Genomic DNA, 66812 nt, shown 5'->3' with positions numbered 1-66812 from the left:
TAGCCAGTGCTGATACTGTGGCCAACTAGGGTGGTAAGGAGATGGCTCTGTTGCTTATAAAGAGACATTTGAATAAATTTGCTTAAAAGAGATCATGCCCTGTCCCTGTTTCTGTAAAAGAAATGGTATGCAGATTGATTATGGGTCTTTTCCTATTGTTTTAGTCGCTAAGTTGTGTCCGACTCTTCGCAACCCCATGGACTGTAGCCCACCAGGCTCCTCTGACCATGGGATTCTCCAGGCAAGAATACTGGAGTGGGTTGCCATTTCCTTCTCCAGGGGATCTTCCCTACTCAGGGTTCCAAACTGCCCCTCCTGCATTGGCAGGCGAGTTGTTTTAAATAAATAAAAATTGTGTCAAGCAGTGTTGTTACTGCTTCTAAACAAGCCTGTGGGGGGAGCTTCCACTCAGAATAGTAGTGAATAATAGAATTAACAGTTGTGAATGTTTATCGTGAAAGGCAAGGATATGATAGAAGCAAGGATGTGCTCTTAAAAATGTCCCTGACAGTCCCAAGTGTCAAGACCAAGTCTTCAACCTGGGTTACACACTGTTCATCCAGGCATGCCACTCCCATGCAGCTGATGACAAGGCTGTCTTATGAAGAGTTCTCTGGGTGATTCTACCCTGCAGTCTCAGCCCAAAACAGTCATCACTTTGGGCAGAGATGTCTCTGCAGAAGCCAGAATGTTCAAAGTGTCTGGGAACACAAGAGGTAGTGGAATCGAACTTAGCTCACTAGGGTAAAACTCAGATTGAAGCTCTCCTCAGATCTATGTCTGGGACCTAGCTTGGGAGGCTATGGTCTTTCTTGGAGACTTAACAGGATTTAGTACTGGCTGTATCAGGGTTCCTTGGTTTTATGCAACAACAACAAAAAGGTCTCTGACTATCCTTAAGCAAAAGAGAGATGCATTAGAAAGGAAAAGCTAAGAGCCACATCTTTATAGGTAGGGTTGTTTGGGGAAGGGGAATGGGGCTGGGGAGTAGTGGTTTTTAGATTGCCCTCTTTTGTGGCCACAGGTAAGAGAACTACCCTTCGCTTAAACATGTGCCACAACTCCAGAGCTGGGCGAACCGCAACTATGGAAGCCGGTGTGCCCTGGAGCCTGTGCTCGGCAACAGGAGAAGCCACTGCGATAGGAAGCCTGTGCACCACAGCTGGAGAGTGGCCCCCACCTGCCATAACTAGAGAAGAGCCCATGCAGCAAGGGAGGCCCAGCACAGCCAAAAATAGATAATTAAAAATGTCACAAAGTCTTTGATTCAGCTCAGTGAGTCTTGAGGTGGGAAAGCGTGTGGCAGATTTTAGGAAATGTTTACGTGGAACTTGTAAAAAACATAGCAATCAGGAATAGTTTGTATACGCTAAGGACTAATTTTTAAAAAGATGTACTTCTTTATTTTTGGCTGCACTGGGCCTTTGTTGCTGCACATGGGCTCTCTCTAGTTGCGGTGAGTGGGGGCTACTCTGCCACAGTGCAAGGGCTCAGCAGTTCGCAGCTCACAGGCTCTAGAGCGCAGGCTTCGTAGTTGTGGCCCATGTGGGCTCAGCCGCCTCACGGCATACAGGATCTTCCCGGAGCATGGATCGAATTCGTGTTCCCTGCATGGGAAGGTGGATTCTTAACCACTGGGTCACTACCAAGGAGACCCAAGGACTAACTGTAAAGAGTAACATGGAAACACACATTACTGTATATAAAATAGACGGCCAGCGGGAATTTGGTGTGTGGCTCAGGAAACTCAGACAGGGGCGCTGTATCAACCTAGAGGGGTGGGATGGGGAGGGAGACGGGAGGGAGGTTCAAAAGGGAGGGGATGTGTGTATACCTATGGCTGACTCATGTTGAGGTTTGACAGAAAACAACAGAATTCTATAAAGCAATTATCCTTCAATTTAAAAGATTTTTTTAAAAACGTAAAGTAGCATTAAAACAAAACACAATGCTGAACTGCAGGCTCTGGGTCAAGGGAAGATGGGGACTTAACAGAAGAGAAAATTATTCCCCAAAGGGCCACAAAGATGTCATCTAAGCGATGGATTCAGTTCCTGAGGTTGAGGAACAGGACTTTGCCAACTTGGCAGAAATGTCATGAGTAGCTGTTTTGTTTCGAAAGCAATGTGAGCGACTAGCTTTTAGCAGAGCTGCAGCTTCTCCAAGCCTTTCCATGCCTCACTTTGGGTGTATTCAGGATGTCTTGAGATGCATCGCTCATATCTGCATACCAGTGTGTTGTACTGTTTCCCATCTTCAAACACACCCCACATAGGGCTCCCTCATGCTTCGCCAGTTATTAACCACTTTTGGGTCTCCTTTCCAGCAAAACTCCACCAAATAATTCTTTTTATATATATATATATATTTATTTGGCTGCACAGGTCTTAGTTTCAATGTGTAATTGCAGGATCATTAGTCGTGGCATGTGGGATCTAGCAACAGTTCCCTGACCAGGGATGGAACCTGGGTCCCCTACATTGGGAGGGTGGAGTCTTATCCACTGGACCACCAGGGAAGTCCCACAAATCCCTCTGATACTTTGAAGGTCTCCTGCCTCTTCTTGCATTGTCATTGGCTCTGACCACCACCCCCCTTCCACCTGCCTCCTTCATTCCTAAGGGCCTGTGTGGATACATTGGGCCCACCCACCTGGGTTACCCAGGATCATCTACCCGTTTTAAAATCCTTACTTCATTTCAGTGTTCCTTTTGCCATGTAACACAACGTTTTCATAGGTTCCAGGGACGAGGGTGTGGACATCTTTGGGGCCATGACTCTGCCTATCATGGTGTTCCCAAAGACAGGAAATGGAAGCTACTGTTTAAAGCGTAGACTCAGAAGCTGAGCGTGTCACTTCCATCTGTTGCTATTGGTCAAGCACTCACAGATCCCAGACTCAAGGGGAGGGGATGTGGCTTCCACACAGCCTAAAGGAATGCCAAAGAATTTGAAGGTCGTGGTTTAAAATGGCCACAGTCTAGCATACACTATGGAGAGCAGTATGGAATTTCCTTAAAAAAACTAAAGATAGAGTTGCCGTGTGATCCAGCAATCCCACTCCCTCCTGGGCATATATCCAGAGAAAACTAAAATTCTAAAACATACATGCACTCCAGTGTTTACAGGACTGTTCACAAAAGCCAGGTCATGGAAGCAACATAAATGTCCATAACAAATGAATGGATAAAAAGGATGTGACACATATGTACGATGGAATACTACTCAGCCATAAAAGAGAATGAAATAATGTCATTTGCCGCAACATGGATGAACCCTAGAGATTATCATACTACAGTCAGACAGAGACAAATGTATGATATCACTTATGTGTGGAATTTAAAGTGTGATACAAATGAACTTACTTGATGATTCCTAGACATAGAAAACTTATGATGACCAAATGGGGAAAGAGGGTTGGGGAGGGATACATGAGGATCTTGGGGTTAACAGATACTACTACATATAAAATAGATAACAAGGTCCTACTGAATATATGCATATTCTTTTTTATATATACATATACCAGAAACTAACACAACATTGTAAATCAACTATACTTCAATTTAAAAAAGGGAAATTGCTGCAGTGTAATCTCTGTTCACAATTTATCTAGTTTCCTTCCACTTGCAAGAGTCACTTACCTTCCAGGGATCCCACTTACAGCATCAGGTTTAGGCTTTAGCTCCCCGATCTCATCGTCTAAATAAAGGGTGTGTCATCGGGGCAGGGTCCTCTTGATGTGCTCACCTTTAAAGGTAAAAGTTAGAGTGTTAGATGCTCAGTAGTGTCTGACTCTATGTGACCCATGGACTGTAGCCTGCCAGGCTCCTCTGTCCTTTGGATTCTCCAGACCAGAATACTGGAGTGGGTTGTCGTTCCCTTCTCCAGGGGATCTTCCCAACCCAGGGATCAAAGCAGCATCTTCTGTGTCTCCTGCATTGACGGGCAGTTTCTTTACCGTTTGAACCACCAGGGAAGCCCCTTTGAAGATAAGTTACCTGCCAATTATACACCAAACATAAAGGGATGAGGTGGCCATAGGGTGCTCACAATAACATTCCCATTCAGAAATAGGTAAACAAGGCATATGGCCTCTGGTCCCTAAAAGTCCTGAACGCCACCTGGGCACAAGTCCCCCTCTATTGACTAGGGACCAGGGCTGCCTGTTAGGATGTGCAAAGCTTTAGGCTCTGCCCTCTGGGCTCTATTCCACCCTCTGTGTCATCTTTTAGTGGAGGCCAGCAGTGCTGTCCACTAAGATAATTCTCAAAGAGTGAGAAATAGAATAGCTTCTTTGTAGCATTTAAAGAAATCTTTACTTTCTGGAGCTGAAGGATCGACACAGCTAAGGGTCAGCACAGAACTGAACTGTGAGGGGTAGAAGGGCAGAAAAGGCTGAATTCTCAGTCTAGGAAACTATGTTCCACCAAGGTCAGAGCCCTGATAGGGAAGGAGCAGGACTTTGAGAACTGAGATGGGGATCCTGGTGAAATGCACGTGAGAACCTTGCACTCCTAGATTCCTCAGAACCTTCTGGATCAACAGAAGAGCCACCTCTCCTTCTGGGTGACAGAGCTGTTCCTTGCTTGAAGACCATGTGGAGGCCCCAGAGGAGGTATGTGTGTGCTTAGTCATGCCCAACTCTTGCGACCCCACAGACTGTAGCCTGCCAGGCTTCTCTGTCCATGGGATTCTCTAGGCAAGGATACTGGTGTGGGTTGCCATTTCCTGCTCTAAGGGATCTTCCTGACCCAGGAATTGAACCTGGGTCTCCTGCATTGCAGGCAGACTCTTTACCAACTGAGCTACGAGGGAAGCCCAAGGGCCTATGAGGGTTCCAGAGGAGGTAGGAACCTCACAAAGCAATGCTTGCTCTCTTCAGGATTTGTCCCATGTCCCTCCTGGCCACTCAACCATTATCCTGGATCAAATACTAAACTAGCCTTACTGGGGATGCGCTGGCCCACTAAGTAAGAGAGAGGGATCCATACATGGCAAAGTTACTTCAGGACCTGAATAACATAATGATAAATGTCAGGAGTGTGTGATCCTGGTGGTGCTGGATTAAAAGTGGATAAGTGAGCTATTTCAAATCCTAAAAGATGCTGTTAAAGTGCTGCACTCAATATGCCAGCAAATTTGGAAAACTCAACAGTGGCCACAGGACTGAAAAATGTCAGTTTTCATCCCAATCCCAAAGGAGGGCAATGCCAAAGAATGTTTAAACTACTGCACAGTTGCACTCATTTCACATGCTAGCAAGGTAATGCTTAAACTCTTTCAAGCTAGACTTCAACAGTACATGAACCAAGAACTTCCAGATATACAAGCTGGATTTAGAAAAGGCAGGGGAACCAGAGATCAAATTGCCAATATCCATTGGATCACAGAAAAAGCAAGAGAATTCCAGAAAAACATCTGCTTTATTGATTATGCCAAAGCCTTTGACTGTGTGGGTCACAACAAACTATGGAAAATTCTTAAAGAGATGGGACTATCAGGCCATCTTACCTGCCTCCTGAGAAACCTGTATGCAAGTCGAGAAGCAACAGTTAGAACCAGACATGAAACAACGGACTGGTTCCAATTTGGAAAAGGAGTACATCACCCTGCCTATTTAACTTATCTGTAGAATACATCATGAGAAATGCCAGGCTGGATGAAACATAAGCTGGAATCAAGATTGCCAGGAGAAATATCAATAACCTCAGATATGCAGATGACACCACTCTAATGGCTAAAAGTGAAGAGGAACTAAAGTGCCTCTTGAAGGTGAAAGAGGAGAGTGAAAAAGCTGGCTTAAAGCTCAACATTCAGAAAACTAAGATCATGGCATTGGATCCCATCACTTTATGGCAAATAGATAGGGAAATAATGGAAACAGTGACAGACTTTATTTTCTTGGGCTCCAAAGTCATTGCAGATAGTGACTGTACCCATGAAATTAAAAGATGTTTGCTTTTTGGAAGAAAAGCTATGACAAACCTAGACAGCATATTAAAAAGGAGAGATATCACTTTGCCAACAAAGGTCTATATAGTCAGAGCTATGGTTTTTCCAGTAGTCATGTTGTTATAGTCACGCTTTCTGGGAAACAAACTCACTCAGAAGGACAATGCAGATAGTGGAGTGCAGTTTATTACACCGGCGGGCCCAAGGCAGAGTCTCCTCTTAGCCAAGGACCCCGACCAGCATTTGTGAAAATCTTTTATACCCCACGTGTACGTGTCCAAACCCACCACCCCAAATTCCTTGAGTCTTACATAAACAAAGGAAGGGTAAATAGAACTACAATAACCTCATCATTTATGTGTTATGTGTTCAAACAGTTAATAATCAATAAGCCTGCAGTCACATCCCAACCAGTTAATAATCGATAAGCCTGTGGTTACATTCCGATATGGAGAAAAGTTATGACCTGTCTGGAGGCAGGGATGATTAGGGTATGTTTCCTCTTAGGCTATGAGTAACCTGGATATGATCTTCAAGATTCCCCTGCCCAGAGGGGGGTCTTACCCTTCCATTGTCATTCCCATAGGCGCTAAGCACAGAGCTCAGAGTCCACTGGAGAGGTGGCCGAGTACGATCAGCATGGACAGGCCTGAGATGGAGTCCAGGCCCTATGAATTCCTTCCTCATTCCCCCCTCTTGATGCTCTTAGTTTCCATAACGAGCATCATTCATTGAGATATATTGTACCTTAGCTCTCCGGCCGCCCACATGAGAGAACGCTATCAACCTCTGGGTTACAAAATTCACAAGACATTGTAGGAAGCAGGGCCCACAAAGCAGTATGATTAAGATTACTATAACAACAGTTACAATAGTTTTCCACCAGTCTCCCTCTACCCAGGACAGGACCGAAGTCCAAAAGGGAATATTGTCATTAGACATGGCTTTCACTTGATTTTGCATATCCTCCAAGGCAGTAGATACATTTTTGGACAGATCAGGCATGTATACACAACATTCAACTTTAATTATGGTGCAAGTCCCCCCTTGGACTGCTGTGAGTATGTCTAATGCCATCCTATTTTGAATTACTGCCTTCCTCATTTGGATTTGCTCTTCATTTAAGGCTTGGATGGCTTTTGTTCTATCTAGGAGGGCCTGTTTTGTGAAATTAGTCAAGGCCTCTACTTTAATCATAATATCTGTTGTCCCTATAGAGGGTACAAATAAGGCAGCAATATACTCATACCATTGAAACACAGATCTTGTCCACCTAGCATGTAAATAAGGTAGATTTACTGGGGCTTGTTGTAGGTTAGGCTTTTGTTACACTGGCATTTATATCAAATGTAGCCCCATGACCCGAGTCTATTGACTGTAGGTCTTATACCAAGAGAGCAACGAGAGGTTATGATTGACAAGAGAGAGGAAAGTCTCTTTTTGTCATCCCAGAAAAGAGCAGAGTGGTTTAAAATCTCGTTGGTGGAGTGGTGACGCCCACCAAGGAAGCCCATCCATCACAGACAGAGGCATAGTCCCACATACCCAGCAGTTGTAGGTGTTGTGGAAGTCCGCGTAGGAATGTGCCCATGAGATGAAAACATTGTCCTGAGTTGAGACAGAAGTTAAATTCAAAATCACGTTGATGAGGCCAAGCAGCAGGAGTGGATTGTGCGGCTTCATCCTGAAGGGGCTCGTCCGGGATTTTCTTTTCCTTCTTCTTAAGGATGGTCTTAGTCTCTCGAGGGTCAGTGGGGTCCCTCTGTGCAGTCCACTCAGCATTTCCTGGGTCTGCGTGGTATGTTCTCTTCACCCTCGTATGATGGATCCAAGGGACAATACCTGCAACTTTAACTGCAGCAGGGGTAGTTAGAATAACATAAGGGCTCTTTCACCAAGGGGCTAGCAAATCATGTTTCCAATCTTTGACCCAAACTTGGTCACCAAGCGTAAACCATGAATCTGTTCCCCAAGGGGGAAACGGCACCCTTTCTTGTACAAACTTAGTTACCCAATTTATTACCTTACCCAGTTCCATCTGCTGTGAAATCCTATCCCCCCTTACCTGAGGCAAATTTGTTGACACCTGTTTTATTATGGGAGGGGGCCTCCCATACACAATTTCGTATGGAGAATAGCCTTGGGACTGTGGGGTCATCCTGAGTCTGAGCAGAGCCCTCGGAAGCAAGTCCACCCAGGAGCAGTCAGTCTTTCTGCTGCTCTGATCCACGTGGAGAGTCTTTTTCAGTGTCCAGTTGGTTCATTCCACCATCTCAGAACTCTGGGCCTATATGCAGTGTGCAGTTACCATTTGATGTTTAAAGTTTTGCTTACTTGTTGTACTAAATCAGCTACAAAAGCCGGGCCATTGCCTGATCCAATGCTGGTAGGAAATCCAAATCTGGGAACTATTTCCCTAAGCAGGCACCAGGCTACTTCTGATGCTCTTTCAGTCCAGGTAGAGAAGTTTCTACTCATCCTGAGAACATACATACCATGATCAGCAGGTAACGGTAGTGTCGGTGAGGTTTCATTTCAGTGAAATCCACTCCCAGGTGTTCAAAGGGCAGCGTGCCTTTCAGCTGAATACCCGGAGGTTTTTGTCTGAATGCCTGAGAGGCAGCATTCACCTGTGAGCAGGCAGCATGGCCTAGGTGGGTCGCTTGGTGTGTCTGGCTTACCAGAGTGTGTGCCAGCTCTTCCAGTACCAATAATTTGCCACTTGGCAATTCCCACCATTCCTTTTCAGTCTTGATGGCCCCTTCCGCTTTGACTAACCTGACAGCCGTTGTCCTTGTTTTATCAGGCTAGTGCCATCAGTATATAGGACCCAATTAGGGTCTGGAACCTTGAGCCCTTTTTAAAAACAAACCCGAGATACCTTACCTCCTCCTTGCAGATCTGTGCCTTCTTCTTTGACACCCGGTAACCTGCTTCCATCAGCAGCTGGAGCAGTGCATTTGTCCCTTTCCAGCATTTTTCCTTGGTCTCAGGCAGCCAGCAGCAGGTCATCCCCGTATTGTAGGAGCCGACATCCATACTCTTCCGGATGGAATGAGTCCAGGTCAGAAGCCAAGGCTTCCCCAGAGATGGCTGGGGAGTTCTTAAACCCTGTCGGGGGGTCCAGGTGAGCTGTTGTTTGGTGCTCCCGACTGGATCTTCCCATTCAAAGGCAAAGATGGGCTGTGACGCTGAGGTGAGGCATACACAGAAGAAGGCATCCTTGAGATCTAGGCAAGTGTAAACTTTAGTCCTCGGTGGGAGGAGGCTAAGTACGGTGTAGGGGTTTGGAACAGTGGGGTGTAAAGTCACAGTAGCCTGGTTGACTAGCCTGAGATCTTGTACAGGCCTATAGTCCTGTCCTCCTTCCCTTTTGACTGGCAGGATTGGCATATTCCAAGCCGACTGGCACTCTATTAGAATGCCTGCTTGTTTCAATCTATTGATGTGGGGCAGTATGCCGACCCAGGCCTCTATCAGTAGCGGGTACTGGCACTTTCTAACTGGGATGGTGCCTGGTTTGAGTTCTATTATCACTGGGGCTTGATGTTCAGCCAGCCTGGGGGGAGGGGGGGTGGTCTTCCGCCCAGACCTCAGGGAATGATTGAGTTAGCTCCCTCATGCTCTTCTGGCCCACCCGGTTCTGCCTTCAGAGGCTCATGCAACTTCCACTCATCTTGGGGTGGTATTGAGAGAGAGAGCAAATAAGTCATAGTGCCCATCCGGAAGGTGGGTCTCTCCTCAGGGGAGAAAGTCACTTGTGCTCCTAGTTTGGAGAGCAAGTCTCTTCCCAACAGGGGTACTGGGCACTCAGGAACGTAGAGGAATTCATGAATCACTTGGTGCCGCCCCCCGCCCCCCCCCCCCCCATCTGACATTTTCTGGGCTGGCAAAACGATTTAATCATCTCTTCTTCCGATACCCCAGTAACAGTGGTAGTCTTTTTGGACAGAGGTGCCACAGGTTTTGTTACTACCGACAGTTCTGCTCCTGTATCCACCGTGAAGTCAATGTTTTGGTCCCCACTTTTAAGGTTACCATGGGCTCTCGGGGACCTGATATCTCTGAGCCCCGGCAGCCCTAGTTAATTTCCAAGTCAGCAAGCCCCACAACTGCGGGAGCTTCCTCTTCCTTCCTTGCCTTAGGGCATTCATTCTTCCAGTGGCCAAAACCTCGCACCAGGCACACTGGTTTCACCGGGAGAGGCAGGTATAGCTTGGGCAGTTCGGCTGGAGCCAGATCCTGGAAGTGTTGGCCAGAGGTTTCTGTCACCGGAATCGGAGCCTGCCAAAACGGCAGCTCTAGGACCTCCAGGAGAGCTGGTGGAAGAGCAGCGGCTGCTGCAGGAACGTCACCTGGCCCTGGATGGGGCATTAAGGCGGCCTCCGGTCCTGGTGGAGCACTGGGAGGCAGGCGTGTCATCATCCAGTATGGGGGAGGGGCCAGGTCATCCCCATCCAAATCCTGTAGAACTTCCTTTTTTATCATCAGTCAGTTTTTGTGTCATTAACATTTTTCCATTTCCCTTCTGAATACAGAACCTCGTCCAAGTAGGAGGGTCTTTAGCTAACCCTAGCTATGAGTCAATATATGGATATTGATCCAGGTGTCCTGGCTCTCCTGTGACTACTGGATAGACTGCTTCTACTATTTTTGAGTTCATGGTGTTCTCTGGTGGCCATCCTACTCCCATAGGGGGCCATTCAACCTCACAGTTAGGCTTCATCTTCACCCCATAGTCTCCTCCTAATCCCTTTAAATTTTTAATCATGCACTACAATACAGTTGCCTTAGATTCACTTCCCCCCATCTTGCTTACCTCCTCGGACTTTCTTCTACTTTTCCTTTTCGTTTTATCTACCAAGTTCTCAGTACCCTGTGTACTTCTGATATTTCCACTCAATGACACTTAAATTGCCATTCTGCCTCCTTCCTAATTGGGGTGAGAAGAGCCTCACCTGCCAGATCCCAGGGGGATCGGCGTGTCTTCACCTGCTGGTCAGCACAGCTGAACCAGAACATCACATGGTCCAAGACTGTTTCTCCCTTAAAGTCCATTCTGCCTTGGTGGGCTTGATCAGGTGCGGATGAAAACACAGGTGGGTTATATATCCCATGTCTCAGCCATCTCCGGAAAAGCCAATTCATACCCACTTATGTATCCCCCTCCTTCTAGCCTAACAATTCCGAGGGGGTCAAGAATTTCACAGCAGATGGGACACCTCCTGGGGGAGGGCAGAATATGAGCATACAAGGACCAGTTTTGTATCCTAAAAATCCCCTGGCGATCGCTTGGTAGTAATTTTTCCCGAGACACGGCGTGGACACACCTCCTAAATGATCTTCATAAATTTCCTTCCTAAACCCTAGCACGCTCGTCAACCTGTGTACCAAGCAATCGCCGCCTGCCTATTCCAGGCTCCTGTGGGTCCCCGCCCCTTCTAGTCCCTTCCAGGGGGGTGATCAGGCCCCCTCTTCCACCCAACCGGGTGGGTTCCTCCTCACCTGAGCGCTCAGTTCCCCTGCTCCCGTCCACTACCTGCGAAAGCAAAGAAACCGGGCGTTGAAAGGCCGAATTCTTCCAGAGGGGCGAGGCGCCTTCCGCCCTCTAGGAGATTCAAGCTACAAATCCTCGGGGTGGCCTCAGATGAGACCTGTCTCCTCCAAGCGAGGAGTTTCCCAGCCAATGCACCAAATGTTACAGTCACGCTTTCTGGGAAACGAACTCACTCAGAAGGACAATGCAGATAGTGGAGTGCAGTTTATTACACCGGCGGGCCCAAGGCAGAGTCTCCTCTTAGCCAAGGACCCTGACCAGCATTTGTGAAGATCTTTTATACTCCATGTGTACGTGTCCAAACCCACCACTCCAAATTCCTTGAGTCTTACATAAACAAAGGAAGGGTAAATACAACTACAATAACCTCATCATTCATGTGTTATGTGTTCAAACAGTTAATAATCAATAAGCCCGTGGTCACATCCCAACCAGTTAATAATTGATAAGCCTGTGGTTACATTCCGATAGATACGGAAAAATTTTATGACCTGTCTGGAGGCAGGGGTGATTAGGGTATGTTTTCTCTTAGGTGATGAGCAACTTGGATATGATCTTCAAGATTCTGCTGCCCAGAGGGGTGTCTTATCCTTCCATTGTCGTTCCCATAGGCGCTAAGCACAGAGCTCAGAGTCCATTGGAGAGGTGGCCGAGTACGATCAGCACGGACAGGCCTGAGATGGAGTCCAGGCCCTATGAATTCCTTCTTCAATGTATGGATGTGAGAGTGGGACTATAAAGAAAGCTGAATGAACCAAATGTAGATCTTGCTTTTGTGTGTGTGTGTGTGTGTGTGTTGTGTTTAGTTACTCGGTCATGTCTGACTCTGCAACCCTTCAGACTGTTGTCTGCCGGGCTCCTCTGTCCATGGGATTTCCCAGGCAAGAATACTGGAGTGGGTTGCCATTTCCTCCTCCAGGGGATCTTCCCAACCCAGGGACTGAACTTGCCTCTCCTGTTATCTCCTGCATTGCAGGCTGATTCTTTACCCAGGAGGCCATCAGGGAAGTCCAGTTCTTGCCTTTAGGGAGTTCAGAATAGGAAAGACAGTTAAAAGATAGATTATACCACGTGGGAAAGAGAGGAATGGAGAGGAAGATAGGTCCCCAGGGGACCACAGAAGGAATACGCTGGATGTCTTATTTTCCCACGACTGTTCTAACAAAGACCACACTGGATGACATAAACAACAGAAATTTATAGTCCACAATTCTCAAGACTAGAAGTCCAAGATCAAGGTGTCGACAGAGTTGGTTCCCTCTGAGGGCTGAGAGGGAAAAATCTGTTCCAGGCCCCTCCTAGTTTATGGTAGCCTCAGATAACCCTTGACTTGTAGATGGTATTCTTCCTGTATCTTCACATTCTCCTCCCTCCATAGGTGTCTATCTTCAAAGTTTGCTTTTTAAAATAAAGATGCAGTCCTACTGAATGGGACCCACCCTATTACCTTAACTTGATCTTTTGCAAAGTCTTTATTTCCAAACAAGTTTCCATTCACAGGTACTTCAGGGCTCCTCTGGGGGCTCAAAAGGTAAAGAATCTGCCTGCAATGCAGGTTCGATCCTGGGGTTGGGAAGATCCACTGGAGAAGGGAATGGCTACCCACTCCAGTATTCTTGCCTGGAGAATTTCATGGACAGAGGAGTTGGGTGGGCTACCGTCCATGGTACTTCAACATCTTTTGTGGGGAGAGAGAATTCAATAGGTATCGATTGAGCCCCTACCATGTGCTGGGTACCACTGTTCAATGTGATGGAGATACAGCAGTGGATGAGACAGGCCATGCCTTCGCATAGAGCTTTTATTACAATGGGAGAGACAGGCCCCAGAAATACACACATTCCAGGTAACTCGATACAAAGAAGGAAAACAAAGCAAGGTCAGGGGCTGGAGCACAGTGGGGAGGACTCATTGGATCGCACTCCCCCCATCAGTCTGATGAGAAGATGATGCCTGGCTTACTTATTCAGTCATACAGCCTCCATCCACGTGTGCATTCACTAACTCCTTGGTTTATTTACTGACAGCCACTTGGCTTAGCTCTGGGGACACCCAGGTGAAGGGCACACTCTAAGCTTCGGACGGATGGACACGGTGCCTGATGGTCAGTCCCTGCCTTTTTGCACTCATTTCTGTGCATGTGCTCCAGCCTCTCTCTGCAACTCCCTCTCTTGCCCTCCCACGTCACCTGGCCAACTGCTACTTCTCCCAAGACTGTTCAGGTGCTGCCTCCTCTGGGAACCTCTCACCTGGCTTGGCAGACTCAGGGCTCCTCCAGCCCTCCCCATCCAGACAGCCCTGGGTCATGGGCTCCTGCAAGACAGGGCTGAGTCTCACGTGAGATTCTCTCCCCCTTTCCAGACAGTTAAGTACTTGTCCCACGAGGGTGTCTCCACTAGAAGGTGAGTTCCATTACGATACTCTTTCAGAGCTGAATCCCCTACACTTAGAGCAGAGTCAGGCAACTAATTCAATGAAGGATAAATGAGTATCCACCACATAAGTGAATGAACAAAGTGAAAACATGAATGATCGCGGAGTCCTCAGGTTGACTCCCAGCCCGGGGCTCCCTGCAGCCAGGACCCTCTGGCAGTCGGAACCAGCCATGCAATTTGCTGGATCCACTGGAAAATGAAAATGTGGGTCCTCTGGTTCAAAATTAAGAATTTTAAAACGGCAAACAACAGGATGTTAAACCAAGGGCAAGAGGGTGTCTCCGGGGCGCCGAGCCCTCTGTTACTGCACTTTGGCTTGCTGTGAGCCCTGCCCGCCCTTCCTAGGTTCCATCCCCGCCGCCAGCGGTCCTTCCCAGCTCCCTGCTCTAGCCCGGATCTCAGACACGCCTGAAGACCTCCGGAGAGGGGCACCTGTCGGACAAAGTCTCCTTCGGGCGGTGGAGTAGGGGGTGGGGAGGGAACTGAGGGAGGGGTCTTGGGCCTCGCGTTCCAGGGAGGACCCCGGGGCAGCCCCCAGCCTCAGCTCGGCTCAGTCCAGAAGCAGCTCCCCATGCTTTTGGAGGAGGGAGAGAGATGATCTTTTCCTGGGAAGTGGCTCCCGTCTTTATCCGCTTCTGGGCGTCTCCTGGCAGACACACAGGGACACCAGGCAGACGGACGAACAGAGACACGAGCAAAAAAGACACGTCATCCCCATAGTAATAGACGTAGGGACGGGCACTGCCACCCCCTCATCCTCCCCGCCCCAACCAGGCACACCCAAAGACAGACAGAGAGACCCCGCACAGAGAACACAGACAGAGACACGCAGGGACGAGGACAGGCAGACTCACGCACACGGACACCTGCCGGCTCACCTAGACTTCCGCGGGCCGCCACGCAGACGCAGCGGCACCGGAGCCGCGCACTCATCCTCGGGGCTCGCGGTTCCAGGGCTGCCACGCCCCCGTGCCCACCCTCTCCGGCCGGCTCTGGACGACCCCTCGCTCCCCCGCACCCCAGCTCCGGGAGCCGCCTGTCGCCCGAGCAGGGCTGGGTCAGCCGGCGTCGGCTGAGGGGACGACAGAGCAGCGCACAGCGGGCGGGTTCCGACGCGCTGGGCTGGGGAGCTGGAGGACGGACGCGCGGCCGTCGGGGCAGGGCAGGAGCCCCGCCGAGGCATCGGGGGCGGGTGGGGGGCCCGCGTGGGTCCAGGGTGCTGGGAAGGGTTGCCCCGGACCTTGCGGAGGGAGGGGAAGTGGGCAGTGTGCACTTAGAGCATAGCGGATCTGGAAGAAGCCGGGGTCAGCGGGGTGGGGACGTGGTAAGTGGATTGGGTGAGCGCCTTGACCGAGGGCAGGGAGGCAGAAGGCGGGAGACCAGGTGTCCGCGGGTGATCAGGACAGGGGGGCTGATCGGCCGAGGCCCCTCGGGGCTAGGGCAGGGGAGGACGGGGGCAGCGGGTGGGGCGCAGGTCGCAGCCGTCCCCGAGGAGAGACTAGGTGAGGGTCACTCAGTGATGCCGGAGGGCCAAGGGGCGCCTGCCGCTCTCCTGGCGGCTCCGAGCGACTCGGAAAGGGGCTTGTCCTGGCCCGCGGCCCCCCCGCCGTCACCGTTCCTGGCCCCGGGGTCCCCGGGGTCCCCGGCCCCTCGGCGGGGCGCCGTCCGCGCCAGCTTCCCGCAGAAGCTGGCCGAGGCCCTGAGCAGCCAGTACGCGCTGAACGTGTTCGTGGCGGGGCTGCTGTTCCTGCTGGCCTGGGCCGTGCACGCCTCGGGCGTGGGGAAGAGGGACCTGCTCTGCTTCCTCACGGCGCTCATGCTGCTGCAGCTGCTGTGGATGGCGTGGTACGTGCGCCGCAGCGCCGCGCACCGCCGCCTCATCCGCCCCAAGGACGCGTACGCCGGCGCGCGCTGGCTCCGCGGTGAGTCCCCGACGCCGCCAACAGGCGGGCGGGCGCGCGAGCGCACCGCGAAACCAGCCTGCTCGCCCGCTAGCTGCAGACACGCAGTATCTCCGCACCATCGACCCCTTCCGCCTCCCTCCTTTAGTCTTTTCTGCCTCCGTCTTCCTGTCCATCTTTCTGCGCCCCCCACCCCCAACCTTCACTTCTTTTCTCTCTCCCTCCGCCTTCAGGCTCTTGCCTTATATTCCGACGTTGGAACTACGGTTACACAAACCTATTCACATCTTTCTTTCCTTGTTTAAAGCCCTACCATGGTTCCACTGACCCCGTGACGGAGGCCACACTCCCTATCCTGGCGTTCAAGGCTCTCTCTGATCTGGTCCCAGGTGATTCCGTTGTCCTCATTCTGTGCTCCAGTCTCAAAGGCTTTAAGTTCCCATCATGGTGTGTCGTTCCTTCAAAGATCTGGCTCCAACGCCACCTTCTCCACACACCTGGCAGGAATTACTCCTCACTCCCATGGGTCACCATGGCTCTACGTAGAGCTCTTTTGGCCCTTGTGAATTTCTGCCTTGTCTTATGACTAGTTGGATATGAGCCTGGTCATCCAGATGAGATCTGAGGTTTCTTAGGCTCAGGGACTGTGTCTAGTTCATCTTGCCTTTGGAAAAACTGCAGACCACTCCAGGGTGGCCCAAATTCCTGCTCTGAAAGTGGTTGTTTCAGGGAGGTTCATGGTTTTGTGACCCTACAAACGGCAGTGAATCCAGCGCCATAGCAAACAAACAGGCAAAAAGAATGGAATGTTGCTTTGAGGCTGTTGACTTAGGTTCAAAAATATCACACACAGGCTTTTGGCGTATGCTTCTCTGTAGTGGCAGAATCTTCCCTTGGTCGTTCCCTCACTTCCTTCCTCCTCCATCCTTCTGTCCTTCTTTCTTCCCTTCTTTTTCTTCTCCCCTCATCCAACCCTTCCCTTCCCCTCTCTTTCCCATCCACCCTCCTCCCTTCTTTCCTTTCTCTCTTCCTCCCCCACTCTCCCTCCTTCCGTCTTTTCTTTCTCCTACCCTCCCCTCCTCCTTCCTTCTTCTCTCCCTCCCCTGCCCTGCTCTTCCTCTCTCTTCCCTCCTCTTTCTTTCCCTCCTTCCAGGAAGACTCTGAGCATTGGGGTCCCAGTCAATGGGTAGGTGGTGCTGCCATGTCCCAAGACTAGGAAGACAGAGGGAGGAATAGGGGTGGGAATGCAGAATCGGGGCTCCTCCTGTGGATGTGTTACATCTGAGATGTCCATTAGACATCAGGCAGAGATGGAATAAAAGAGGCAACGTCGAGAGAGCACGTAGTAGGTGCTCAGTAAATGGAGTGGCTGTTTAGACACTCAGCAATTTGCTCCATGATAACAGAACTTTTCAGGTGAGGCATGTGGATGATGGAAGTGGTGCTGACTCTGAGGGCATGGCTTGATAACTCAGCTCTGTTACCCTTGCCTTTCTGAGTCCCAGTTTCCTCATCAGTAAAATAAGAATCCTGTCTGCCTCTCAGGGAAGGAGCTGGGAGATGTTGCCTGAAAGCGGTTTGCAAAGCACTGTCTACCCCTGTAAATGAGCTGTGGTTTATCAAAGAAACAAGAGCTTAATCATCTCAAAAGTACACTAGGAAGCCACAGTGCCAAGGGAAGTGCCTTTAGCTGAAGCAAAGACTGAGGTTTTCCTTGGAATCCCAGCTGGAAAGACAGGTTTGACTTAGCTCTGCCCTGGGTCCTGTGTTGGTCTTGGAAGTCTGCAGCTCTGACAAAGAGCCAGCCTGTGGAATTCTGGACACTGAGGTTTTCCAGAGAAAGTTTTTGGGTCTTGGTATGGGCTGTGAAACATTTCTTTGAGCAGAAGACATTCTGTCTCACTTACTGTGTATGAGAAAGTGAAGACTTTTTTGGGAACAAAAATCATTGACTATCATAAAAAATCAGCAGGAAGGATGAATTATTCATCCAGATTCTCTATTTGCTGCGTAAAGAGACTGATTTCTTCTGGAAAAAGTGGCAGCAGCAGGACATCTCATGCCAACCCCGGTGCTCAGTGACAGGAAAACCCCATGAGTAGCTGTTTCATCCTGTTAATTACCAAGGTCCTGTTTCTCTTCTGTTTCTGGTCTCTCGAAAGACTGCAGTGGTGATGGGAAGTTTTTTTCCTGATTTCTGGCCTGTGTCAAGCCCAGAGAAGTGTTTTTAACCCAAAATCATGACACTGTTATTAACACAAAATCATGTCAATGACGACAGTAGAACTAATAGCCACGTTTATTGAATGCGTTCAGAATGCTGGTTAGAGGTATTGTCCCAGTTGTTTGTCACGGTGATGCTTTCTTTGTGTGTGTGAATAGTCACTCCTAAATCTACTCCTTTTATGAGATCAGATTTTTACCAAGTGCCCCGCCTCTTTTGCTTTCTTTCATTTCCTTTTTTTTTTTTTTTTTTTTAAAGCAAAGAGAGCTTAGGAGAAGAGTCGTTGGTTACTTCTCTGCCCTCTCCTGCACAATAATTGATTAGCTATAATCTTTACTTCTTTTTTTCTTCCTTTTTAAAAATTGAATTAGAGTTGGTTTGCAGTGTTGCACCAATCTCTGCAGTATGGCAAAGTGCCCCAGTTATACACATAGAGACATTCTTACAAAGTGCTTTTATACTTAAAACGAGGTGCATCCGTGTACCCGGCACATTGCCTCTCCATCTGCTCTGAGCACTGTGGTCCTTATCTGTTGGGGCTGCAAGTAAAGCGAGCTGCATCTGTAAGACATGCCCAGGACAGGTGGCTATAGAGATAAAGGTCAGGATGCAGCGATGGATTTCAGAAAGAGGCCGACTCCATGTGTGAGAAATTGAAGGTTGCAGAAAGAGTTGCTTCCAAGCACCTGTATGAAGAGAGGCGTGGCCCGTCGGGGGTGGTGGCAGGGAGCAGAGGAGGAGGGAGAGGCAACGGATGAAGGCTCCAGGACCCAAGGATGCAACTGCCTCTGAACCCTGGGAGCCCACAGTCTGGCAGTACAGACAGGACTCACAGAAACTCCTGGAGGATGCTTGGCAGGGTTGTGAAACCCAGCGTGCAGCCCTGCGGCAGTGTCTGTTGCGGCTAAGGAGGGGGCGGTCAGGGTGGGTCCCCGTGGGATTCCAGTCCACCCTGCTGACTTCCGGGCGGATGCGGCAAGTTCATGAATGTGGCACTGGGCTTCAGGTTGTCTTCCTCCTCAGGATGCGTGCTCATCTCAATCTGATCACCTCACGCCTCTGCAGACACCCTTTGTTTCCCTGGGCTTCTGTTCCTGCCGCGGGTATAGTGAGCACATGTTAGTGTGCCCAGCAATTCTTCTCCTGTTTCTTAAACAGTAGCCCACTTGAGACATAGTCCACATAATCTACAATTCACCCATTTAAAGAATCTGCCTGCAGTGCAGGAGACGTGGGTTTGATCCCTGGGCTGGGAAGATCCCCTGGAAAAGGGAATGGCAACCCACTCCAGTATTATTATTATTGTCTGGAGAATTCCATAGACAGAGGAGCCTGGCAGACTATAGTCCATGGGGTTGCAAAGAGACACAACTGAGTGACTGACACATAGACACACACAAAGCGCGCAAGCTGCTGCTACTGCTGAGTCACTTCAGTCGTGTCCGACTCTGTGCGACCCCATAGACGGCAGCCCACCAGGCTCCACCGTCCCTGGGATTCTCCAGGCAAGAACACTGGAGTGGGTTGCCATTTCTTTCTCCAATGCAGGAAAGTGAAAAATGAAAGGGAAGTTGCTCAGTCCTGTCCGACTCTGTGCGACCCCATAGGAGGCAGCCCACCAAGCTCCCATCCCTGGGATTCTCCAGGCAAGAACACTGGAGTGGGTTGCCTTTTCCTTCTCCAATGCATGAAAGTGAAAAGTGAAAGTGAAGTCGCTCAGTCATGTCCGACTCTTGGAGACCCCATGGACTGCAGCCCACCAGGCTCCTCCGTCCGTGGGATTTTCCAGGCAAGAGTGCTGGAGTGGGTTGCCAGTGCCTCCTCCGGCACAAGCTGATGGGTTGTGGGCTATTCACGGATATATGCAACTATCACCACAGTCAGTTTTTAGAACGTTTTATCATCTCAAATAGAAGCATGTGCGCTTTAGCTCTTACCCCTCGATACCTCTTACCCCCTGAGAGCCTTTACCTGCTACCTACCCCAGGAACAGATAACCATGAATCTACTTTCTATCTCTAGATTTGCCTGGCTTGGACGTTTTAGACATTTTAGTGAATGGAATCACCTAGTAGGTCATGTTGGTGATCAGCTTCTTGCACTTACTGTAATATTTCCAGTCTCACAGTAGTTCTTGAGGTGGATATTATCACCTTCATCGTCTGGACCAAGAAGCTGAAAGGGCATCATCCGGGGGAGAGTTGAGCCCCTGTCACTGGAAACATTCAGACAGAGCAAGAAAGAGAAGAGGGCTGCTCCTTGTGATATTAGAGGGTGACACTTCATGTGACTTCTGTCCTCTCCACCCAGCGGAGGGATCTTTGGAACATGCAGAGAATAGCAGAGCCCACAGCATGGGGACACCTTTTGTAGTGGCTGGGCAGAAACTTTGATCTGGTTTGGTTCAACAGCCTGGACCGAGCTCTGGGGCACTGGTGGACTCTGGGGACAGCAGGATGCTCAGCTGTGGCCCCTGTATGGAGAGCTGCAAGAGGGGGCAAGGATGGTGCAGACAGTGAGGGGCCTCAGAGCACAAGGGCTAAGAGCTCCCCGCCCACCCCCCTGCATGTAGCCTCACTTTTCTGCCTCAGTTTCCTCATTTGTTAAATGGGGAGGAGGATGCCCCAACGGGGGGGCTTCCCTGGAGGCACTCAGCAGTAAAGAATCTGCTGCAATGCAGGAGATTCGGGTTCGACCCCCTGGAAGAGAGCAGGGCAACCCACTCCAGTATTCTTGCCTGGAGAATCCCATCCCCTGGACAGAGCAGCCTGGAGGGCTACAGTCCATGGAGTTGCAAAGAATCAGACATGACCGAACATCTGAGCATGCATGCATATATAGGGAGAATATGTAGGGTCTCAGGAAGCTATCTTGAATTTAAAAAAGGATAAAAGAATACACAGAATATAGAGAACTGATCATGACAGTGACACCAGCAAAATTCTGGAGCCAGTGAAGATGCAGGGGTTTTGAGAAATTTCCCCAGGAAAGGGAACAGCGATCCCCTAGGCTCAGCCTGGGCTCACTGTGGGAGAGTTTTGCCTAACTGCATGCATTCTCTCACATTTGTTTTTTGGATGGGGTTTCTGCTCCAGTAGAAAACACAAACCTCATGTCAGGATTTCAGCCTTATGATGCAGCTGCCTGAAAAGCTGATGGTGGTTGGGCACTGATTGGAAAGGAAGTCAGGCTGCAAGTGGAGTGTCCCCCTTGGAGCATCACATGGGTGCCGCTAGGGGGTGGCGCCAGGAGGAGTGAAAGGGGTGTACAGATGGTCCAGGAGAGAGAGGATGTGGAGCTGGTAGGAAATGAGAGTCATTTTTTCAGGGAAGCCTTTCATGTTGCCTTCAGACCAGGTGGGTCTTCTGGGTTGTGTGTTCTTATAACACCTTGTTCACTTTCTTCCTAGCATTTCTCAAGCAGGAGATTGTGTCATTCAGTTTGTTGATCTAACCAGATGGTGAGCTCTTGAAAGCAGAGACCCTGTTTGAATGTGCTTCCCTTTATAACCTGAGCTCCTGGCACATGGCCTAACATGCGATGAGTGCCAGCTGATATTTACTGAATCATCAAATGGATGAATGGATAGTTGAATGGATGGATGAAGGAATGAGTGAATGATGGCAGAATTGCCAGGAAAGAGGATGGTGGTTCTGGGATGCTGGCTGAAGTTCCGTGTGGGGAAGAGCATTCTAATCTAAGCAGCAGCTGGTGATGCAAAGGGTGAGCCTCCCAGTCCTGGGCACGTTCAGGTGGAGACCAGACAGGTGCTGGTCATGATGCAGTGGGAAGCATCCTTGCATGAGATGGGGGATGTAGACTAACTCTGCAGTACCTTCAAACCTCTAAGAGTCTATAGTTTAAGGTTCTAGACTCCTAGGAGGGATCTGGGCACCTAACATAGAGGAGGGGGTCTCCCTTATGCCAACACTAAACATTTTAGGATTATTCTCAAGTAATGTGACTGGGGAACCTTCTAATTCAATTGTGGATTCAGTTCCTCTATGTCCTGTCTTATGTCTGCTAGATTTGTCTAGTTCTGAAATCTTTCACTCTGTTTTTTTAAAGTAGCAGTTAAATACACAAAAATGGTTTTATTTGGGTTATTTGATTATTATGTCTTCCTCATACATGATGTTTTTTTCCCACATGTAATGATAAAGATGGAGGAATTCTTCATCCTAAGTATTACAGTGACTCTTAAATCCCGTGTGGTCTGACATCAACATTGCTCTACCTCCCTTCTTTGAGTTTGCATTGCCTACTTCCTTTCTGTCCACCTCCCTATTTTCCACTGTTGTCACTCAGTTAAAAGTGTGTTTCATGTAAAGATCGTATAGTTAGGTTTTGGTTTTAATTCAGAATTCCCATCTTTGTTTACTAACTCATGGGAGACTTAGATCATTCTAATTGTAATGATTTATATTCTGGATTTTGTTGTTTCTGTTTTTCTTTGGGATGATTATAATGATTTATTTTACAAATTGTTGACTCATTTGCCTTTTACAGTGTTTGCTCTTTGGAGAACTTGAACGTTCTACTGTGTTTTTCCACTCTATTGACCACTAATTTCCCTTTCCTCGTTCTCATAACCAGACACATATCACTCCATTCTCACACATTGCTTCCCACTCCAAGACCCTCACGTTCCTCTCGATTCCAAAGAGATGAGACCTTTAGAATGCATTTGTTTTCCTCTTTTCCCCTAGTACCCGCCTCTTTACCATGAGAACTTTGAAAGGTTGTTCTGCTCCTCACTCAGTCCATCCCCAGCTTTAGTCTGTATCACAAGTCTATAAAGAGCATGTAAATTACACATTTCCAGACAGTTTATCCTCATCCATTTGGATATAACTTCTATCGTCTTGTTCTTATTTCAATTAATCTGGACTATTCATCCATTCACTCAGGCATCCATCCATAATCCATCCATCCCTCCTTCCATCATCCATCATCCACCATCTATCCATCCATCCATCTATCATCCACCCATTTACCCCCTCCCTCCCTTCCTTCTCTCTTTCCTTCCATTATACATCCATTTACCCCTTCAATCTGTTGCAAAGCTTATTGCTCATTGCTTCTCCCTTTCCTCTTTGTCTTCCCTCTCTAAGAGGGTTCCTGATTGTTTGGTTAAAGCTCTTTGTCAGGTGAGTTCTGTGGATAGTTTTCTCCCATCATTTTTTTTTGTCAGTTCAGCTGTCACCTTCTCAGAGAATCCTTTTCTGACCACCATCGTCAACCTCATGCACTTGGCACTTCCTGACATTTCTTCTGTGTTTATCATTTATTTGCCTACTTTCCTGTCTTCTCCACTACAAGGTTAAGCTCACCAAGGACATCTTCTTTGTTTTATTGATGTTTTTAAACCCTGAGTACCTGGATCTTATTTGAACAACAAAGAGGTGTCAAACAATTATATTCGGCTTATCTTCACATATCTTTCTGTCTTTTGCCTTGACCCATGGGCACCATCTTGCCTGGGAATAGGGTTTCTCAACTGCAGTCCTTTCTTTGCAGTGGACTCTAGCCACTCTTCCACTGGTTTCTGATTTCACACAATGCAGATGAGACGTCTGGTGCCAGCTCTTTCCTCTATATCTTCTGCACATCCCAATTTATGCAATGTTATATGCATGTATTTTGTTTCTCCAGCGATCTTATTTGCTTACCTTTGAGCGCCTGGCAAAACGCCTCATGCCTAGTGTGTGTGTGCTCTGTCGCACAGTCCTGTCCGATTCTTTTTGACCTCCTGGACCCCCTGACCCCGCCAGGCTTCTCTGTCCATGGAATTGCCTAGGCAAGAATACTGGAGTGGAGTGCCACTTCCTCTTCCAGGGGATCTTCCCCACCCAGGGCTTGAACCCATGTCTACCTGTGTCTCCTGCATTGGCAGGCAGATTCTTTACCACTGTACTGGGAAGCTCCTCATGTATAGTAGGAGTCCCTAAAACGTTTGTTGTAGAAAGAAATGGTTGGGAGGATGGATGAAAGAAGGAAGGGCTGCAGGAGGTGAGAAGGCATGTGGTGTTCTTATCACAACTCTTGAAATGTCAGTGACAGAGATGTTCCAAGTCAATGGTTCTCCAGGTGGGTTCCCAGGCCAACAGCATTCAGTCTACCTCAGAACTTGTTAGAGATGCAAATCTGGGCCCCCCGCCCCAGACCTATCGAATCAGAAACTCTGGGGGTGGAACCCAATACTCTGCTTTAACAAGTCCTCCAGGTGATTCCAACCCAGGCTCAAGTTTGAGAACCACGGCTGTGGACCAGTCTCGATTTATAGATGGGAAAACCAAGACCAGGAGCTTGGGAATGACCTGTCTGAACTCACACATTCTGTCCGTGACACAGCCGGGTCCCCAGAGTTACAGCCTCTGCCCTTGCCACCCAACCAGCCTGCCTCACTTCATCTGGTCATTTCTCTTTGTAATCAAAAGGAACCATGCATTTGTCAAACCGTTTCAAAGCCCTGGTATTGAATCTCCACTCCTGTGAAGTTTCTGATTTCACTGGGGGTTTGACAGAATTTGGAAAAAAAAAAAAAAAAAAGTGACTTAGAGTTGTTTCTCCAAGGCTTTGAGCAGTGGAAAGGAGCCAGGCGATTGCATTACTCCTCACTGGAGGCCTCTTGGGCCGGAGTTGTAATGTTATAGCTCTCTGTGATGGCCCAGGCCCTCCTCTCTCTCTCGCCATGATGCATGTCACACACGATCTGGTTTCCTGCTTTCGTGGGAGAGAATGTATGAATGGTGATTGATGTTGGCCCCTAAGAGGGACTAGGGACTTTGGCCTTGATCAAATCCCCACGGTTATGATGCTTTTCTTGCTAATTTCTTCATTTGGTTACAAGTTCCTTTTTTAATGTATTTTGCATACTCCTTTCCAATCTTCTTCATATGCCTGTTTTTGTTAGTTTTCATTTGTTGTCAGCCATGCCGGATATACCATCAAAGACTGTTTCCTTTCTCCATGTCACTAGCACAGCACTTTACATGCCACAACTATAGACACGTCCCTGTCATTCTTAAAAAGTAAACTTTCTATTTTAAAGAAGACTTGCAAAGATAGTATAGCAAGTTCCTGTATACCTTATACCCCTTACTTTTATTCTTTAGTGAACAGGCTTTTAGGATCAAAGAACTGAGATATTTTGAGCAGAACAATGACGCTCTTAGTCTGATCATTTTGCGTGGGAAAAGCTTCTAGAGGACTTCTTTTGTTTTGCCCAAATTCTGTTGAATGTACATCATTTGTCAGACCCCAGAATATGCCTGAGGCCCGTACAATGGTAAACAAGGCATAATGTTTTCTTCTAGTTTTAGCTCCTGAGGCCAATAGTAGAATTTGCTTCATATATATTAAAATTTTTTTAAATTGTGATCAAATAAACAGAGCATACAATTTACCAGCTTAATCATTTAAAGGTACAGTTCAGTGGTGTTAAGTACATTCATTTTTGTGAATTAATTGCAGTTAATGTTCAATATTCTTTCATCTTGTAAAACGAGAAGTCTGTATCATTAAATAACTCCTGATTTTCTCCTCCACCCTGCCCCTAGCAGGAACCGTTTTACTTTTTGTTCCTGTGAATGCAACTACTCTGAGGAGTAAGTGGAATCATGCAGCATTTGTCTTTTTGTGACTAGCTTATTTCACTTATAGACCCTGAGCTCCATGATGTTCTCATGGTTTGTCCAGGTGTTATCACGTGTCACAACGGCCTTCCTTTTCAAAGCTGAATCACGTTCCACTGAATGGACATGCCACATTTTGTTTATCCATTCATCCAAGGATAAGACGCTCAGGTTGCTTCCTGCTTTAGGCTCTTGTGAATGATGCGGCCGTGAACGTGGGTGACCATGTATCCCTTTGTGTCCCTGCTTTTGATCCTTTGGTATAAACCCAGAAGTGGAATTGCTAGACCATGTGGAGTTATTGTTTTTAATTTTCTGAGCAACTGCCATACTGTTTTCCACAGGGGCTGCACCATTTTACCTTCCCATCACCAGTGTATAAGGATTCTGGTTTCTCCACATCTTTGTTATTATTTCCCGTCTTTCCTCCCTCGCTCCCTCCTTTCCTGTCTTTCTTCCTTCCCTCCTCCCCTTCTCTCCCCTCCCCCTTCCCTGCTCCTTCCCCCCTGCCATCCTTTTTCTCTCTCTTCTTTTTTGGGTAGTGGCCATCCTAATGCACGTGAGATGGTCTTTCACAGTGATTTTCATTTTCCTTTCCCTAATGGCTAGTGCTGTTCAGTGTTTTTTCATGTGTTAAATATCCATTTACATATGTTCTTTGGAGAAATGTCTATTCTAGTCCTGTGCTTATTTTTTTAATTGTTTTTTTAAATAAAATGTTTATATTGTAGTTCTTCATAGAATTTGGATACTCTCACCTTATCAGATATGTGGTCTGTGAATATTTTCTTTCATTCTGTGGGTTGATAGAGTCCTCTGATGCCTAATTTTTTTTTTTTTTCATTTTAATGTGGGCTTCCCCTGTGACTCAGCTGGTAAAGAATCCACCTGCAATGTGGGAGACCCGGGTTCAATCCCTGGGTTGGGAAGATCCCCTGGAGAAAGGAAAGGCTACCCACTCCAGTATTCTGGCCTGGAGAATTCCATGGACTCTATAGTGGTGGCAAAGAGTCAGACATAACTGAGTGACTAATGTAACTATTTTTTACTTTTGGACTTGTGCTTTTGGTGTCATATCCAATAAATCATTGCCAAACCCAATATTATAAGGATTTTTTCCTATGTTTTCTTCTAAGATTTTATAGTTTTAGGTTTTAGAATAAGTCTTTGATTCATTCCCTGGTGGCTCAGATGGTAAAGACTCTGCTTACAATGTAGGAAACCTGGGTTTGATCCCTGGGTTGGGGAGATCCCCTGGAGAAGGAAATGGCAACCCACTCCAGTATTCTTGCCTGGAAAATCCCATGGACAGAGCAGCCTGGCAGGCTATAGTCCATGGGGTCGCAAAGAGTGGGACATGACTGAAAAACTAACATTTTTCATTTTGAGTTAATTTTTATATATGCTGTAAGGTGAGCATCGAGCTTCATTAAAAAAAAAATTTTTATTCATTTGGACTTCCCTGGTGGCTCAGATAGTAAAGAATCTGCCTGCAATGTGGGAGACCCAGGTTCAATCCCTGGGTTGGGAAGATCCCCTGGAGAAGGGAATGGCTTCCCACTTCAGTATTCTTGCCTGGAGAATTCCATGGACAGAGGAGCCTGGTGGGTTAAGTACATGGAGTTGCAGAGTCGGACTGAACAATTGAACAACTGACACACACACACACACATTTATTTGGCTGCCCTGGGTCTTATTAGATGTGGTATGTGGGATCTTGTTCCCTGGTCAGGGATCAAACCCGGGCCCTCTGCTTTGGGAACACAGAGTCTTAGCCACTGGATCACCAGGGAAGTCCCCAGCTTCATTCTTTTGCATGTGGATACCCAGTTTCCCAGCATCAGTTTTTGAAACAAATGTCATTTTCCAGTTGAGCCATCTTGGCACCCTTGTTCAAATACAGTCACTTGAATGTATATATGAGGGCTTAATATAATGTATTTTGAAATGATGTCAGTGCATGTTAACACACGTGTGTGTTTCTGCCACCTCCCCACCCCATTCAGGTAGCGTCACATTGTTTGCAATCATCACCATCATCCTGGGATGCCTTAAAATTGGGTACTTCATTGGATTTTCTGAATGTTTATCAGCCACTGAAGGAGTTTTCCCTGTCACCCATGCGGTGCATACTCTGTTGCAGGTAAACCACACGATGTTTGCTTATGTTGCTTTGATGTCTGTCAAGTGTATCCCAGGGTGTCTAAGACGGTCTTCTGGCCACCTCCTCTGTACAGTGGGACTGTGTCCCTGTGGCCACTTTTGTGGGAATCTTAAGGGGCAGAACTTACACTGATAAAGAGTCAGGAAATTCATCCAGGCTGGAGCCCATGGGAAAAGGCTTGGGGAATTTTAATTAACAGTTTTATTGAGATATAATTCACATCCCACACTGATTTAAATTGTACAGTTCGGTGGCTTGGTATATTCATAGGGCTGTGCAACCATACCCATAATCTTTAGAACATTTTCATCATCCCCCCCAAAAACTTCAGGCCATTACAGTCTCTGCTCTGAGTCACTGAGACACTTTTTTTTTTTTTGGTGTGTTTGCTTACTTGTGGATTAAAATCTTTAGAAAAGTACGAGAATTTCTTTCTCTACCTTGGTCAACTTGGTGTGGCTAAGAAAGGAAGGACTTGATATGTAATTTAAATCTGTAGCTTAGAATCAGAAAAACCTCATGTTTGAAGAAGACCCAAGATGAGTCTCCAGCATCACTTCCATTCTTGGCTGAAATCCCTGGTGATGGCTATCAGAGTTGACATAACCGCAAAAGTAACAAGGAGTGTTTTTATTGGACTTTTGCATTTCACTTCGTGTAGTGCTTTCAACATCTCCACAAGCACAGCTATTGGATCGTCACACTAAGGAGGGGACAAATGACTGGCCCAAAGTCACAACCAAGATGCCGTGATTCTTTTTTTTTTAATTGCAGTGTAGTTGACTTACAATGTTGTGTTCATTTCTGCTGTGCAGCAAAATGATTCAGTTATATATATATACACACACACATTCTCTACACACACACACACACACACACACACACACACATTCTTATGTTGTTGTTCAGTTGCTAAGTCAGGTCTAACTCTGTGTGACCCCCTGCATTGCAGCATGCCAGGCTTCCCTGTCCTTCAGTCTCTCCCAGAGTTGCTCAAACCCATGTCCATCGAGTCAGTGATGCCATCCAACCATCTCATCCTCTGTCGCCCCCTTCTCCTCCTGCCCTCCATCTTTCCCAGCATTAGGATCTTTTCAAATGAGTTGGCTCTTTGCATCAGGTGGCCAAAGTATTGGAGCTTCAGCTTCACATTCTTATATATGTATACATTCTTTATACATACACAAACATTCTGAAATGGTTTGTCTCCATGGAAGTCACCCTGAAAAACCATGAGCTTGATCCAGGGATACTGTTATTGCTCAAAATGTTTCTGCATTCCCCATTGAGGAACGTCCTTTAGGACAAATGTCTCACTTCTGAGGGCCAATGATGCCATTTTTTAAATCTCCATCTTTTATTAAAAGTGGCCTCCACCTGCATCCAGGTGACTGACAGTCAGCTCTCGGTGACCTTATGATCTTGAGATCAAACACATCCTCACAAGTGAAGCTCTTTGAGAGGATGTGCCAGGCGAGCTTGGCAGAAGTTTGTCTTCATGGGAGCATCTCTGGAACGGGGCAGGCGCTCCCAGGGCAATTTGTTTGAAGGAGTCACCTTGAGTTTTGAGAATTATTATGGGGTGAATCATGTCCCTCACATTCACATGTTGAAGCCCTAAAGTCCAGGACCTCAGCCAGTGATTGTTTGGAGACAGAATCTTGACAGAGGTAATTAAGGCTAAATGAGGCCACTTTGTTATTGTTGTTTAGTCGCCAAGTTGTGTCCAGCTCTTTGTGACCCCATGGACTGCAGCACAACAGGCTTCCCTGTCCCTCACCATCTCCTGGACTTTGCCCAAGTTCATGTCCAGTGAATGGGTGATGCCATCCAACCATCTCATCCTCTGTCACCCCCTTCTCCTCCTGTCTTCAATCTTTCCCAGTATCAGGGTCTTTTCCAATGAGTCAGCTCTTTGCATTAGGTGGCCAAAGTATTGGAGCTTCAGCTTCAGCTTCAGTCCTTCCAGTGAATGTTCAGAGTTTATTTCCTTTAGGATGGACTGGTTTGATCTTGTTGCAGTCCAAGGGACTCTCAAGAGTTTTCTCCAGCACCACAGTTTGGAAACATCAATTCTTCAGCACTCTCTCTTCCTTATGGTCCTTCCTGGATGTCACTAGGGTGGGCCCTGATCTTACGGGACCGGTGTCCTTGTGAGAAGAGGAGGGGAGGACACAGACTCACAGTGTGAGGGTACTGAAGGGAGGTGGCTGTCTGTAGGGAAGGAGAGAGGCCTCAGCAGGAACCAACAGGCCAGTACCTTCATCTCGGACTGCTGGCTTCTAGACTTGGGGGAAACTTAATTTCGGCTATTTAAGCCACCTAATCTGTGGTATTTTGTTCTGGAAGTGCCAGCAAATGAATGCAATTCATTCCAGGGGTGTGCAATTCATCCCATCCCACGAGGACAGTCTTCTAGAGATTCCAGTGACAATGTGGAAAGCCTTAGGGGACCAGAAAGAACTTCCTTCTGCCCTCCCACCTTCCCTTCCTCCCCCCTCTTTTCCTTCCTTCTTTCCTCCCTTCGTCCCCCACACAACAAGCCCTGCGTTCAGTACTCTGAGTCTAGGGGTGAAAAGCCATGGTCTGTTCTCTGTGGAGGAGTCAGTCAAAGGGGAGACAATCAACAAAACAGACACTGCCAGCACCAGGGCTCGATGCTTCGACAAAGTCACCCAGTAACGAGGGAGCGCCAGGGAGGCCTCTCACTAGTTTTGGGATGAGGGGTGTTTGTCAAGGAAAGAGGGGTGTGGTGTGTCAGACACCATAGCAGAGGACATTTGGGGGTATGCAGCCTCTCCACACGATGGGGAGGAGATGTGTGGGCTGTAGGGGGAGGTGAGCTAGGGCGATGGCCCTGGACTGGAGCTGTGGTTTAGTGTAGGGCTTACAAGCATGGACTCTGGCTTTGGTTCACACCAGCAGTGTGACCCTGAGCAAATGTCTTAATTTCTCTGGGCCTCACGGTCTCATCTGTGAAACACCTCCTTCATGGGGTTGTTGTGAGAATTAAAGGTGCAGTGTGTGTACCTAGCATGTTGCAGTGAGTGCTTGGTCAAGGCTGATGCCCACTTTGGAGCTTTGACTTTCCCACAAGGGCAGTGGGAAGCCATCGAAGGTTCTGGTCAGAGGAAAGACCTGGGCAGATTCTCCCACAAGGGCAGTGGGGAGCCATTGAAGGTTCTGGGCAGAGGAAAGACCTGGCCAGATGTGTGTTTTCAAAATATCACTCTGTTACTTGGTGGCTTGGGGATCTCTTCCTTCCTAATTTAAGACATTTTGTCAATCAGTCAATTAATCAATTTTTCTATCCTTACCAGATTTTGACTGTGTGCATTTGCTACATTAGATGATGGAAGAATGAAAATCATTACTTTTTATTGTTACCATCTTTTTAAATTCCATATATATGCATTAGTATACTGTATTGGTCTTTATCTTTCTGGCTTACTTCACTCTGCATAATGGGCTCCAGTTTCATCCATCTCATTAGAACTGATTCAAATGAATTCTTTTTAATAGCTGGGTAATATTCCATAGTGTATATGTACCACAGCTTCCTTATCCATTCGTCTGCTGATGGGCATCTAGGTTGCTTCCATGTCCTGGCAATTATAAACAGTGCTGCGATGAACCTTGGGGTACACATGTCTCTTTCAGATCTGGTTTCCTCAGTGTGTATGCCCAGGAGTGGGATTGCTGGGTCATATGGCAGTTCTAATCCCAGTTTTTTAAGGAATCTCCACACTGTTCTCCATAGTGGCTGTATTAGTTTGCATTCCCACCAACAGTGTAAGAGGGTTCCCTTTTCTCCACACCCTCTCCAGCATTTATTGCTTGTAGACTTTTAGATAGCAGCCATCCTGACTGGTGTGTAATGGTACCTCATTGAGGTTTTGATTTGCATTTCTCTGATAATGAGTGATGTTGAGCATCTTTTCATGTGTTTGTTAGCCATCTGTATGTCTTCCTTGGAGAAATGTCTCTTTAGATCTTTGGCCCATTTTTTGATTGGGTCATTTATTTTTCTGGAATTGAGCTGCAGGAGTTGCTTGTATATTTTTGAGATTAATCCTTTGTCTGTTTCTTCATCTGCTATTGTTTTCTCCCATTCTGAAGGCTGTCTTTTCACCTTGCTTATAGTTTCCTTTGCTGTGCAGAAGCTTTTAAGTTTCATTAAGTCCCATTTGTTTATTTTTGCTTTTATTTCCGATATTCTGGGAGGTGGGTCATAGAGGATCTTGCTGTGATTTATGTCGGAGAGTGTTTTGCCTATGCTCTCCTCGAGAAGTTTTATAGTTTCTGGTCTTACATTTAGATCTTTAATCCATTTTGAGTTTATTTTGTGTATGGTGTTAGAAAGTGTTCTAGTTTCATTCTTTTACAAGTGGTTGACCAGTTTTCCCAGCACCACTTGTTAAAGAGGTTGTCTTTTTTCCATTGTATATCCTTGCCTCCTTTGTCAAAGATAAGGTGTCCATAGGTTCGTGGATTTACCTCTGGGCTTTCTATTTTGTTCCATTGATCTATATTTCTGTCTTTGTGCCAGTACCATACTGTCTTGATGACTGTGGCTTTGTAGTAGAGTCTGAAGTCAGGCAGGTTGATTCCTCCAGTTCCATTCTTCTTTCTCAAGATTGCTTTGGCTATTTGAGGTTTTTTGTATTTCCATACAAATTGTGAAATTATTTCTTCTAGTTCTGTGAAGAATACCATTGGTAGCTTGATAGGAATTGCATTGAATCTATAGATTGCTTTGGGTAGTATAGTCATTTTCACAATATTGATTCTTCCAACCCATGAACACAGTATATTTCTCCATCTATTTGTGTCCTCTTTGATTTCTTTCATCAGTGTTTTATAGTTTTCTATGTATAGGTCTTTTGTTTCTTTAGGTAGATATACTCCTAAGTATTTTATTCATTTTGTTGCAATGGTGAATGGTATTGTTTCCTTAATTTCTCTTTCTGTTTTCTCATTGTTAGTGTATAGGAATGCAAGGGATTTCTGTGTATTAATTTTATACCCTGCAACTTTACTATATTCATTGATCAGCTCTAGTAATTTTCTGGTAGAGTCTTTGGGGTTTTCTAGGTAGAGGATCATGTCATCTGCAAACAGTGAGAGTTTCACATCTTCTTTTCCTATCTTGATTCCTTTTATTTCTTTTTCTGCTCTGATTGTTGTGGCCAAAACTTCCAAAACTATGTTGAATAGTAGTGGTGAGAATGGGCACCCTTGTCTTGTTCCTGATTTTAAGGGAAATGCTTTCTGTTTTTCACCATTGAGGGTAATGTTTGCTGTGGGTTTGTCATATATAGCTTTTATTATGTTGAGGTATATTCCTTCTATTCCTGCTTTCTGGAGAGTTTTAATCATAAATGGATGTTGAATTTTGTCAAAGGCTTTTTCTGCATCTATTGAGATAATCATATGGTTTTTATCTTTCAATTTGTTAATGTGGTGTATTACATTGATTGATTTGCAAATATCAAAGAATCCTTGCATTCTTGGGAAAAAGCCCACTTAGTTATGATGTATGATCTTTTTAAATATGTTGTTGGATTCTGTTTGCTAGAATTTTGTTAAGGATTTTTGCATCTGTGTTCATCAGTGATATTGGCCTGTAGTTTTCTTTTTTGTGGCATCTTTATCTGGTTTTGGAATTAGGGTGATGGTGGCCTCATAGAATGAGTTTGGAAGTTTACCTTCTTCTGCAATTTTCTGGAAGAATTTGAGTAAGATAGGTGTTAGCTCTTCTCTAAATTTTTGGTAGAATTCAGCTGTGAAGCCATCTGGTCCTGGGCTTTTGTTTGCTGGAAGATTTCTGATTACAGTTTCAATTTCCATTCTTGTGATGGGTCTGTTAAGATCTTCTATTTCTTCTTGGTTCAGTTTTGGAAAATTATACTTTTCTAGTAATTTGTCCATTTCTTCCAAGTTGTCCATTTTATTGGCACAGAGCTGCTGGTAGTAATCTCTTATGATCCTTTGTATTTCAGTGTTGTCTGTTGTGATCTCTCCATTTTCATTTCTAATTTTGTTGATTTGGTTCTTCTCCCTTTGTTTCTTAGTGAGTCTTGGTAACAGTTTGTCAATTTTGTTTATCTTTTCAAAAAACCAGCTTTTAGCTTTGTTGATTTTTGCTATGGTCTCTTTTGTTTCTTTTGCATTTATTTCTGCCCTAATGTTTAAGATTTCTTTCCTTCTCCTAGCCCTGGGGTTCTTCATTTCTTCCTTCTCTAGTTGTTTTAGGTGTAGAGCTAGGTTATTTATTTGACTTTTTTCTGGTTTCTTGAGGTAAGCCTGTAATGCTATGAACCTTCCCCTTAGCACTGCTTTTACAGTGTCCCATAGGTTTTGGGTTGTTGTGTTTTCATTTTCATTCATTTCTATGCATATTTTGATTTCTTCTATGATTTGTTGGTTATTCAGAAGCATGTTATTTAGCCTCCATATTTTTGAATTTTTAATAGTTTTTTTTCCTGCAGTTGAGATCTAGTCTTATGCATTGTGGTCAGAAAAGATGACCGGAATGATTTCAATTTTTTTGAATTTACCAAGGCTAGATTTATGGCCCAGGATGTGATCTATTCTGGAGAAGGTTCCATGTGCACTTGAGAAAAAGGTGAAATTGATTGTTTTGGGGTGAAATGTCCTATAGATATCAATTAGGTCTAACTGGTCCATTGTGTCATTTAAGGTTTGTGTTTCCTTGTTAATTTTCTGTTTAGTTGATCTATCCATTGGTGTGAGTGGGGTATTAAAGTCTCCCACTATTATTGTGTTATTGTTAATTTCCCCTTTCATATTCGTTAGCATTTGCCTTACATATTGCGGTGCTCCTATGTTGGGTGCATATATACTTATAATTGTTATATCTTCTTCTTGGATTGATCCTTTGATCATTATGTAGTGTCCTTCTTTGTCTCTTTTCACAGCCTTTATTTTAAAGTCTATTTTATCTGATATGAGTATTGTGACTCCTGCTTTCTTTTGGTCTCCGTTAGAATAAAATATTTTTTTCCAGCCCTTCACTTTCAGTCTGTATGTGTCCCTTGTTTTGAGATGGGTCTTTTGTAGACAGCATATATAGGGGTCTTGTTTTTGTATCCATTCAGCCAGTCTTTGTCTTTTGGTTGGGGCATTTAACCCATTTACATTTAAGGTAATTATTGATAGGTATGGTCCTGTTGCCATTTACTTTGTTGTTTTGGGTTCGCGTTTATATAACCTTTCTGTGTTTCCTGTCTGGAGAAGATCCTTTAGCATTTTGGTGCTGAATTCTCTCAGCTTTTGCTTGTCTGTAAAGCTTTTGAATTCTCCTTCATATCTGAATGAGATCCTTGCTGGGTACAGTAATCTGGGTTGTAGGTTATTCTCTTTCATTACTTTAAGTATGTCTTGCCATTCCCTTCTGGCCTGAAGAGTTTCTATTGATAGATCAGCTGTTATCCTTATGGGAATCTCTTTGTGTGTTATTTGTTGTTTCTCCCTTGCTGCTTTTAATGTTTGTTCTTTGTGCTTGATCTTTGTTAATTTGATTAATATGTGTCTTGGGGTGTTTCACCTTGGGTTTATCCTGTTTGGGACTCTCTGGGTTTCTTGGACCTGTGTAACTATTTCCTTACCCATTTTAGGGAAGTTTCAGCTATTATCTCCTCGAGTACTTTCTCATGGCCTTTCTCTTTGTCTTCTTCTTCTGGGACTCCTATGATTCGAATGTTGGGGCGTTTCACATTGTCCCAGAGGTCCCTGAGGTTGTCCTCATTTCTTTTGATTCTTTTTTCTTTTTTCATCTCTGCTTCATTTATTTCCACCATTTTATCTTCTACCTCACTTATCCTATCTTCTGCCTCCGTTATTCTACTGTTGGTTCCCTCCAGAGTGTTTTTGATCTCATTTATTGCATTATTCATTTTTAATCGACTCTTTTTTATTTCTTCTAGGTCCATGTTAAACATTTCTTGCATCTTCTCAATCCTTGTCTCCAGGCTATTTATCTGTAACTCCATTTTGTTTTCAAGATTTTGGATCATTTTTATTATTATTACTCTAAATTCTTTTTCAGATAGATTCCCTATCTCCTCCTCTTTTGTTTGGTGTGGTGGGCATTTTTCATGTTCCTTTACCTGTTGGGTATTTCTCTGCCTTTTCATCTTGTTTAGATTGCTGTGTTTGGAGTGGCCTTTCTGTATTCTGGTGGTCTGTGGTTCCTTTTTATTGTGGAGGTTTCTCCCAGTGGGTGGGGTTTGTCAAGGTTTCTTGGTTAGGGAAGCTTGCGTCGGTGTTCTGGTGTGTGGAGCTGGATTTCTTCTCTCTGGAGTGCAATGGAGTGTCCAGTAGTGAGTTTTGAGATGGGTCTATGGGTTTGGTGTGACTTTGGGCAGCCTGTATGTTGAAGCTCAGGGCTATGTTCCCGCATTGCTGGAGAATTTGCATGGTATGTCTTGCTCTGGAACTTATTGGCTCTTGGGTGGTGGTTGGTTTCAGTGTAGGTATGGAGGTTTTTGGATGATCTCTTATTACTTAATGTTCCCTGTAGTCAGGAGTTCTCTGGTGTTCTCAGGTTTTGGGCTTAAGTCTCCTGCCTCTGGCTTTAGGTCTTATTCTTTCAGTAGCGTCAAGGCTTCTCCAACTATACAGCACTGATAATAAAACTTCTAGGTTAATGGTGAAAAGATTCTCCACAGTGAGGGACACCCAGAGAGGTTCACAGAGTTACATGAAGAAGAGGAGAGGGAGGAAGGAGATAGAGATGAGCGGGAGGAGAAAAGGGGGGGCTCAAGAGGAGAGAGACAGATCTACGCAGTACTCTGTTTCCTAAGTGTTCTCTGTAGCTCAGAACACCCACAGAGATTCACAGAATTGGATTGAGAAGAGAAGGGGAAGGGAGGAAATAGAGGTGATCTGGGGGAGAAAAAGGTGCGTCAAAAGGGGGAAAGTGTAATCATCACACTCCTGAGTAAAAATGGGTACTGAATATTGGATTCTTAAATGTCCAAAATTGATATCAAATATTGAAAAACAAAGATTAAAAATCTAGAGTAGAGGTTAGACTCTTAAAAATACAATATTAAAAACAAAAACACAAAAGATTTAAGAAATAAATATGAAGTTTGCCTTAAAAATAGGGTCTTTTTTCTTGCAAGGTTATAGTGAAATGAAAATGAAAATTAAGGAGTAATAGAGGACTTTCAAAGAAAGTAAAAGAAAAAAAAAGAAAAAAAATGTTTTAATTAAAAAAATAGTAAAAATATATGAGAATGAAAATGAAAATGAAGGAGAAATAGAGGACTTTAAAAGAAAATAAAAGAAAAAAAGAAAAAAGGAAAAAAATTTTTAATTAAAAAATAGTAAAAATATATGAAAATGAAAATTAAGGAGTAATAGAGGAGTAATAGGGAATTTTAAAAGAAAATAAAAGAAAAAGTTTAAAAAAGAGAAAAAAATTTTTTTTAATTAAAAAAAATAGTAAAAATAATCTAGGAATTTCTCTGGAGCTGTTGCGGTCAGTGTGGGTTCGGTTCAGTTTCAGATAGCTCCTCGTTCCAGCTTACACTTCTCGATATCTACAGGGCCCTTCCGGTGTAGTCGGTGTTAACTACAGGGATTTTAATCTGTTGCACCGGTCCCTTCTGAAGCGGTTCCCTTTGTCTATTTGGCTTCCGTTTGCCGGTCTCTTCAGAGCCTCATTTCCGCCCTGACACAGGCGGGCGGAGGTGGACTCTTATTCAGGTTCGCTTGTTCAGTGGTGCTGTGGGGAGAGAGAGGGGAGCTGCAGACAAATATCACTGGCGTGTGTGGGGAGCACTCGCAGTGTTCTGGCCACACTGGGTTTGTCCCCGCTCACAGCGCGTGTGCTACACTGCTCAGGCTCCATGCTGCTCTATAGGGAGCGGGCCCTGAGCTGCATGCGGTTCCAGTTTTTGGGCACTCCACAAAAGCGCAGACTCGGTTGGGCCTGCGTTTTGTGCCTTCCCCAGCCCTAGCAGCTCAGGCAGCCAGGAGCTTGTCCCGGGTGCAGCGCGCCTTCTCCCCTCCGTGGTCCCAGCCTCAGTTTCCGCGCGTGGTTCCGTGCGCCTTGTGTCTCTTATGGGAAGCTGGTCTCTAGCTGCGACCCTCCCGGTGGATGTCAACCATCCAGAATCTCAGGAAATCTTTGTTTAGAAACTGGAAGCCTGTTTGTAGTTTGGTGGGGGATGCCGCCTCTGGGGTCGAGTTTGCCCCTTTCCCCTCCTCCCTGCCTCCTGCCTCCTGCCTCTGGCGGGGGATGGGCCGGTCCGCCGCCGGCTAGCTCTTCTCTGGAATTGCTCAGTCTTTCCTTTCTAAGCAATGCCGCCCACCACTTGCTGGTGGCGGATGCGAGTGTCTGGGGTACTTTTCTGCTGGGAGTTGCTTTTAGGCATGTAATCTGTGGGTTTTATTTATTTTTCCTCCCAGTTAGGTTGCCTTCCGAGATTTGAAAACTTCCCCCAGACCCGCCGGTGAGACGGTTTCCTGGTGTGTGGAAACTTCCTCTATTACGACTCCCTTCCCAGGACGGGTCTCCGTCCCTAGCTCTTTTGTCTCTCTTTTTATCTTTTATATTTTGTCCTACCTCCTTTCGAAGATGATGGGCTGCTTTTCTGGGTGCCTGACGTCCTCTGCTAGCTGTCAGAAGTTGTTTTGTGAAGTTTGCTCAGCGTTCAAATGTTCTTTTGATGAATTTGTAAGGGAGAAAGTGGTCTCCCCATCCTACTCCTCTGCCATCTTAGCTCCTCCCCCCAATCATTACTTTTTAAAAGAGACTTTCTAGTTTTAAATTGTGGTAACATGTAACCATAACATTTGCTGCCTTAGCCATTTTTACCTATTTCGTTCAGCAGTGTTAAATATATTCACATTGTTGTGCAGCCAGTCAACATAACTGTTTCATCTTGCAAAAAATGTCCCCTCAGATACTAACTTCTGATTTCTACCATTCCCAGTGCTGGGCAACTGCCATTCAACTTTCCAACTTATTCAGCTTTCTGTCTCTTTGGATCAGACAAGTAGAAATATAGGGGGCTTGTCCTTTTGTGACTGGCTTATTTTGCTTAGCATAATGTCCCCAAGATTTATCCATGTTGTAGATGTGTCAGAATTTCCTTCCTTTTTGAGGCTGAAAACTATTCCATTCTATGGATGAACCATATATATATTTTTTTTTTCTGTTCATTCATTGATAGACCCTGGGGTTGCTTCCATCTTTTGTCCATTGTGAGTAATGCTTCTGTGAACGTATGTGTGCAAATATATTTTTGAGACTCTGCTTTAAAAAAAAATTTATCTATTGGCTGCACTGTGTGGGCTTTCTCTAGTGGTGGTGAGTGGGAGCTACTCTCTCCTTGCGGTGTGTGGGCTTCTCACTGAAGTGGCTTCTCTAGTTGCAGAGTGCGGCCCTGGGGTATGCAGGCTTCAGTAGTTCTAGGCTTATGGGCTCTAGAATTCGGGCTTGGTAGTTATGGTACCTAGTTGCTCCACGGCAGGTGGCATCCTCCCAGACCAGGAATCCAACCTGTATCACCTGCATTAGGCAAGTGGATTCATAACCACTGGACCGCTAGCAAAGTCCCAAGACCTTGCTTTCAATTTATTTGGGTATGTACCTAGAAGTCGAACTGCTGGATTGTATGGTGATTTAAAAATATTTATTTAAAAAAATGTAACATTACTGAAAAAAATTGAAAAAGACTCTAAAAATTCTGTAAGTCCTCAAAGGGGAATATTTGTTGCTGTTTTTATGTGTTCCCTCTCCTGGTACTCAAGTGTATTCTCTTATCAAAGTTTTACATACAAGGTGCAGAATTTTCTGTGTACAATTTTTCACTTAAATCATAAACTTCTTTATTTTTCTAGGTAGTCTATTTTTAAAAGTATTCTTGTTAAGATATTTATGTCTTTACTGGCTGTGCTGGGTCTTAGTTGCTGAAGGCTTCTCCAGAGCGGAGGCTACTCTCTAGTCGCAGTATTTGGGCTTCTCCCTGCAGTGGCTTCTCTTTTTGCAGAGCACAGGTCCTAGGCACACGGGCTTCTAGAGTTGTGGCCCTTGGGCTCGTAGTTGCGGTTTCCGGACTCTAAAGCACAAGCTCAGTAGTTGCAGTGCATGGGCTTAGTTGCTCCTTGGTATGTGGGATCTTCCCGGACCAGGGATCAAACCTGGGTCACCTGCATTGATAGGCAGACTTTCCACCGCTGATCCACCAGCGAACCCCTGCTATATAGTCTTTATCAAAGCATCAGCTAGGTAGCCATCTAGCTTAGAATTCATAGACAAAAACTAATTTCCTTTAGCGCTTCCCTGTTGTTGGGCTGAATGCCATCTTTACCAGGAGCCACTGCTCTCTGTTTTCCTGTTTTTTAAGTTGTTAGATGTTTCACAAATCATGCCTGACAGTGTCTTCCAGAGCAGGATAGTAAATCTTAGGTGAAATGATGTGGATGAGAGAGTATGTGTGGTGTATTTTTTAATGTATGTCGTCTGATTATCTTTTTATAGCTCACACTTGCAAAATGAAGGCTGAGACAAATTTATGAACTGCCCAGCTGTGTCTGACATGTAGTAGGTGCTCAACGTGTGTTTGTGTCTAAAGTATGTAGTCACTCAGTCATGTCTGACTCTTTGCGACCCCGTGGACTGTAGCCTGCCAGGCTCCTCTGTCCATGGGATTCTCCAGGCAAGAATACTAGAGTGGGTTGCCATTCCCTTCTTCAGGGGATCTTCTTGACCCAGCGATCAAACCCAGGTCTCCTGCACTTCAGGCAGATTCTTTACCATCTGATAATAAGGCCCCAAATGCTTTAGGAGCTCAGATTATGCATAGGACAGAGGAGTAAGTTGACAACAGAGAGCTTTTACTGGAAACATACCTACTGCAGGTGCTGTTCTAAGTAGACGTGGATTATCTTATTTCAATGTTCACAGCACCCTCCAAGGTAAGTTTCATTATCACCCCCATTTCACAGATGGGAAAAGAGACTTGCCCAAGGCCAAGGGAGTTGGGATTTGCACATGAGTCCAACACAGCCTCCCCACATTTAGCCTGTATCCTGATTTGCTTCTAGCGACTGCGTGGCCAGGGGCCTGGGCAGCAGACATAATGTAGTACATATATGTATATAATCACCTACATAAGAATGAGTTCTGTTCTGAGAGCCCATTTGTAATTCAAATTTTTTTGTAAGTCCAACAAAGTTAGTCTAGTTACCCAACTATCACAGTTAGATATGTAGTACTGTGCTTTCGTCCATCAGTCATGTCCAGCTCTTTGCGACCCCATGGACTGTAGCCCGCCAGGCTCCTCTGTGCATGGGCTTTCCCAGGCAAGAATACTGGAGTCGGTTGCCATGCTCTCCTTCGGGGGATCTTCCCAACCCAGGGATCGAACCCAAATCTCCTGCATTGCAGGCGGATTCTTTATCAACTGAGCCACCAGGGAAGTCCATCTATATAGCACTGTACTGTAATAGGCTTATAATACTTTTTACATAAATAATACATAAAAAAACCCACAAAGGTATAGCATTTAAAATCTTACAGCACAGTACCTTGGGGGGGCTTCCCAGGTGGCGCTAGTGGTAAAGAATCCACCTGCCAGTGCAGGAGATGTAAGAGACACAGGTTTGATCCCTGGGTTGGGAAGATCCCCTGGAGGAGGAAATGGCAACCCACTCCAGTATTCTTGCCTGGAAAAGTCCATAGAGAAACCTGGCGGGCTACTGTCCATAGGGTCATGAAGAGTCAGACACGACTGAGCAACTGAGCGCACAGCACACACATCTTGAAAAGTCAAGTATTACAGTACAGTAGCTGGCATGCAGGGGCTGGCATTGAGCGGACAGGTGAGAAGAGTTACTGACTGGAGGAGGGAAATGGTAGAGCTGAAGGATCATCAGCAATAGAAGACGGAGGGGAAGCTGTGGTTTCACTCATGCTTGACTCCTTGGAAAAGACCCTGATGCTGGGAGAGATTGACGGCAGGAGGAGAAGGGGACGACAGAGGATGAGATGGCTAGATGGCATCACGACTCAATGGACATGACTTTGAGCAAGCTCCAGGTGTTGGCAATGGACAGGGAAGCCTGGTGTGCTGCAGTCCATGGGGTTGCAGAGTTGGACATGACTGAGCGACGGAACTGACTGACTGAGATTGATAGAATGCATGCTTGCAGCTCTGAAAGTTCGAAACTTGAGGGTTTGTATATAGGGGACTTACTGCAGAGGGAAATAAAAGACCAACCTGAATCACTTCTGTTCTTCATTTAAAGCACTCAAAACTTGGTTTCTGGCCACTGATGTAGTAACAGTTCAGTCGATATTTCTTGAATGAAGCCCTGTAAAGATGGTAGAAACAGGTGAACAGGCATCATGGCAGGCAGGCTGCTGCTCCCCAAGGCCCGCCCCACAACATGCAGGGTACCATTGTCTCCTAAACCTGGAGGCCTCCCTCCGATTCTCACGGCAGTGCCTCCGGAGCACTGTCTCCCATGAGAAATGGCACCATCACTGGAAATGACTTGCCATTTTTGGACAGGGTGGTCACTGACGTGCCCAACACTTTCCACATCCTTCCCTTAGGTTTTATAACTTCTCATGATGCAGATGTAGTGATGGCTTTCCCATTGATGTATCTTTATTTTCTTTGTTTCCATTTAGGTGTACTTTCTCTGGGGGCACTCAAAGGATATCATCCAGTCTTTCAAAACACTGGAAAGGTAAACATTGTGGGTAATCGCTTACATGCTGAATTTAATGTTCGTTTAGAACAAACAAAGCTAATCACTGCCGTCTTCAGTCAGTCAGTTCAGTCGCTCAGTCATGTCCAACGCTTTGCGACCCCATGAACCGCAGCTCGCCAGGCCTCCCTGTCCATCACCAACTCCCGGAGCTTACTCAAACTCGTGTCCATCGAGTAGGTGATGCCATCTAGCCATCTCATCCTCTGTCGTCCCCTTCTCCTCCTGCCCCCAATCCCTCCCAGCATCAGGGTCTTTTCCAATGAGTCAACTCTTCACATGAGGTGGCCAAAATATTGGAGTTTCAACTTCAGCAGTCCTTCCAATGAACACCCAGGACTGATCTCCTTCAGGATGGACTGGTTGGATCTCCTCGCAGTCCAAGGGACTCTGAAGAGTCTTCTCCAACACCACAGTTCAAAAGCATCAATTCTTCGGCGCTCAGCTTTCTTCACAGTCCAACTCACACATCAGTACATGACCACTGGAAAAACCATAGCCTTGACCAGACGGACCTTTGTTGGCAAAGTAATGTCTCTGGTTTTTAATATGCTATCTAGGTTGGTCATAACTTCCCTTCCAAGGAGTAAGTGTCTTTTAATTTCATGGCTGCAATCACCATCTGCAGTGATTTTGGAGCCCCCCAAAATGAAGTCTGACACTGTTTCCACTATTTCCCCATCTATTTCCCATGAAGTGATGGGACCAGATGCTATGATCTTAGTTTTCTGAATGTTGAATTGTAAGCCAACTTTTTCACTCTCCTCTTTCACTTTCATCAAGAGGCTCTTTAGTTCTTCTTCACTTTCTGCCATAAGGGTGGTGTCATCTGCATATCTGAGGTTATTGATATTTCTCCTGGCAATCTTGATTCCAGCTTGTGATTCATCCAGCCCAGCGTTTCTCATGATGTACTCTGCATATAAGTTAAATAAGCAGGGTGACAATATACAGCCTTGATGTACTCCTTTTCCTATTTGGAACCAGTCTGTTGTTCCATGTCCAGTTCTAACTGTTGCTTCCTGACCTGCATATAGGTTTCTCAAGAGGTGGGTCAGGTGGTCTGGTATTCCCATCTCTTTCAGAATTTTCCACAGTTTATTGTGATCCATACAGTCAAAGGCTTTGGCATAGTCAATACTTGGGTTTAATATATGAGAACCACTGTCTTCTCCATTCTGACAAGCAAAGCCTTTGGTTGTGGCCTGGAGAGGGGACCCTCTTCCTTCAGCCTCTTCTGGGACAGCCCTAAAAGTACGGTGATGTGAGTTGAATTTTGCCTCTGCTGTCTTACAAACTTCCCCTTTGTGAGCCTCTGTTTTCCTCATCTGTAAAATGGGGGTAATAGCATAGCCAGCCTCTGGGGACTGAATGCAGTAATTGATGTAGAGCTTGTTCCTGGCACAGAATCAGGACCCTGGGTGTTGGGTCTATTATTATGTCTGCCCGTCTTTCTCTTGAGATGATTGTGAGGATCAAGGGAGAGAATCTGTAGGCTAATGAGGTGAATTTCCTAAATGTAAGCTATGATTATCAGGCAAGAAAGCCTCTGTGCACACATGCAGAGGCATCAAGAGATCACAGTTTGCTTTCTAGAAAGATCCCTCATCATATAAACTGTCCATAAGGCACAGATAAATCCCCCAGTATCATTTGAAATGAAAACTGCTATTTAAGAAAGTGACTTACATATGACCACTGGTTGGAACTATTTTATTGAAGTAGAGGGCTTCCCCGATAGCTCAGTTGGTAAAGAGTCCACCTGCAATGCAGGGGACCCTGTTTTGATTCCTTGGTCAGGAAGATCCTCTGGAGAAGGGATAGGCTACCCACTCTACTATTCTGGCCTGGAGAATTCCATGGACTAGAAATAACTGTCACCAACCTCATTATGCAAAAAGGATCAGCTCATCCAGCAGTGAGGCATGTATTGTGCTCCGACTGTGTGCCGAGCCTGATGCCAGGCACTAGTGGTGATATGCAGAGGTAATGGGTCAAGGCACCCAGGCATCTGAGCATCATGCAGGAGCGTGTAGACTGTCTGTTCCCCTGTGCAGCCCCGATCAGTGGCCTTGGCAGTGATCTTTAACTCCTGTCTTAGTTGCCCCTTGTGTTCAGTTGCTCAGTTGTGTCCGACTTTTTGCAATCCTATGTAGCCCACCTACATCTCTTGCATCTCCTGCAGTGGCAGGTGGATTCTTTACCACTGAGCCCCCAGGGAAGCCCCCAGACTACACTTGATCTTAGCCAAAAGTGAATTGCCCCTTAGGGCAGGACGAAGACTTCCCCATTCATCCTCGTGTTTCATCTGGGCTCTGTCAGGGTAACTATGGTGACTATTCTTCTCTGCATCAAATGGAGGTGGCAGCAGGTTCTAGCAGGTTAGGGGATCTACCTGGGTCTCCAGAGTGCAAATGGCCAGACAGGGATTTCTATCCAGTGTCTCCTGTTTTGTGTGCTGGGCAGTGACGGGTGTGTGTGTATCACCTGCTTCTTTTTCCATCAGTGAGGCTGGGTTCAGCTCACAGCTTGAGGAGAATGCTTGCTGATTTTGTTCTGGAGTGTGAGTTTCACTGTGTCTACTCCATAACATTCTTCTTAAAAAATGTAGTTTTGTTTCCTGGTAAAACTTGTAAGGACACAGTGGAATTTAAAAATCACCATAATGCCACCATTATGGACTGAACGTCTGTGTCTCCCTCAAATTCATGTGTTGGAGCCCTAACCCCCAATGTGATGGGTATTTGGTGGTGGTGCCTTTGGGAAGTAATTAGGTGGTGAGTTCATGAGGGTACAGCCCTTCTTATGGGATTAGTATCCACATAGAAAAGAGACATGTGATTTGCACCCCCTTTCCCTGAGTGTACCCGTGAGGACACAGTGATAGGCAGCCCTCTGCAAGCCAAGAAGAGAGGCTTCACCAGAAACCAAGTCTGCTGGCACCTTGATCTTGGACGTTGAGCTTCTAGAACTGTGAGAAATAAATGTCTGTTGTTTTGTTGCAGCAGCCAGAGCTTACCCAGACAGCTGCTACCCAGAGGTAGCTACTATTCATACTTTGGTCTGTTTCCTTCCAGTCTTTTTTTCAGTGAAGAGATGGGTAATTTTTTTTCTTTTTATGATTGTGGTCCTGCTCTTCTTGCCTTTTCTTTTCATTTTGTTATTAACATTTCCCCTGACTTTTTCTACTCCATGATCTTTACTGATTGCATAATGTGCCATTGCTATAGTTGGTCAAATGATACAAGCCTGTTGTATTTGTCTTCGGCTGCTGTGGTTGAGTACCACACGCTGGACAGGGGAGGAGGAGCGTAAACAACAGAAACATATCTTCTCACAGTTCTGGAGGCTCCAAATCCAAGGTCAAGGTACCTGCAGGTTGGTTTTTGGTGAGGCTCTCTTGCCAACTTGCAGGCACTGCCTTTTCGCTTTGTCTTCACCTGGCCTTTCCTCTGGGCAGGGGGAGAGAGATCGCTGGTGTCTCTTCCTCTTCTTATAAGGATACCAGTCATATTGGATCCGGCCCCCACCCTTATGACCTCATTAACCTTAACTACCTCCTTATATGGGCTTCCCAGGTGTCTCAGACAGTAAAGAATCTGCCTGCAATGCCAGAGAGCCAGGTTAAATTCCCGGATCAGGAAGATCCCCTGGAGAAGGGAATCATTACCCACTCCAGTATTCTTGCCTGGAGAATTCCATGGACAGAGGAGTGGGCTAGAGTCTATGGGGTCACAAAGAGTCAGACACAGCTGAGCGACTGACACACACACCTCCTTGTACACCATCTCCAAGTACAGTCACATTGGGAATTAGGGCTTCTACATATAAATTCTGAGGGGATCCAATCCAGTCCATAACACCTCTCACTGGACATTGAATTTGCCTGAAAGTTTTTGTCATTATTATGAATAGTACTGTGATGAACATCTTCAGTTAAAAATACTTTTGAACATCTCTGATTCTTTTTTTAAAATGTATATTATTAAAGTATAGTTGATTCGTGGGCTTCCCAGGTGGTGCTAGCATAAAGAACCCACCTGTCAATGCAGGAGATATAACAGACTCAGGTTCGATCCCTGGGTTGGGAAGATCCCCTGAGGAGGTTATGGCAACCCCAGTATTCTCGCCTGGAGAATCCCATGGACAGAGGAGCCTGGTGGGCTACCGTCCATAGAGTGGCAAAGAGTTGGGCACAACTGAAGTGATTTGCACACACACAGTTGATTGACAGTGTTGTGGTAATTTCTGCTCTACAGCACAATGATTCAGTTATGCTTGTATATACATTCTTTTTCATGTTCTTTTCAATTATGGTTTATCACAGGATATTGAATATAGTTTCCTGTGCTATATAGTATGACCTTGTTGTTTATCCTCTGATTATTTGCTTGAGTTAAATTCCTGGAAGTAGGATTGTTGAGATAAAGAGTGAGATGTCCTCAATAAGTGTATACTGGGCCACTTGTCCTACCAGGAACTCCTGACTGAATAAAATGGGGTTTCCCATTCATAAAGCACTTTATCTTACACATGTTACTTATGAGAGTGTCTCACGATAGCCCTGTCAGTTAGGGACAGTAGCTACAATCATGATCCTACTTAGCAGGTGAGGAAACCGAGAAAGGAAGCGAATGTCCAAGGTCAGGCAGCTCACCTGTGCATAGCTGGGCGGGACCTGGATGCTGACTTTAAATCCAACGCTATTTCCGCAGCATCACAGTGGCTCAGTGGCCATCTGGGTTTACTGGGTGAAATCTTTCTTTTTGATTAGTTGACATCATAGTATATTAGATATACTGGGGTTAACAAAAATATATCATTAAAATTATTTTCACCTGTTCCTTTTTACTGTTCTTTAAATGTGACTACTGCGAAATTTAAAAGTGTCTTTTTAATTAAAAATTAAATTTAAAGTAAAAATTAAATTAAAAAAAATTTAAATTTAAATTAAAAATTGCCTCAATGTCTTACATTATCTTCTTTGGGAGAACGCTGCTCTAGGCCATGTACCCAGATACTTTCCACCGAGATTTTTCACCTAAAGGAATTCCAAAGGACTGGAACCTGGTCCTGCCTTGACCTTGTTTGTTGAGCGATTGGAGATGAGTCTCCCTGTCTTGGGCCTCTTTCCTAAACTGGATAGAATGTAGTTTGAACTAGATATTCTCATAGCTTGATTTAGCCTGTTATTTTTTTTTTAAATAAGGCAAAGCGTTAACCATTTTTGAGTTACTCATCACCTTTTGGTTTTAGATTTTTAAAAAAAATTTTTATAAAAACTTTTTGTCATGCTGGGTGGCACATGGAACCTTAGTTCCTTGATTAGGTATCAAACTCATGCCCTCTACAGTGGAAATGTGGAGTCTTAAGCACTGGCCAGCCAGGGAAGTCCCCAGAATTAGAGGTCTCCAGAAAAATTGGAAGGTTTGATATTCCAAAATGTGCATGGCAGCAAAGAGCTAGGGCTGAGTCAGAATTGTTCCCTTCAGATGGGAGCTGGCCACTCATTTAGCTACAGTCCCCACCATAAGATGGAGTGCAGAGGAAGAAGAGAGTGACCCGGACAGTCAGGCAAGAAAAGGGAAATTTATTAGAGGGAAACGAGAGGGTGACTGGCCCTTACGGAGAACCAGCGTCCTCCCTTTCTGATGGGGTCTTTCTTATATACCACCAATGAAGAATTCTCTGAAGGGACGGTTAATTTTTAGCCTGTAGCTGAGTCCTGTCACATAGCCAGAAGTCTAGAATCCCGGGGTCTCGTAGCCTTGAGAAGGTAGGCACCAGCAGGGAAAACAGAATGTCATTTGGGCAATTTGGTCAGTCTCAAGGGTCACTGTGATTTTATTCTTTGTTTGTGAGGTCAACATAATGAGCCATTTCAACTGTGAGCCCCCATGTAGACCCTATCACCCACCACTCCCTAATGTGTCCCAGGCCTGCTTTATTCATTGACACTTCCTGCCACACCCTGGAGGTTTCAGAACTTCCCACCCTTGGACTTACCCTTTTCTTCTGGTCTTTTGAGCCAATACTCCACTATCCATGCTTTTAGTACCTACAGGGACTTTTCTCCTGATCTGCTAATTCTTACAGGTTTGAGTGCTTTTCTTTTCTCAAGAGTGAAGTTTAGAGAAATAGCACTTCTGAAAACAGCTGGAAAGATAAACTGAGGTCAAAAAATGGCTCATGGAAGCTTTCTCTTTATTGTGGTCTGGGGTTACTGAATCCACATATGAGCAAGGCAGCCTGGCATGAGGAAATGATGTTTGCCGTTAGTTTGTAGGACAGTTTCCAGATCAACCAACCGGAGGTTGTCAGCTCCTGGGGAACTTGCGTGGCAGAAAAATGCCTGCAGCCATGGGTGGCATCGGTCTTACCTGCTTGGGTTCTGTGGAACTGGGATTAGGCAACATCATTTGGACCAGGAAAGAGAAGAAAGAGGAGCTGTGTGCATTATAAGTAAAAGAAAAGCCAGCCAGCCAGCCGGAGGCAAACAGCATTGTCTGCATTTGTCAAAGGCTCTATACACACAATGCCTCCCAGGTGCCCTGGGGAAGGCTGGCCACAATCTGGAGCACAAGGGGTGGGCAGATGGGGAAACACCTGACTCAGACTGCCCACCCACGGCCTTCTCCACTTGCTCCTGGACATTGGGAAGCGGCCAAAGGAAGCAAGAGTTCAAATAAGGAAAGACTTGGCTTGCGAGTGTTCATGGAAGCCCCAGAGGAGTCATCTGGGTTAAAACTCAGAGAAGCAAGGTCAGGGATGAGGACCCAGCTGTACCATTTTTCCTGAAGGCAGATCATGGACAAGCATGCTCTTGGTTACAGGGGGCTTGCATCTTCTGGGCCTCTGCTCTGCCACTGGGAAGTGATCTGTTAGAAGTTTCAAGGAATGTCCTTCTCAAATCACCTGTATTTGCTGCACCTGCTTCATGCACGGCCCATTGTTAAGCACCCTAGAAGCGACCAGTGTGAACACATGTTAAACTGGCAGCCATGCAGAGACTTTGGAGGCTCTGAAACAGACCGTGACTCCATTGGAACCATATTCCCCTAGATCCCTCCCCTGTCCTCCAGAGTCTGGAGTCATTCTTTTTCTTCTTCCTTAGGAGGCGGTGTGGCCAGAGGCAGGGCTAGAACTCTGCTCAGACTAGCGTAGCCTTGCGCTTACTAACTTTCAAACTCCAAATGTGGCTATTTACTCTACTTGTGAAATAGTAGTGTAGTGTTAGTTGCTCAGTCATGTCTGTTTCTTTGCGACCCCATGAACTGTAGCTGGCCAGGCTCCTCTGTCCATGGGATTCTCCAGGCAAGAATACTGGAGTGGGTTGCCATGCCCTCCTCCAGGGGATCTTCCTGACCCAGAGATCAAACCCGGGTCTACCATATTGCAGGCAGATTCTTTACCATGGGAATCAGTTCAGTTCAGTTCAGTTCAGTTGCTCAGTCATGTCCGACTCTTTGCGACCCCATGAACTGCAGCACGCCAGGCCTCCCTGTCCATCACCAACTCCCGGAGTTTACTCAAACTCATGCCACTGAGTCGGTGATGCCATCCAGCCATCTCATCCTCTGTCGTCCCCTTCTCCTCCTGCCCCCAATCCCTCCCAGCATCAGGGTCTTTTCCAATGAGTCAACTCTTCGCATGAGGTGGCCAAATAATATGGCATAATTCCTAAACCTGGGCTTCCCTGGTAGCTCAGCTGGTCAAGAGTTCACCTGCAACGCGGGAAACCTGGGTATGATCCCTGTGTTGGGAAGATCCCCTCAAGGAGAGCATGGCGACCCACTCCAGTATTCTTGCCTGGAGAATCCCATGGACGGAGGAGCCTGGTGAGCTGCAGTCCATGGGGTTGCTAAGAGTCAGACATGACTGAGCAACTAACCACAGCAGCATTCCTAAACCTATCTGAAACTCCAGCTGCTAAACAGTGTTGTCACAGAATAGGCTTTTTGAATATTTCTGCCTCCCTCAGTGGCTGAGGGTTTCATCCCATGTTGGTTGCTTCATGGTTACAAGATAGCTGCCACAACTCCAGCTTTCATGTCTACATTCAAGGCTGGGAAAAAGGGAGAGAAGGAGACTAAAGAGGCTTTTCTCATTCTGTTGTCTTCCATCAAGAAACCGAAAGCTTTTCAGTAGTGCCCAGTAGACTTCACCTCACATCCTATTGGCCAGAATGGCCATGCCTCATTGCAAGGGAGGCCAGATATCAAGACTGTGGTTTGTTTTGGTGTCTTTGAAGTAAATGGCAAGACAGGGGATTGATAATGACCACTGGGTTGGCAACCCAACAATAAGGATGTACCAAACTTTTCAGATGTCCAGTGTAGCCCTTTTATCTTTTCTTAAGTGTCCTCTTCCCTTCTGGAAGAAAGGGTTTGGGGTATGGTGGGGTTGGTTGCCTGCTTTTAGTAAATTTCCATCCCTGTATCCCTCTTTCAAGACCCAGGGCTTTTTTTTTTTTTTTTTTTGTCCTGTAAACAATGAATTGAGTCCTGGCAGGTTCAAGATTAAGGCAGAGTGCCAAGACAGGGGTTTTGGAAGGTTCCATGCAACTGCTTCTCCTAGCCAGACAGGGGACCCACCCAGAGCTTGAGTTGCCAGATGAAACCACAATCACTGCTGAGAAAGAGGGGTGTGTGTGTGTATGTGTGCACGTGTGTGCGTGCATAGAAAGTCTCCACCTCATCTCTTCGTCTCAGAGCTTCCCAGGGCTGCTCAAGCAGTGAGTCCTTGTGTTTTTCAGGTTTGGGGTGATCCACTCAGTGTTCACCAACCTGCTTCTGTGGGCTAACAGCGTCCTGAATGAGTCAAAGCACCAACTTAATGAACACAAGGAACGACTCATCACCCTGGGCTTTGGGAACATAACTATAGGTGAGTGGTAAGAGTTGCCTGGCTGCTACCTTGGAACAGCTGGGAAATCTCAGAGATGGAGGGATGGGTTTCAAAGACCTGCAGGGTCCACCCAACTGAACATCGGCCAGACAATCCCCTGTTGTTGAAAATCTTTCAAAACCTTCTAGGTCTTTCATCCTGCCTCCACAAGTAGGGTGTGCTGAGCATAATTAAAGGGTTCTTCAGTGACTCGTCAGACCCAAGGGTCATCATTTTGACCACTGTTTCTCATGGTTCAGTTTGGTATGGAGGTGAATGTCTTTGTTTACAACTGCAGAAGGTTGGTGGTTGTTACCGTTTGTGTTTTTAATTAAACTTCTATGACCAGTTCTTTCTACTGCAAGTATAGCTTTGAAAGATCCATAGACATCTAATGGTATGTTCTGGTTAATTGGTTTTTGCTCATTTGAAGTTTTTCTTTAACTCTATTTGGTTTATAATTTTGGCCTATCTTTATTCCCCCTTGTACCTATTTGAGCTCCTGTCGTGTGAAGCTTTTCATTTTCTTCCAGAATTCTCTTTTGGAGTCTATCTGTTGATTTGATCTTAGAGCACTGGAGTTGAGAAGAATGTGGCATAGAGGAAGGTGCAATGTACGGGAGACTGAGGTCTCAGGTTTGGGTCCTATGCCCATCATGTTTTGGCTCTGTGACCTTTGGATGCCATTCAGCCACTCTGAGCTTCTCTTTTCTCATTCATAAAGTAAGGGGGCTTGAACCACATGCTTTCTATGAGTCCTTCCAGTGTTAATGTACAGCACATCTATCCTCTCTGTACACACCCAGATCAGTCACAAAGAGAACTTTAAACCTGTTTCCTCACCAGTGGGGTGAGGATGACAAAATCAGGGGACACGCTATATTTCTTCACCACCCCCACCCAGCAGCCTACTCTTGGGAAGGTCATGCTCCTTGGGCCTCATTTCCTCACTGGAATCAGTAACAGTAACAGCAATGACAGCAATAACAACAGTTTTGGTAAGCATTCTCTGAGTGGCTGGCACATTAAACTCTTGTCCCCACACTTGGAGGTAGGCAACACTAACCTTATTATATGGATGAAACGACTGGCCACAGAGAAGTTAAGTGACTAACCCAAGATCCCACAGTGAGTAGATGATTGAGCCAGGTTTTGAATCATAGCAATGTGGCTCCAGAGACCTTGGTGAAGATGGGATTAGATTAATTTATAAAAAAGGAAACTTTGTCAACTCTAACATTCTATTAATCTGAACCTTTTTCTTCTGAGTTCTTCCTTGTCTTTTGCATCATACAGTCTTAGGTTACAAGTGGTAGGGAAACTCCTTGTGTATTGAAGATTGTAGTGCTCTGCAAAAGTAAGGCAGATTACTCCTGGGTATGTATGTGTGTGTGTACACACACACACACACACACACACACACACACAGACAAAGCTATAATTCAAAAAGATACATGCAGCCCTATGTTCATAGCAGCACTGTTTACAATAGCCAAGACATAGAAGCAACCTAAATGTCCATTGACAGATGAATGGATAAAGAAGATGTGGTACATATATACAATGAACTATTACTCAGCCATAAAAAGAATGAAATAATGCCATTTATAGCAACATGGATGGACCTCGGGATTATCATACTAAGTGAAGTAAGTCAGCCAGAGAAAGATGAATATATATCACTTGTATGTGGAATCTAAAATATGACACAAATGAACTTATCAACTAAACAGGAACAGGTTCACAGACATAGAGAACAGGCTTCTTGTTGCCAGTGGGGAGGGGAATTGGGGAGGGAAGGACTATGAGTTTGGGATTAGTAGATAAGAAAACAAGTGAGGGTAATTAATGCTACCATAAAGGCTTTTTTGCCTGATTTTATATGTAGTATATGCATACCATAAATTAAAGCAATGGCAAAATGTAAAGAAAAAAATCCACAATAACACCTACAGCTAATGTAGCAGCTAAATGCTGCAGCTAAATGCTGTTAACATCTGGTTAGTTTTTGGTAGTGTGCTGTGTATTTATTTGTAGTTGAGATCATACGGTATATATTCAATCATTTTTTCTATCACCTACAGTAAGAAATAGATTTTACATTGTAACCAAAATGCCCTTATGTCTACATGTGTGTTCCCATGAAAAATAATCATACTATATCAAAGATGCCCAAATTTCTATTGTATTTGATTCCATTCAGTTAATCCTATTTTATCCCATTGCAATTCCATTAAAAAATATTGGCTGCTATCCTTTAAACTGAGCTCACAACTGATTTCCGGGTTGTGGTATGCATTTTAAAATACTGGATATACAATTTGTTCTTACTTTTCCCCTCATTGTTATTGTAGCATAATTATTTTCTTATATCATTAAAGCACACAATTGTTATTTTTTTAATCTTTAAAATTTTTTAAATTTATTTTTAATTGAAGGATAATTGCTTTACAGTTTTGAGTTGGTTTCTGCAATACATCAACATGAATCAGCCACAGATATATGTATGTCCCCTCCCTCTTGAACCCCTCTCACCTTCCACCCCATCCCACTCCTCTAGGTTGTCACAGACACAATTATAATTTTTAATGGCTGCCTACTATTCCATTTCCTTCTCCAGGTGATCTTCCCAACCCAGAATCGAACCTTGGTCTCCTGCATTGCAGGTTTGATTCCTGGGTTGGGAAGATCTCCTGAAGAAGGAAATGGCAACCCACTCCAGTATTCTTGCCTGGAGAATCCTCTGGGCAGAGGAGCCTGGCAGGCTACAGTCCATGGGGTTGCAAGAGTCAGACACGACTTAGCTACTAAACCACCACCACTATTCCATTATAAAGATGTATTATAGCATTCATCTAATTTTATAAATTCATCTAATTAATCCATTATAAAATCCATCTAATACTTTCTAATTGTGCCACATTGAGTGTTTCTGTTTCTTTCTCAGAAACACACAACAAAATTTTACCTAATGCTTTGATTGTATTTTTGACTTGTTCCCTAGAATAGATTGGAATTATAGGCCAAAGACTTTATACCATCTTTAAGGCTTTTGTTGCATATTTCATTATTTACTTACAGCATTTCCCCTCCTTGTTATGAAATGGTCCTTTATACAATCAACAAGTTTCTTCCAGAATATGGGACTTGTCTCTTGCCACACTTGCTGGCTTCAGATATTCTCAAGAGGAAAATCTTTACTCCTAAGAGGCATTTTCCCTCACAAGGTTGTTTTTAAAAAAGTAATTTTAAAATAATACATGTCAATCATATTCATATAGAAAGCTTAGAAAATACAGGGAAGCAAAATCTAAAGGAAAACTTACACAATAGGTCAATTATATCTCAATAAAACTGCAAGAAAGATACTTTGAGATGTTTCTTTTACTGAAAGAAAGAAAAGAGAAAAGTAAACCAAAGAAAAATCACCTGCTGTTTTTCCACCCAAGGATAACCATTGTTAACATTTTGGTTTGTGGCCTTCCAGACTTCTTCTATGTCTGTCTATCTCCCTGTCTCTCTCTGTCACCTTTATATCATAACTTATAAAAACAGTCAAGCTCTAGCCTCTGTGGCAAGCTGCTTTTGTTGAACAGTATCTTCTGAACATCTTTGTATGTTGGTAAGTAGATTTCTACAATACCATTTCCAATGGTTGGACAACATTCTGATGTCTGGAGAAGATCTAATTCATGTAATTAGTACTCTCTTGGGGACATTCACGGCTGTCAAGTTAGACAGGATATTCAACATGACAATAAGCCATGACATAAAGCTTTTCATTCAATGGGCAAACCCAAGCACGCATCCAGAGTGACAATATTTCTTTGTGGTTTTCCATGTCATCACATGAATGTGCTAATCGCCCTCCCCTGTGATCTGCCTCCCCTAGTTTTAGATGACCACACGCCTCCGTGTAACTGCACGCCCCCGACTCTCTGCCCGGCCATCTCCCACGGGATGTACTACCTCTATCCTTTCAACATAGAGTATCAGATCCTGGCCTCCACGATGCTCTATGTCCTGTGGAAAAACATCGGGCGCAAAGTCGACAGTCACCAGCATCGGAAGATGCAGTTCAGGTTGCACGGGGTCCTGCTGGGCTCGGCCCTGGGCCTGACCGCACTGGCCGCCACCATCGGGGTCGTGGTGGTGTATCTGATCCAGATCGGTCGTTCCAAAACCAAGAGCGAGGCGGCGCTCATCATGTTCTACCTGTATGCCATCATCTTGCTGATGCTTATGGGGGCGGCAGGGCTGGTTGGGATCCGGATTTATAGGCTAGATGAGCAGTCACTAGACGAGTCCAAAAACCCGGCCCGCAAACTGGACGTGGACCTGCTGGTGGGTACCGCCTCTGGCTCCTGGTTCATCTCCTGGGGTTCCATCCTGGCCATCCTTTGCGCTGAGTCCCGGCCCCCATACACCTGGTACAACCTGCCCTACTCCATCCTGGCGGTTGTTGAGAAATACATCCAGAACGTCTTCATCATTGAGTCCATTCACCGAGAGCCAGGGAAGCTCTCTGAAGCCATCAGAACCCTGCGGGTGGTCACAGTCTACAATGGCAACGCCACGTCTCTGCCTTCTTCCTGCCTCAAGAACGGACCTACGGCCGGGGACGTAGCTCCCCAGGCCAGTGAGATGCCGCCTGTGACCAATGGAAATACGCATCTGAGAGAAGTTGGTGGTGGCCAAGAGAAAGAGGATAAGAGCTGGGAAGGGGCCCCAGGCCCAGCCTGCCACCCCTGTTTCCTGCAGGGCAATGCCCAGAGAAGAGTCTTGAGGAATATTGCAGCTTTTTTGTTCCTCTGTAATATTTCGGTAATCTGTATCATTGTTTGTTTATTTTTTAAAAAATCGATAAATCTATCTTCCTTGCTGGTTTTGAATGAGGAGTGAAGGCAGCTTATAATCAAAATAATTTAAGTGTAAGGTTAAAATATTAGGTTGGAACATAGGCTTACATTCTGTCTATATAAATCCATGTACTAAGGATCTGTGTGCCAGGGGCTGGGGTGGGAACTAAGAATTAAAGGTGAGAGAACTCAATCTCTTTCCTCAAAAAGGTCATAGTGTTTGTGGGAGAAGGAGACAAGGGAAAAAATATAATGTAGTGAAGATGGCAAATGCTGGGACAGGACTATGTGCATGGTGGAATGGGAGTGTGGATTCAGGCAGGGACTAGAATGAGCAACGGATGCTTAAGGTGAGACACAGTCTCAACTAGGAGTGCTTTTGGCTGTAAGTAGTAGAAAGCTTGATAAGCAGTATTTTCTGTCTTAAAGACAAGAATTCTGGAGGTTCGCTGCTCAGGGTTGGCCTGGCAGCTATCATCAAGGGTCCAGGCACTGTTCACCTTTCTGCTTGACTGTGGCTGGTGTAGTGCTTGTTGCCACATGGTCATAGGATGGCTGCAGCAGCACCAGGCATCATGCCTGTGTTCAAGACAGGAAGACAGAGGAAGGACTGGTGCCAGGCAATGTCTGTGATTGATGGGAGCACCCCTAACTGCCAGGGAGGATGGAGAACTGGATGCTTTGCTTTCTAGCCCCTGTGATGGAAGGTGAAAAGGTAGATGAAGATGTACAGACAGCCACTCAGTACTGCCTGTCTCAGCCTCTATGAATGGTTGGAAGTCTGCCAACTGTGGTCAAGGCAAGGAAAAGCCTTGGGGGCAGAGGGCACATGCTGTGCAAGGCACAGAGGCATAGGATACCATGGCCTATTTGGGGAGCACTAGCTGATTAGCATGACTTCCATCCGTGTGAGGCAGAGCAGGAAACAGGATGGAGTGTGTGGTTAGATGGATCTGGCTTAAGCAGAGCTTCATAAGCCTGCCTGAGTTCGGGCTTCATGCTGAGGGTGGTAGAGGACCTTCTCAGACCTTTGTGTTTTGGAATGATGTCCTTGCACCAGTGTGCAGGAAGGATGGAGAGAGATAAGATCAAAGATCAGGGAAGCTGGAACAGAAGCCCCCACAGTGACCCAGAGAGAAAATGATGGGAACTTGAACCAGGGCAGTGCCAGTGGGGATGCGGAGAATTGTATAGGATTTATCTCACTTGGTGTGAGGTGAACCATGTCCAGGTTCATTTGACTTGAGTTCCTGGGTAGATGGTGATGTTATTTATGGAAGTTGAGGGTCTCTGGTCAGGGAGGAGGCTTGGGAGGGGGCTTAAGGGGAGGGTGAGCTTAGTACTGAACAAATTCAATGGTAAGACCTGTCTAGATATTACTAACAGGCAGATTTTTTCTTTTAATTTTCTATTGCTGTGTAATCAGTGACCCCAAATGCATGACAAAAGCAACAACCATTTTATTATATCTGATGACTCTGTGGGTTAGGAATGCTGGCAGGGCTTGGCGGGACATTTCTGTTCCTCACTGTATCAACTGAAGCTGGTGGTAGGGTTGGGAAGTCCACGATCTGGTGCCTTGGGTGGGGGAGGCCGAAAGGCTAGATTCAGCTGGGACTCTGGTTGCAGCGTCTACGTGGGGGTTCTCCAGCACAGTGGTCTTGGGGGAGGTGAACTTCTTAGCCCCAGAGACAAGCTTCCAGGGGATTGGAAGTGCCAGTCTTTTTTTTTTTTTTTGTAAATTAATTTATTTATTTTAATTGGAGGCTAATTATTTTACAATATTGTAGTGGTTTTGCCATACATTGATGTGAATCAGCCATGGGTATACACATGTCCCCCATCCTGAACCCCCCTCCCACCTCCCTCCCCATCCCATCCCTCAGGGTCGTCCCAGTGCACCGGCCCCGAGCACCCTGTCTCATGCATGGAACCTGGACTGGCGATCAGTCTTTTAAGGCCTGGTGTGGACATTGCACGGCACCATTTCTACCAGATTTTATGGGTCCAGCAGTGACAGCATCCATCCAGATTCGAGGGAAGGGGGCAGAGGTCTGCCTCCCAAGGGGATGAGTAGCAAGATTTGCAGCCAACTTCACAGCAGATAGAAAGGTCTGGATTTCAGGAAAGAGGCTTATAATCTCTTCTTCTCATTTTCCCTCCCACCCTCCTTCCCTTTCTTCCTCCCTTCCTGAAAATAGAGCTGTGGTTGCCTACTGAGGGACAGCACTGCTGTGAGTCACAAGGGTACCCCGTGCCCCAGAGTGTTGGTCTTCCTCCTATGGGGCTTACAAACCAGATGGCAGGACTAGCAACAACAGGCAAGTAGGAAAAACGCCCATAGTGACGCGTACCCTGCAGAGAACTACGAAGGGAGGGTGCGTGTGGTGGTGCTTGGATGCCCGAGGTTGATCAGAAGGCCGGGCTGGTGGGAAAGGCTCTCTCAGGCTATGGGATTAGGGCCCCGGGCTGAACAGCAGAAGGACCCATGGGTGCTCCAGGTAGAGAAGGCAGCCATGCAAAATCCTGAGTGGGAGGAGCTTGCCTCCTTCCAGAAGAGGAGGAAGTGCATATGATCACATGGGTGGGTGGGGGGGGCAATCTGGGCAGCAGGATTGGGGGCTGGTAAGGAATCATCTAACAGAGGGCTCTGCCATTCTGTGTAGGGGTGGATTATTTTAAAAAAATATGCTGTGAAGCCTTTGGGAGCTTAACCAGGAAAGGGACACCATCTCACATAAATAATTAATCTGGTGCTGAGTGGTGAATAGACTGTGGGCTGAGAGCATAAGCGGGGCGGGGGGCCCACTGATGGTCCAGCTGAGAGATGGGGGCGGCCTGGCAGGTGGAGTGGGGAGAGATGGGTGGATTGAGGATGCTGTTTCGGAGTCAGAGTCGTCAAGACTGACTGATGGATCAGATGGTAGGTGGGTGTTTTCCAGAGCGAGTCAGAAGGCCAGGATGATACTGGAGCTTTGTTGAGCTCCTGGGAAGAAGGTGTTGCCGAGGAGACGGGGAAAAATGGGAATGTAATGTTGAGTTTGAGATATGTTGTAGACAGCTGAGTAGCCTGTGAGATATATGAGCCTGGACTTCCAAGGGTGGACCAGGCTGGTGATGTGGATTGGGAAGTTGTGGGCCCACAGCTGGTGTTTACAACCTGGACTGGGTGAGATCACTGGGGTCAGGGGGGTAGGGAAGAGAGGACCCAAGAATGAATGAGCCCTGGGACCAGCCAACATTGAGAGACAGCAGAGGAGGAGCCAGCCAAGGAGGCGAGAAGAATCAGCTGGCATGGGAGGAACACCTCTAAGGACCCAGAACCCAGAACCCAGGGCTAGAGTTATAAGCCTGAGAGGTTTCTTTGTGGAGATGTGAACGAAAGCCACTTGTGTCAGTTACCCACTGCTGGGTAAGAAATGACCCCCAACTCAGCAGCTTAACACAACAGACATTTATCATTGCACAGCTATCCTGGGTCAGGAAGCTGAGCGTGGCTTAGCTGGGTGACTCTGCTCAGGGTCCCTCACAGGCTGTAGTCAAACTGTCCACTGGGGCTACAGTCATTTCCTGGCTTGGTTTTTTGGGGGAAAGGGGTCTGCTTCTAAACTCATGTATGCGACTTTGAGTTTATGTGGCGCATGTATGTGGACTCAGGTCCTGGTGAGTTGTTGGGCTGAGGGTTTGAGTTCCTTGCTGGCTGCGAGCCTGAGCCTCACCTGCCCACAGTTCCTGGCTATGTGGCCTCTGCATAGGGTGGCCCACGTGGGATCTGGCTTCTTCTTGTGGCTCACACGGCAGCTGGTTTCTTCTTGTGGTTCCAGTGGCAGCTGGCTTCCATTCTTGTGGGAGGGGGTGAGCAAGATGGACTCCAGAGTCCTTTTGTAACCTAACCTCAGAAGTGACATCCCACGACTTGTGTCATATTCTTTTGGATCAGTCCAACCCAAAGCTTTGGAGGGGGCTCCACGGAACGTGAATCCCAGGAGGTGGGACCCTTGCGGAGGGGTCACCTGAGAGGCTGCCTGCCACAGTGTGGGGATGGAGGAAGTTGCAGAAGTGTTAGTGTGAGAGAGAGAAGCAGGTCTAGAAGCCTGAGAATTTAAGCAGAGAAGCTGGAACAGGAAGGCTGAGAAGGGGAACCAAGGTATAGGTTCCATAAGCCAGAAATACGATAGGTTATTGCTTCATGTTTTGCAGATTTAGGTGCCATCTTATTCTCATCTGAGCCCCCTGAGACAGATGTTAGTATTCCCATATTACAGATGAGGAAACCAAGGCTTGGAGTGGTTAAATCATAGTCTGTAAGTGGCAGGAACCCACGGCTGGTTCCAAGGCAGTGCTTCTGCCCCTGGTCAGGGGGATGTGGGCAGGGCCTGGGCTGTCTTTCTAGGCCAAGGACAAGCCAGAAAAAAGACCATCAGCCCAGACACACGGGCCCAGGATCTGCAAGCACCAATGGTGATATGTACAGAAAATGGGTGTGGGAAACAGCGAGTACCACTGTAGGAAAACACAGTGGGGCTGTGGGAAGACAGAGGAAGTTCCTGCCTGACCGGTTATATCAAGGAGGGCTTCCTGCAAGGGGAGGTGTCTCCAGACTTGGAAGAAGGTAGGACTTAGCAGAAGAAGGAAGACAGGGAGTCCCTGATAGAGGAAGAGGTGGGAGCAAAGCCCTGAAGACTGGGGAAAGAAAGGCATATTTGGAGACTGCACAGTCCGGTGGGGCAGAGTGAAATGGGTGATAAGGGATGTGAAGACGTGGACAGGTGTCTAATTATTGAGATTTAGACTTTCTCCTGACGGCATATGGAGCCCTGGTGAGTGACCCGCAGAGGAGTGACGAGGTCAGATGTGTGCTTTATAAAGATCATTCCTGCAGCCACATTGTGGGGGTCAGGGGGAGATGGGTGGAAGGTGCCCCCTGGAGTGGGGGTCTTAGGAGGCTTTGCAGCAGTCCAGGTGGGGAGACCAAGGACCAGGGACTAGACCAAGGTGAAGGCTGAGGATGGAGGGAAGCAGGTGAGTTTGAAGAGTGTTCATGCCGGACTGGGGCTCAGTGCTCTGGCCGGCTGCATGGAGTTGGGAGACAACGGGTGGGGGCTGCTTGGCCCTGGGTCGGGTGTGACTTAGTTTCCCTGGGTCCAGGTCAGCACCAGGGTTTGTGTGGGACCCTCGGCAACCGCTGGGACCGTCTCCTCCTCTCTTGCAGCTCTGGATCCCGCCCGCCTTCGGCTGCCGCCCTGAGTACGACAACGGATTAGAGGAAATGGTCTTTGGCTTTGAACCCTGGATCATTGTGGTCAACCTGGCCATGCCCTTTTCTATTTTCTACCGAATGCACGCAGCTGCCTCCCTCTTCGAGGTCTATTGTAAGATATAATCTGTGTCCACATCAGAGACGGAGGGGAGCGCTAGCAAGAGAATTCAGTGGAGCCACCTGGGAATGGCGAGGTTGGGCAAATATTGCCTTACAGATGCGAGAAGGGCCCCCTTTGTCTGTGATAATTGCTTTTCCCATGAGCTGGAATTGTCCGTCACCCTGGATGAGTGTAAACAAGTTAGATCAAAATTGATGAGGTGGCTGAAATCTGCCCTTGGGTAGTTAAGTCTAATCAAACCCAAATTTGATCTTCAAAATGACATCCTTTGTTTCCAAAGAATGTGATCGCAAGTTGAAAAAAATATATCCAGTTTGTTTGTCATTAAAATCATTTTCTGTTATTGTGTTACAATATACAATCTTTTTCTGACCATCTGCATGGTCTAATCACCCTTAAATTTTACCCTTCTCAGAACTGTGAATGTAGCTACAAATACATTTATTTTATATTGTACTTTTGAAGATGTTTAATTTTAAAATATTTTATGTTTAATTTTTTGAACAAACTTATTTTATCATCTGGATGGAAAACTGTGTATAGATCAATATAAAGACATTTCTCGCCTGAAGTTTTGGCACATTTTCATTTGTAATCGTTCTGAAGTTGTTTAAAAAATACATCTTTACTGTCTTCCTCTCACTATAAAGATATATATGCCTATTTTAGAAAATTTGGATATTTCAGAATAGAGAGAGAAAAATCACCTAGGATATTTAATTAATAATAATTTTTCAAATTGACAATCATTTTTAATGTTTAATAGACATTTTCCCCAGTTTTATTGATATGTAATTGACATACACTACTGTATTAAGGTATACATTAATGATTTGACTTACATACATTATAAAATGATTATCACAATAAGTTTAGTGAACACCTGCCATTTCGTATAGATACAAAGTTAAAGATAAGGATCTTGACAGTCATTTTTCTAACAACTTGATTGATATGTTTCTTTTAGTTGTTTGAAAGCAGAGGATTCTTTTTACTGCTGTTTTATTATACTTGCTAGTGATGATGCAACATATTCAATTTTGTATGCGTTTCCCCTCACTTAACAATATAGCATTAACCTTCTCCCTGCATTGTTATATCTCTTTGTAGATAATCATTTTCCTGCTGTTGTAGTCTATCAAGCACAGTAATTAGCTTCATTTTTATTACTGTTGGTTTTAGAGTGTTTATAACTTTTTGTTTTTATAAGTGACTGTGCAAAAATCAACCATATATGTAAAACAGTTTTTATATTTAGGATTGCTTCTTTAAGATATATCCTTAAAATTGAGAAGCTTATCCAAAGGTTATAATTAGTTTAAAGCCTCTGAAGGGAATATTGACATTTGGGATGGCTTTGAATATGCTTTTTCTTAAGTCTTTTAAAGTCATAATAAAATCAGTTTACTTCCTGTAAATACTAATGTGAACATCTTTTCATCTGAGTGGTTTTTTTTTTTCTTTTTGGACAGCACGGACAGTGGGACATTAAGAAACACTCAAAATTTTGCATGACCAAAACACTTTATACTAATTTTAGAAAAAACTAAGTAATGGGCAGAGATATTAAAAAACAAAGTAAAACATTATCTATTATACCTTCTATCTATAGCGGTGATTCTCTCTTTTTATTTTCTTTCCATTTATTTTTATTAGTTGGAGGCTAATTACTTTACAATATTGTAGTGGTTTTTGCCATACATTGACATGAATCAGCCATGGATTTACATGTGCTCCGGTGGCTGATCTTGCCTTCCGGGGCAATTTGGGCAATGTCTGGAGACGTTTTTGTTCACCACTAGGGGCGACATGTCTTCCTCGTTCGCATACTGGTGAGTACCCGGGCATGTCCCAGGTGGTGCAGTGGTAAAGAGCCCACCTGCCAAGGCAGGAGACATAAGAAACTTGGGTTCAGTCCCTGGGTTGGGAAGATCCCCTGGAGGAGGGTTCCAGTATTCTTCAACTCACTCCAGTATTCTTGTCTAGAAAATTCCATGGACAGAGGAGCCTGGTGGGCTACAGTCCATGGGGTCGCAAAGGAGTCAGATCCGATTTAGCAACTGGACATCAACAACAGCAACAAGTCAGATAAATAGCACAAGTGACTAGGGGCTGTTTTGAGTGGCAAATTTCTAGTGCTACAGAAATTATAAAACTGATTCAAGCAGAGAACTGTCTAGATATTCTACTTCAGTCTCAGGAGTCTGGTACAGGAGACAAACCTGTAAACAAACAGCCCTAGCATAAATGGTACTTCTCATTCTGCAGTTGCTTTTGCATTCAACAACAGGGGGCATTACTGGCGACTAACGGGTAGAGGCCAGGAAGGAGGCTAAACATCTTCCAATGCATCAGACTGCCTCCATCACAACGAATTACCCGGCTCCAATTGTTAATAGTACCTGGGTTGAGAATTTGCAATCTAGAGGTAATTGCTGTTAATTTTTGGTACCTGGGTACCCATTGTTGCGCACATATTCACACATGCACTCACACAAGCACAAACAGTACTGTTTTTGTACGTGTTGTATTTGCATGTGACTTGCTTTTTAAATCTTAAGACACCAGGGTGTTCCAGCAATCCCATGGCACTTATTCTCACACTGTTGAGTGCATTAGAATCATTTAGGGAGTCTGTTAGGATTCCTGCCTCCTCAACGGAAGGTCAGCTTCCATTGGGCTGGAGTACGATCCTGGATGCATAAATAAGCATCTCAGGTGTTGCCAACCCTTTTCCAGAAGCATCTTAGGAGCCCAGGAACCTCAAGTTCCTGAAGGGCGTTCCTGAAGGGCGTTCCTAGACACCGTGTTCTCTTCTGTAACGTCACTTTAGACAGCTTCAAAGTACATTCCTTGGAGGGCTGTGCCATTGCTGATTTAGTCAAATGCTTATGTTGGACACTTAGAGACATTTATGTGGTTTGCTTGCTTGTTTGTTGGCTTTTATACATGACACCCTGGCAAGCGTCTTCTCCTGAGTCATTGGGCGTATTGGTAAATGATCCTGTGTGAGACGACTCTATGTGAATGCTGGTTTCTCCAAGGGATCCCATTTTGGTTGACATTAATTTCTCTCTGTTCTATCAGTATCCATCAGTACAGCCCCAGGGCCTCAGCCTGTGAGTTGTAAGCCCTGCCAAAGAGATACAGGGAATCACAGCAGTGCCGGAAACAACCAGTCCAGGCTTGGCAGTTTTGAAGTAGACACAGGGTACCATTAGTTCAGCTCAATTCAGTTCAGTCGCTCAGTCCTGTCTGACTCTTTGTGACCCCATGGACTGTAGGATGCAAGGCCTCCCTGTCCATCACCAACTCCTGGAGTTTACTCAAACTCATGTCCATTGAGTCGGTGACTCTGACTCATCCTCTCATCTCATCCTCTATCATCCCCTTCTCCTCCTGCTTTCAGTCCTCAAGATGATCCATCTCAGACCTTGAGATGATCAACCGTCTCATCCTCTATCGTTCCCTTCTCCTCCAGCCTTCAATCTTTCCCAGACTGAAGGTTTTTTCCAATGAGTCAGTTCTTCACATCAGGTAGCCGAAGTATTGGAGTTTCAGCTTCAGCATCAGTCCTTCCAATGAATATTCAGGGTTAATTTCCTTTAGGATGGACTGGTTGGATCTCCTTGCAGTCCAAGGGGCTCTCAAGAGTCTTCTCAAATACCACAGTTCAAAAGCATCAATTCTTTGGTGCTCAGCTTTCTTTATAGTCCGACTCTCACATCCATACATGACTACTGGAAAAACCATAGCTTTGACTAGATGGACCTTTGTTGGCAAAGTAATGTCTCTTTTTTTAAATATGTTGTCTAGGTTGATTATAACTTTTCTTCCAAGGAGCAAGTGTCTTTTAATTTCATGCCTGCAGTCACCATCTGCAGTGATTTTGGAGCCCCCACAAATAAAGTCTCTCTCTCTCTCTTTCCACTGTTTCCCTATCTATTTGCCATGAAGTGATGGGACCAGATGCCATGATGTTAGTTTTCTGAATGTTGAATTGTAAGCCAACTTTTTCACTCTCCCCTTTCAGATTCATCAAGAGAATCTTTAGTTCTTCTTCACTTTCTGCCATAAGGGTGGTGTCATCTGCATATCTGAGGTTATTGATATTTCTCCCAGAAATCTTCATTCCAGCTTGTGATTCATCCAGCCCAGCATTTCTCATGATGTGCTCCTCATATAAGTTAAATAAGCAAGGTGACAATATACAGCCTTGACGTACTCCTTTTCCTATTTGGAACCAGTCTGTTGTTCCATGTCCAGTTCTAACTGTTGCTTCCTGACCTGCATACAGTTTTTTCAAGAGGCAGGTCAAGTGGTCTGGTATTCCCATCTTTTAAAGAATTTTCCAGAGTTTGTTGTGATCCACACTGTCAAAGGCTTTGGCATAGTCAATAAAGCAGAAGTAGATATTTTTCTGGAACTCTCTTGCTTTTTCGATGATCCAGCAGATGTTGGCAATTTGATCTGTGGTTCCTCTGCCTTTTCTAAAACCAGCTTGAACATCTGGAAGTTCATGGTTTACGCACTGTTGAAGCCTGGCTTGGAGAATTTTGAGCATTACTTTGCTAGCGTGTGAGATGAGTGCAATTGTGTGGTAGTTTGAGCATTCTTTGGCATTGCCTTTCTTTGGGATTGGGATGAAAACTGACCTTTTCCAGTCCTGTGGCCACTGCTGAGTTTTCCAAATTTGCTGGCATATTGAGTGCAGCACTTTCACAGCAACATCTTTTAGGATTTGAAATAGCTCAACTGGAATTCCATCACCTCCACTAGCTTTGTTCATAGTGATGCTTCCTAAGGTCCACTTGACTTTGCTTTCCAGTATGTCTGGTTCTAGGTGAGTGATCACACCATTGTGGTTATCTGGGTCATGAAGATCTTTTCTGTATAGTTCTTCTGTGTATTCTTGCCCCCTCTTCTTAATATCTTCTGCTTCTGTTAGGTCCCTACCATTTCTGTCCTTTATTGAGCCCATCTTCACATGAAATGTTCCCTTGGTATCTTTAATTTTCTTGAAGAGATCTCTAGTCCTTCCCATTCTATTGTTTCC

General features: G+C 45.7%; 2 protein-coding genes across 2 annotated transcripts; one reads left to right on the top strand and one right to left on the bottom strand.

Moving 5' to 3' along the window:
* Positions 1-14420: 14420 nt before the first annotated feature.
* Positions 14421-15130, bottom strand: LOC122696338 (skin secretory protein xP2-like). Its single transcript, XM_043906188.1, has 2 exons — positions 14826-15130; positions 14421-14593 (listed from the first exon to the last, which is right to left on the bottom strand). The coding sequence occupies exons 1-2, from the start codon at positions 15128-15130 to the stop codon at positions 14488-14490; spliced, it is 411 nt and encodes a 136-aa protein (XP_043762123.1). The 3' UTR covers positions 14421-14487.
* A 336-nt stretch (positions 15131-15466) lies between these two features.
* OTOP1 (otopetrin 1) lies at positions 15467-63118 on the top strand. The gene is made up of 6 exons (XM_043906187.1): positions 15467-15869; positions 27716-27852; positions 42551-42609; positions 51386-51516; positions 55409-56340; positions 61588-63118. Exons 1-6 carry the CDS (start codon positions 15467-15469, stop codon positions 61756-61758), a joined length of 1833 nt encoding a protein of 610 aa, XP_043762122.1. The 3' UTR covers positions 61759-63118.
* Positions 63119-66812: the final 3694 nt, after the last annotated feature.

Source organism: Cervus elaphus, chromosome 6 (genome assembly GCF_910594005.1).
Source record: "Cervus elaphus chromosome 6, mCerEla1.1, whole genome shotgun sequence".
NCBI lineage: Eukaryota > Metazoa > Chordata > Mammalia > Artiodactyla > Cervidae > Cervus > Cervus elaphus.
The sequence above is the reverse complement of the archived record's forward strand: the minus strand, read 5'-3'. Positions and strand labels throughout refer to the sequence as shown.

What these genes read in the sequence shown, in the direction of transcription:
- OTOP1 (XM_043906187.1), top strand. Translation starts at nt 15,467, where the DNA reads ATGCCGGAGGGCCAAGGGGCGCCTGCCGCTCTCCTGGCGGCTCCGAGC. An exon ending in CGGTGCATACTCTGTTGCAG is followed by an intron (nt 27,853 to 42,550) that starts GTAAACCACACG and finishes GTTTCCATTTAG; the next exon opens with GTGTACTTTCTCTGGGGGCA. An exon ending in CTTTGGGAACATAACTATAG is followed by an intron (nt 51,517 to 55,408) that starts GTGAGTGGTAAG and finishes TGCCTCCCCTAG; the next exon opens with TTTTAGATGACCACACGCCT.
- LOC122696338 (XM_043906188.1), bottom strand. Translation starts at nt 15,130, where the DNA reads ATGCCTCGGCGGGGCTCCTGCCCTGCCCCGACGGCCGCGCGTCCGTCC. An exon ending in GGCGGCCCGCGGAAGTCTAG is followed by an intron (nt 14,594 to 14,825) that starts GTGAGCCGGCAG and finishes TGTGTCTGCCAG; the next exon opens with GAGACGCCCAGAAGCGGATA.